A 72,089-nucleotide genomic window follows, 5' to 3' on the forward strand; every position below is an offset into this window, starting at 1 on the left:
GTCATGTTGGGATGGCAGTGTTTCAGTCAGGGCTCTCTTTGTCTCTTATTATCTGCACACTCTGCTCACTTGTCAGTATTTGAGGTATATTCTGACGCTGTAGGAGGGCTCCTCCCTACAGTTTCTTTCCCCAATTCACTCCTGCAAACAACTCAGTCTTCAGTTTAACCTCTATTGCCAACGAATCCCCCAACCTCCCCCTAGGCACCCATCATCACGACTTCCACTGCTTGTGAGAGGGTCCTGAGGCTTGTACTTCTCCTCACTCTGTTTCAAAAGAAGGCAGCTCTTTGGGAAGAGAATACAAGGTGTTCCAGGGCCTCCTTTTCTCCTCCCAGGCAAAATCTCTGTGCCATGTCTCCAGAGCTGGGGATGAGACGGTGTGTGCTTCTCTCTTTGTGACACCATGGCTCTGGGAGCCTAGTACTCAGTGCAGGAGACAGGGCAATACCCTCAGGTCTTGTTGGCTTCTCTCTGAGTGTGGAACCTCCATCCTTCCATATGAGACAAGGACAATCAAGACTCGTGTGTGTGTGTGTGTGTGTGTACATACACGTATTGTTGAATACATATTAATAATTTACATATAATATATAATTATAAAATAATGTAACAATTTAAGCCATTTAATATATATATGTATTAATAATTTTGACCAGTTTTGCTGGGAAGGGGGTCTCATGCTGTCATGTCAGAGGTGGAACCTCATTTTTAAAGTGGCTTTGCACTACTGATACTATGTATAAAATAGATAACCAATGAGAACACACTGTACAGCGCAGGGAACTCTACTTAATGCACTGTGGTGACCTAAATGGGAAGGAAATCCAAAAAAAGAGGGGATATATGTGTACGTATAGCTGATTCACTTTGCTGTACAGTAGAAACTGATACCACATTGTAAAAACTATACTCCAATAAAACTTAATTTTAAAAAATAAAAATAAATAAAAACTTGGACGGGAGGACAAAAAGAAAATCAGGCGCATTTATCTAAATGTTATAATGCTACTCTTCCAGAAATTTGTTTCTTAAGCATAAACTATGTGTGTCTTAAAATAAATAAATAAATAAAATAAAGTGGATTGGCCTCCAGATGGGCTCTTAGTCCTATTCTCCAAAGCCAAAAATGTTTCCTTATATATGAGCTGTGTTATTGAGAGAGAGGTTATTGCAGATATCTTGTGCAACCTGAACGGCATGTTGCTCTAACTCATTGTCTCTAGTTATGTATTATTGAATGTAAGGGAGAAATCTGAGAAGTCGTGATGTGGAGCTTTCAAAATATAAGTGACTTCTCAGAGAAAAAGCAGATAGTTTGCTCAGAGCAGCTGGAGGTCTGTTTTGGGGGTGCGGGTCTGTGGCTGAACTTGGCTGTCAGTGACCTGAAGTTTGTCTGCCCATCTCTGACTCTGCATCCTTGACCCACACCTGATGCTCACTTTATAGGCTGTAGGTCTGAAATTGGTAAGAAAGGCTCAAGGATAGGATGGCTTTGCACATACGTAACTAATATAAAAGCTTATCTTATAATATTTTATTTTTTTAAGTTGGGTCAAAATGTCACTGATCAAAATACCCTGTGACAGTGTAAAGTGCCTGGTATTGAAATGGTAGCAGTGGAAAAACAAGGTCACAGAGGTTACAGATGTTTTCCCAGAGAGGGTATTTTTGGCAGCCTGTGGATTTTGGTAGCTTGGGTGTGGGAGGGGAAGGATTGAGGAAGGCATGCTAACGAGACGAGCAGTGTACCTTTCGAAGAGGATCAACTTTAAGGAATCCAGGAGAGTCTAGAAAACATGAGGAAACTGAGGCACGTGTCTCCAGCATCAAACACGTCCTGAGGGGGCATGATTTTTACAAGCTAATGTCACTTAGGAATCCTCAGTGACTCTTTGGAGTCCACAGTAAATATTAGAAGATGGTGGTATCTTGAATCTCTGTTAATAAGATCTTTCTCTGTAACTTTCTGCAGATTTTAAATATTTCCAGGAGGGCTGGAAGAGAAGAATATAACACATACCATGGCAGTATTCCACGGAACTACCTGCTGTGGAGAATTACTAAAAAAAAATACGATGGAGTGAAACATTACTCTATTTAATTACTGTAAAAACTAAAATATAAAATACCAGTCAATTGCCCATGTCAAATTAGACTATAACTGATGTTAACTCCTGAGAATTACTGAATAAATGTGGAAGTGTGGGGGTTGCACTATTCCTGCTCTCATTAAGCCCCAGTGAACTCCCTGTCCTCTTATGTCAGATGTTCAACATTTATCACCTTAAGTGTGAAGAGCCTCTCAGCTTTCCAGCACTAAACAAAGATAAATACTTAGAATTAAGTGTTTTCTTGAAGGTTTTAACTTTACACAATAGAGGGGGTAGATACATGGTATTTTTCCTACTGTAGTTAGAGATGCATCAATGTTTGTTTAGAGAAACGGGTTCTTCTCAAACATAGCCCACAAATTGAGATAGAAACACTCCCAATTTACTGTCCACTATATACATATACACAACTACTTGTATGCATACATATATATACATACATATATATATCTACACACACATACAGCTTATATATATGTGTGCCTGTTTGTATGTAAGCAAAAGGCCAACAGTATCTATTAAGTGACTATTCGTTACTTTACAGCTAACATAGTCCCATAATCTTTTCCATTATGTTTTATACCGCTCAGGACCCACAGGTCCTGTATAGAAAGGTTATCCAGCACCTTCCACTCTGCAGTATGACAGTGGCTCAATCAAGTTAAAGGATGACAAAATGAGAATCAAGGAGAGAGCTGGAAAGGGCCGCAAGCCATTCAAACTTCATTTGTCAAATTGGAATGCCTTGAGTTGGCATGTGGTTCTTTCAAATAATAGTACGATTTTAGGAATCATTTTAATGATTACTTCGTGACAAAGTGTCCAACATTCTCCTATTCACCATTCTCTCAATGGTCATCTGTGAATCTATTTTTATTTTTAAATAATATATGTGCAGCATATACTTCATTAGGAAGGACATTAAGAGAGGTTTCTGATGAGAATAAAGTGAATTCAGACATTTATTCCAAATAAGACCAGATGTTTTCCCAGGAGTCTTGCATTCCTAACCACAGGCCAGATTTGAGTGTTAGGTCTCAAAAACTAAACACACTGGGCTTAATGCAAATTAAATTAGAACGAGAAAAGTAATTATCCAGGACTTACAATGGCCAAGTAAAGAAACGAGATGACCGTCCTTCGTACACGGAGGTGCTGTTGATATGCTATTCACAAGGTACATTCCTCGGAGATATTTTTCTTGGGCTGTAGTTGTGAGGAGTCGTGCTGAGCTAGCCATGTCCTCTCAGGCTTCCTGCCCCCTTAGTCCTAAAGGTATACTTGAGAAAACAGCTGGATGGGCTTAAGGACGAACTTCCTTCACAAAAACTGCCTGACAGGAGATGTGGCTTACTTAATACATCCACAAAAATCAGGAGTGGCCTCTGTGCTGAAAATAGTCCTGCTAGGTGGGAGGCCAGTGGAGGCCAGGCTGACAAAATGTAGGGCAATCTCGGTCCAACAAACCATGCTGAAAAGATTTTCTGCTCTCCTTTCTCTTTTGACTTCTTTTTGTTTGTTTGTTTCCATAGGAATTTGGCGGGGAAGGGAGACGGAGGGGAGGGCAGCAATGATTTATTGCCTTTGCTTAACGTTGATTCATTTATTTATCCAAGCAAGTACTGATCTCACATCCTGAAGATTTACTGCACAGTTGAACAGGGTAGAGGATAATCCAGGGCACGCTGGTGGGAACCCATCGTAATGCTGAAATCTAAGTCTAGGTCTAATTCCCATGTAAATCAAGCTTGCTCTTGACATTGTTTTTGTGCTGTGGGAGACCCGATTTTGTTTGGGTTATATCTGAACTGACTGTATCGTAATAACAGGCCAGTCTATGACAGGATTAAACTTCATCTCCAGGAAGGCATTCAGTCTTAGAGGTACAGAATTTTAGACCTGGAAAAGTTATCTGATTTAAGTTCCTGACTTTATACATAGGAAACTAAGCAACTTGCCCAAGGTCACACAGCCCATTTACATCTCTCCCCAGATAACACGACGATTTTAGTCTCTTGGAAGATGAACTTTTCACTAGACCACGAAAAGGGCCGGCTCCGGAAGCTAAGATTTCTTTGCCTTCAGACCTGGTTTGGACAGTTTTTCTTGAACAACCAGGACGCTACAACAAGCTTCCTTGAATCTTTCAGTAGCCACACATGATAGGAGGTACAGATCTCAAAGGGTAGCGCTCCGGGACACATCTTCTGATAACACGATTTTCCAGAAAATATTCTGCTTAGCTGCAAACACGGCATACGAGTCATCTAAGTTTGTTGTGGGAGGGATACAGTCCTGAAAAGTGAACTTGTAGGTGCATAGTTAAGGAGCCTCCAGAAAAAGCGCTGGCATACCTTTCTACCTCTCTTCTGAACTCTTTTCTTCCTCCGTGATGGTAATGCATTTGAGCCAGGGAGAAATGGGTGGGTAGCTCTGCTCCACTTGTTTTATCTTAAACTAGTATTTACGGACAGCTTTCCATGTATCTGACACTCATTTTTACCACACAAGCTTACTAAGAATCAAGGCTGAAATGAGGGGAGTTTAGTTTCCAGAGTAACAGAATTTTTGTGCAGGGAGATACAATAAGATCATCCCTATGTCTCTATTGGGAAGCCAAGTGACACAAACGTGAGGTCACTTATCCAGGGTATAGAACTGGGATTAGATATTCTACCGTTTAGCCTGTTCTCCTTCTAGCATACCAGTGTCTTCCTTATCTGATGTCTTCCTGAGTGAAACAGTGATTTCATAAGTGAGGACCTTTAAAGTTGAGGGGAAGGTCTATGGACTTGGGCTTTTTGGATACAACTAGTAAGTTTGCATTTACGTATGACTGATAGACATGCTTTCAAAACTGAAAACCTATCTTGTTACTCCTATCAAAGGGGAAACTATGGTAATAAGTTATAACAATTTAGTATTAAGATAAGTAAGACAATGATAGCATCTTGTAAATACACTTCCAAAGAGAGTAGAGAAATAGAGAACCTACAGTGTGAGCCAGCTTCACTCGGAGAATTAAGTTTAGGTTCTGGTCCTTTAGGATTTTCCTATTAGACTTGGCCACTGAATTATGCAGAATTATACCCCTTCCACACGGGATCGTGGGGTGAGACCCAGCGGCCACCTTGTCCTAACCCTTATTTCACGGATAAGGAAGATGTTGCTCAGAGACTGTGACTCGCCCAGGTCACACAGCCTTTTAGTGGTTTAGAGGCAAAGCTCATTGCTTCAAACTGAGGGCTGTCCACCCAGCGCTCTGCCCACATACAGGACTCCTTCTCTGCTCAACCATTCCAATATTCTCAAAAGTATGACCCACCTAAACATCTGGACATGGACATTTTCCTCCCAGACTCAAAGAGCTGGGGAACAGCCACGTTGTTAGAAGGTAAGTTTGAAAGCTGAAATCTGTGGATTCCAGTGTTCCAGACTGAAGTTCCAGGCTGACTGTCCCTGGATTCAGTCAAACTCCCTTTCCTGAGAAACCCCCACTTCTGAGTAATAGTGAATGTGTTTAATTGCTGTATAGAATTTAGTCAGGTTCCTCCAAGGAGAATCTGAATCCCAGCAGGTAGCTGGACCAAACTACAATCTTTGCCTAATTTAAGCTTTCACTTAAAGTTTTTCTATAAAATATGAATTTGTGAATGGGAGTTGATGGCAAGAGGCTGGGGACTTTGAGGATATTGAATGAGTTGTCACATTACCATAACCTGATTTAGAGCCCCAGAAGGCAATTGTGACTGGAATTTTCTGGGCTGAAATGATGATGGGAGAGTTATACGTAGAGGTTATGACAGACTCAGCCTCCAGAGTGACTGTAAGGGCAACGGATTGTGACTGGAGGTGAAATTCATGGGTATGTAAAGGAATGCTTTCAGGGAAGGACATTACTGAGGCAAAGAGGGAGAGTTAAATTTGGAATTTTAAGGGCATAGAAAATTTCAGGATCAGAATAACTTATAGTGGGTGCATTGAATCATAAATCAGGAATTAAAAAAATACAGTCACGCATCAGTCATCACGGTAAAGTAGCTGGGGCGTTGACTTAAATGATACCGTCTTAGAACATTTTAGGAGTAAAAGCTTCAATTTCCATGGGCAGTCTTTGGCCAAGACTTCACATTTTCAAACTAAGGGAGCAGTCTGGCCACTAGTTGGTAGATGCCTTATAATTGAACTCTCTGAAGCAGCAGCTCAGACACCTCCCTGGTTAACAGGGAAATGTTTGCAGTGAACTTTGTACTCTCTCTAGCTTTAATCCCACACTATGGTTCTGAGGAGGCACAAAGATGACCTCCCCCCTCCCCGGAGTGTCACTAATTCTGCTTGGAAAGCACGGCCTTGGCCCGGTGCTAAGATCACCGATCTTCTTGATGGAGCAAATGGGGTCCAGAGACTTTGCGGCCTCAAACACAGGCAGGCGTGACATTGGTTGAGGGCTTGCTCTATGCCAAACACTTTTTTAAAGTATTTTTACACATATTAACTAATGTAGGCCTCAGGATTCCTCTCTACAGTGGGCACTATTATCAGCTCCTGCTTAGAAATAAAGAAAATTTAAATGACTTGCCCCAGGATGCGCAGGTAGGATGGAGTGGGCCTGGGGTTTGAACCCACACAGTTCTACTCCATAGCTCCGAAGTACGTGAAGTACTATTGCTGGGTTTCTGGAATCCTTTCATCTACACCCAGTTCCTGTATTCTGATGGGGCACCTTTGTCCCTTCCTTCAGGTAGGGGGATCATGGTTCAAATGATCATTTGTCTTGTTCTTCCACATGTAAGTCATGCCTTGGAAATACTGATATCACTGCAGGCATTTCCTTATTCATAAGCACGGTTTCTGAGTTGCTGCTTCAGATAGCTCAATTAACAAAAGATCTGCCATTACTTAGTGGTCAGCCTTCTCCTGTCAGACTGGGAATTCAAAGGCTAGACCCAAGGCTGATCATGGAAACAGAAGATTTAAGCTTTTGTCCCCCCAGAGTTCTAAAACTGTACTGTTTCATCAACATCTCAGTGACCTGACTAAATGTGATGTTTTAAAATTCATCATGAATGATATAATGTTCCTTCTCTGTGTTTTTCTGATCCTGAAATGATCTATGTTCTTAAAATGCCAAGTTTAACTCATTTTTGGTCCCAGAATTATTCCATTCTTCTCAACTCTATGGTCAAAAGAAACTCTTGGAAAAATAAGGATTAAAAACCAAAAAAAAAAAAAAGAGAGATACAAATTCAGTAAGATAGTAAACAGATTCATGTCCAGACTCTTCATTCTAAACCAAATTATACTGCCCATACTTGCTTTTGACTGACCTTTCATTATCAGTCTGAACCAAAGCCAGCTCATGGTCTCCCGTGGTGTCTGGCCTGAAAAAATAAGTGCATACAACTATATTATTGAGCAGGCCATTTTGATAAGGCTTTATTCATTCACATTTATTAATTCATTGAATATGTTTACTGAATTCCCAGTATGGCTGGTGCAGGAGAGTCTCTGCTCGAAGAGTTTGTAGTACAGCAGGACCAAATGTCAATACCAGCCATGATGCAATGTAATGATTGAGATTACAAATAAGGAATTCTTTCTACGGTTTTCATCAATTTACTTATGTAACTGGGAAAAAAAATCAAAAGTATATGAATTACTCAGCTTAAGAACAATTGTATCTCAATAGCTCAGTCACAGGTTAGCTATTTGGAACCCAAAACATATTTTCTTAGATCACAGAAATTGCCGCTGTACGACATTTTTCTCTTCATCGGTCTCTACATTTAAGTCCTGGTGGCCATGAAGAGGGGGATGGTAAGAAAACAGAAAGAAGCGTAAGAAAGAGAATTCAGGGGCATGAAATGGTGGCAGTAACTTTGGCAAGTTCCCGTATCTCTCTGAGCCTCAGTTTCCTTTCCGCGCAAGAGATAATATTCCCTAAATCTCGCGAGTACACAGCATCTCGCGGTGTCCAGTCCTCTTTCTCGAGCAGGAAGTTTCTGCAGCTGCTCCATTTTCTAGTGCCCTAATTTACAGACCTCTCAACGTCTTCATCTCCATCAGCCAAAGGAAGCCCATTCCCTCAGATTATCTTTCACCCAAATTACTCCCCTTTCCTTCCCAGCTATTCAAAACTCTGATTAACTCAGGCTTGTTGTTCTCAGCTGGCTGTTAGGAGGAAAACAATCTGAACCAACTCACACAAATGCAGGAAGGGCTTGACAGTCTCTGAACTCTCCTAGAGTTAGTGACATTAAAAAAAAAAAAAAAAAACCCTGCTTATTATCCCAAAAGCATGTCTCAGTGAGGCAATTTCAGCCAGCCGGGCACAGTGGGGGAAAGATATTTTTGGGCTGGCGAAGGTCAGCTCGTTCTGTGCACCTGTCCCTGGTCAGCTCCATGCTGCATTTCCTTTTTCAGTCTCATTCCTTTCTTTACTTCTTTACCTCCAATTTCTCTAAAGCTTTCTGCCTGCCTGGAATGGCTTTTTTGGCAGTAGCACCAGGGGTTCCAAAGGTGAGGAGACAAGGGATGAAGGGGCGTTTGCACACGCTGTTGATATTTCTGAGTCTTTTATAGGTAGGGGGTGTCTCTCCTAGCGCGTCAGTTACCCTTTATGAATCTGTGATAATAGCTCTGGGATTGTTGAGATATGAGTTTGGAGAGTGATGTTCATTGGCCATGAAAGTACAAATTCATGGAACCTCTAAAAATTCTTAAATTTTGTAAGAATGATTGACTTACCAATATTTTTACCAAACTGCAAAACCTTCATGTGTGAACTGGCCTAGATCTTGGAGATTTCTTTTGTCCTAGTTCCTCATTTTAAAGACAAAGAGGGGACTTCCCTGGCAGTTCAGTGGTTAAGACTTCGCCTTCCAATGCAGGGGGTTGTGGGTTCGATCCCTGGTCAGGGAGCTAAGATCCCACATGCCTCGCGGTCAAAAAGCCAAAACATAAAACAGAAGCAACATTATGACAAATTCAAAGACTTTAAAAATGGTCCACATCAAATAAAAAACTCTTTAAGGACAAGGGAACCAAATCCCAGAGAGGTAAACATGAATGCCCCCTGTAACTGCTCCTGTTTTATGTCCTTTTGCTCTTCGCAGAGCTGCCTGGAATAACAGTGGTGGGGTCTGTCCATAGTACTCACTTGAAAACAGGTCCCACCCAGATGTTAAGCTTCAGAAAGAAGGCGATGAGTAAGGGAAAGCAGAGGACCAGATCTATGGCATGTTGTCTGCAGCACGAGGCAAGACAGCAGGAAGGGAAACTTCCATTATTTCATGCTCAGACTGTTAACTAAAGGACCTCTCGATAACATCACTCACCTCCCTGCTTCTGGTTGGCAATAGTGGTTGGAAATGGTGAAAATGGTACCAGAGCGATGGTTTGGGGAGCTCGCCCCATTTTGTACAGGACCGATGCATTACACCACGACCCCTGACGTTCCCTGCTCATTAAGGACAAAAATTGTAATTTGAAAAAAGAGGCTAAAAATCCTTGACTCTTTAATTCACAGAGTGGGTGGGATTATCAAACAAGGTCCTCTATGTAAACATATTTCATAAACCGAAAGTGTACATAAACAAGATGCAATAAAATTTAAAAAAAGAAAGAAAAGTAATATATATATATATGTTATCAATAAAACATAAGTCAAAGATGGAAAAAAATAAACGCAAGACATTCCTCCTCTGCTGACCATCTTACCCATGGTTTTTTCCTCCATCAGAATTGATTAAGTTTTCCTTCAGGCTGGCACAGTTCTCACGATGTCAATCCACTGGTAGAGGTTCAGTTTTTTATGGCTGGGACTTAAATGCACTGCCAGGGGGAGTGTGGAGGGTCAGAATCAAAGCTCAATTGGTGTCTAGTTATCACTGCTCCTTCACATTGCTCAGAAAAGTGCAGGTCAGTGGGCAAATGCGCTAGTGCCTGCTGGGGATATCTGACCCCGAACACAGTGAAAAAATTAAATTAAGATTTTTATTGTACCCCCAGCAAAAACAGTTACCGAGCCAGTCAAATGGTAGTGTGACTGCAGCCTACGGTCATAATCGTGATGCGAGACAAGTTCTTAGAGCACATGCCTTCCTCATAATAAAATGTTTTAATTATATTACATAATTCTTGCTCTTCCATGGAAAATGCTGTCATTCTCCTGGTGAAGCCTTGAATTTCCACTTCTCTCCAGCTTGGCGTTCGAATTTAATCAAACACTAATCACTGCAAAGCAATTCAAGCACAAAGTAATTTTCATGGCTTTGTCCTTCAGGATACCTGTACTTGATCCATGGTATCCAAACTTCATATATAAACAATGATAATTTCTCCATTATTTGAAATGTATATTAGACGTATGACTCAACCAAGAGGATAGAACCCTGAGAATCCCACGTGGGATGGCCATCACCCCCACTGGGAAGGGCTCAGGCCACATCCCTCTTATTTCCTTGGCCTGCACTCCACGAAGGGCTGAGAAGAGCATCTTCCACAGGCCCCAGAGGGGAGAAGGAGGGCTGGGGCGCCGCTGGTACCCTCCCGGGAGCTCCATGTGTTACATATTTGCTATCTTCTTAATAATGCTTTGATGTAGTTTTGGTCTCTGTGTGTGTTTGTAAACCACTTCAAATCTTTTTCATGAGAAGCGCCGATGGAAAACGACCTTCTAAGACTTTTACATGGAAAATTGGATTTGTTCACCATTGTGCTCTTTTTACTTCCTAGTATTATGCTATTGGAGGATAATTCTTTGACACTTTGAGAATTTACATCCATGGTGCTTTGCTAGTTTCAAGGGATTTATGCCTGGAGAGTGTGATCAGCTTCTAGAACGATTCCACCATAACCTCATTCTCATATTACTTAGTTATTAGTACTGTTTACATTCTTGATGGAAATAAATATTTTCTGGATGTATAAACTTCGTGGGGGAAGATTAATCTCTGTAGAGCAATGGTGACAATGCACCCTTCCTTAAAACTTTTACGCCAGACGTGTGTGTATTTGTCAAAATCCAGCCTATCTGAATTGTGGCTAGGCACTGTGAAAAACAAACAGGCGTAAAGCCCTCAAAGAGAGCTGGTTGTAGAACATACACTTGAATAGTGCCAACAATAACTAGGAAATCCTCCCAAGTTGATGATTTCCAAAATGCAAGCAATGTGGGTCCGTTTGAAAAGGGATTCAGAACATCAAATACTTAATCTTCTTTTTTAAAGAATTGGTCTGTAAACATGATGATTCTCGGCCTTCTTATTATTTTTTCTTCCATGTGGTCAGAAACAGAAGAGAGGTCTTGTTTCTCAGGATATTCTGAAATTTCAGTTTCAGATCCTTCTGAGAAACAGAAAGGGTGGAAGCAGATGAAAACAAAGGGCCTTATTGTTGTGAATCTTTTAAAAAGAGTTTTCTTTTAAGAATGATTCGATCTTGCATTCGATCTGAATTTGGGGCCTCAGGGGCCAGTAGTCATTGCAAAGCATTGGGTCGTGGAAAGGTGGTGCCCGTTCCTCCACCTCCGACCTTGAGGCTGCGCCTCTTTCCACGGAGGGGACCCCGCAAACAGAGCAAGGGGCCCGGAGGTCCGTCGGAAGCCGGTGAGTTACGTGTAAACCCCGCAAACCTCAACGCCCACAATGCAGTCTGTCTACAAATCTGTTGATTCCGCTTGCAAAGCCGCTCTTGGGTCTCTGTGTCCTCCCCGCTCAGGGTCATCCCCCAAGTCCAAGCTCCCCGCTGTGCTGTTCAAACTGCCCGCCCACGAGGAAGGCAGCTCCGTGCACCGGAACCGGGCGGCCTCCGTCCTGAGGTCTGAGAGATTGTGGAGAGATGCTCAACTAGAGATGATGCTTCTCCCACTGCCACCGCTTCTCTCCGGGGACACCTAAGCGCTCCCGTCGCCTGCGGGACAGGGTCTCACGTCCTCAGGCCCCGTGGCCGCGCTTGTTCTGCCTTCCCCACTCCCGCATCCCAGCCGTGCACCTCCCGTCTCCTCTCCCCGAAACGGGCCCTTCCGCTCTGGGCCCTTGAGATCTGTGGTCCAGGGTAAAGAAAAGAGGAGGTTGAAAGTGAAAACTTAAAGAACTATTTGGATAAAGACTCCATGAGCTAGTGGGCCACACACCATTAAAAACTGGAACGTGAAATCTCCCTCGATTTCCACAGAATTTACCTGTTCATCTAATGTGGGCGTGCTGGAGAAGTTATTTAGGATGTGTTTATAATTTTGAAAGTTTCTGTTTGGAAGCAGGGCAGCTCTGTGGAAAAAAAAACCTTAGTGACTGAAAGGAAGACTTTTGACTGGGTTCCTGTGTCTAATGTGTTGCTCTAAATTCCTGACCTGGTTTCATAAATCTTCCTCGTTATAGGCACAACTGTCCACGTTTCATTTTAGGTGGAGAGCTCAATATCCTGCTCACTGTTTTTAATGCGTGCTAGGTCGGGCTAGTCGATACAAGCCCGGAATTGTGAATTGATTAGTCACTGACCAATTAAAACTGGTTTCTTGAAAAAGTGACCACAGTCAAGGGCACATCCAGCATTTTTATTTGTGGATTGTGTCTTTGGGATGATTAAGTGGTTGGAAGCAGGAACCTTGGGACTCACCTTGAAAATGCATTTGCATGGCAAGCGCACTGTGTCTTGTGTAGATTTGGTGTTTGTCTGCAGTGAGTGACTTTATAGGGAGCCGACGGACGTTACAGGGAGACTCAAGCCCCGAGCCCAGCCGCAGCCATTTCTACATTTAGCAAAATAGGTTAGACATTTCCCCTTCAGTGCATCACTGCCCCAATATCATAACCACTTGTTTTACCTCCTAATTGTTTTATCTTTTGAGGTATGCTTATCTCAGATAGCTGTGTGTGCTATCGGCAACTCCTGGGAGGAACTGCAGCTCACACCTGCCTCTTTCTGAGCTTCTGCTACCTTGTTTTATATCTAGCTGAACTGCAATAAGTATTTTATGGCTGAATTAATGGTTACTTTGTAAAAATGTCTGCTCAGCATAGGAGCTGGCTTGTCTCCACGTGCTGGGTCCCGGGGTGTCAGAGTCAAAGAGAGTCTCAAAAGGGGAATTTAAATAAAGTTTGTTTCTCGAAGATCTTGTTTTTGGTATTTAATTTTAGTTTTTAGGCCTTATTACAGAAGTCCTGAGGATTAGTTTCAAATTATCCTGACAGTTGAGAGCTTAGATGATTCGTCAAGCGTACAGATTCAGAGCTGGAGGACCTGGGAGGGTGAGTCTCGTCCCAAGGCTCAGAGCTTGCCGGTGTCCTGAAGATTAAGAACCTGGATGCATCACTTCCTTTCTGGGAATTTTGCCTTATGTGGGAAATGAACATTAACACAGCTGAGTCCCTCTTCTCTAGTTTTAGCCCTGGCTCCACGGCGGCTTTTTACTGGAGATAGCTAACAATAAAATTTCAGCTTTGATTGTATTTAAAAGGATACTCATTAAAACCCAGGACATATGACAAAGTCTCTGGGTGGTAGGGTCCTTTATATCAGTGTGTGAATTCAGAGATGAGGGTCCGGTTCATTCTAATCCTCCACGTGAAAGAGTCACTGGGTCCACCCTGCGTCCTACCTGTGGAGAATAGAAAGGATACCTCTGAAGGAAATACCTCAGCTTTAGAAATTAATTAATTTTATTATCCGTAACAGGAAGATAAATATTTAAGATACATATTTAGTATATTTGGCAATTTAACTCTGTAATTTCTCTCTCTTGTTTATTTCTAAACCCAAACGCCTAACTAAACAGTTCTTACCTGGGGCTTCTGACCACAGCCCTGACATTCTCCATAAGAACCAGCACTAGTTTCTCAATGGGAGCTGGCAGACAAGGATGCCTGTCCCCCTAACATGTGTCTCTCTTTGTTTCTTAAATTATTTTTGATAATTTTAGTGTGGCTACTAATATTGGCAAATGCAAAGCACATTTAAAACTGAGAATTTCTCCCTCTTTAATTTCTTGATCAGGTTTTATTATCAAAAAATGTAGAAATGAACTGAAATAATAGATCAATATATGGATTCCATAACATGTGACAAACGTCACCTTGAAAATAAAATTTTGAACAAAATAATGCCATTTGCAGCAACATGGATGGGTTTTGCTAATTGCAAGGCTCTGATTCTTAGTCAATGTTAACACCTGTCGAATACCAACCAAACATCTTAGTGTTAACCCAGGTGGTGGCATATTGGTTGATTGCAGAAATAGTTCATGAAGCATGAACAAGAAGGCAAACATTAATTATTGCTTACTGGGTTTGAATGAATAATTACTCTAGTTTCCATGAGCTTCAAATGAGAATAGTTTTCAAAGTGAAACTGTCCAGAAAAGAGTCTCAGTAGTTTGGGGGCAGTGATTTTGTAAGAGAATGTAGGAGGATGTTTATTTTCAACATCTATCATTCTACCCGTGCTTAAAATTGTGAATATTACTGCTTAAGGCACCAACCTTCATCTTCTCTGAGGGATAATATTCAGGAAAATAGTAAAAGAGTAGCACATGGGACTTAGAACATTTTCTAAGCCATCCCTCTGAGGTCTTTGTGAACACTTCATCCACAGATTTATGTGTTTATTGTATCTATTCTATTTATTTATAGCTCTCCTTATTTCACAAAGGATTTGCTCAAGAGTTATTTCAGCATATAATAAAAATTAAAGAGGGACTTCCCGGGCGGTCCAGTGGTTAAGGTTCCTTGCTTTCACTGCGGTGGGTGCAGGTTCCATCCCTGGTACGGGAACTAAGACCCCGCATGCCGCATGACACGGCCGGAAAAAAAAAAAAAAAGATATGAGGGTGTGAAAAAATACTTTAAGAAAATAAAAATAAATAAACATGACAGATGTGTCTTTTAAACTTGGAAGATATTTACATTTACTTTCCCACATCACCAGTCATGGATATGAGTGGCTAAATCTTCTATGTCTATCAGGAAAACATAACACTCTTGAGTGACTATTACATCCTATGGAGAACTCTCAATCTTTGGTCTGACATATGTGTTTCAAACTTAAATTTTTTAAAGGAAGAAACATCTATACCTGCTATTATGGGATTAAGGGATTGCTTCTAACAGAACACCGGAGAAGTGATGCTGGGTGACCTATGAGCTCCTGCACTCGTGGGAAGACATACCTTGGAAGCCCTGAGCTGACACCTAAGAAGTCCTGCTTCTTTGAACACGCCGTGCTGGAGAGAGATCCCATGGGGCGACACAGAGCAACAGGAGGGGATGCCGAGGAACCCAGCTGTTTGGGTCTTCCCAGCCCTGGCACCAGACAGATGAGGAGACCCCTGGCCATATCCTAGCCTGAGCAACCACTTGACTGCGTCACCAGGAAGGTGCCAGAAACAGGATGTGCCAGCCAAGCCACTCTGGACATCTGACCTCCAGAAACTGAGATGGGAAATGATGATTGTTGTTTTAAACCACCAAGTTTTGGATGATTTGTTTGGGCAGTTTGGACACCTGGAACTGCACCACACTGAGTTGGGTAATTGTAGGGGGTTTTAAAGGCCAAAGTAATGAATGCTCCAAACTTGCAAAGGTTGAATCATCAGGAAAATGTCTTTTAAACGCCATAGATCTTTCATTGCGCCTTTGCTGGGGCTAGAGAACAATTTGGAATGTATCTAGGAGAACCTCTTCAAAGCCTCTGATGACAGCTATTGGCTGGGTTGGGGTCAATCCTGGTCTGGTTGAATTTTGGAAAATTGTAGCAACTCGCCTTCTGGCTTAGGGCCTGGTCAACACTGAGCTCTTGATCAGTGACTCTGTGCGTGTGTATGTGTCTGTGTGTCTGTGTGTGTCTGTATGTTTTGTGTATTTTCCTGTTTTATCTTCAGGCATAAATAATAGTACTTTGGTTGCTTTATGTACAAAGTGCCAAGTTCCTAGGAAGAAAGTATTGTTTATCAGCTTTGAAACAGATGTGGGAGAATTCTGAGAAAAAGAATGAATAAAACCAAAAGAAACAAAAACCTGCCATGTTTTCCTTTTATCATAAGAATTGTAAAAATAATATTTAGTGGTCTAAAGTCCTAACTGAAATGTTAGAATAAACTGGTGGGAATTGTCACAATGACTCATATAACTATAGTGTAAACTAAGATGATAGTGATTTTAAAAATCTAATCTAATTGACAATTGTCACCAAATCTTATTCCTTCCAGGGCAGGCTAGTGTGTGTTATGGTGCTCAATTCACTCTAAATTAAAAACAAAATCCTATCCCCCAAAGATAAAATTATTTATAGTACGAGTAAAGAGTGTTCTATTTCCTGAGTTGTGTGGGATTTCTCTCACACAGTTTTGATGCCTTCTGGGAAAAGATGCACAGAGCACGATGGCAGAAATCTTTCCTGGTCCAAACCTCCCCTTCTCATCAGGGAATACGTGTGTTCAGGCAACCATCCCGTTGCTGCCTTAATTGGTTCACGTGAGAAACAAAATGGACTGTGTTGGTGACCGTTAAAAGATGTATATGTTGAATGTACTGATCAAGAAACGACTATTTTCCCAAACAGTAAAACAAAGAAAATTATTATTAAAATGTTATTTTAGGTATAAGGGTTAATGTATTTACTATAAACCGTGTATTTCATAGACACGTAGCAGGTTCTGTATTCGCTAAATATTTGCCGTGGTTGGTGCGCTGTCTTCGCATTGGGATTGGCTGTCCTGCCCGAGCATCGCTCAGCAGAGTCACCTCCAGAAAAGGTGTGCACTTTCCAGTGCTGGCTGCCAAGTTGTAAGGAATGTCATCCCCAGGCAACTCTCTCTACATCCCCCTCATTCTGGACAGAGCAAGGTCTACATTTCCAATTTTCATAATTATAAAGAAGTGTTTCATGTTGGCCTATAAAATCCAATAATTTAAAAATCAAATAATGGTAAATTTTGATGTAGAATGACAGGTGATCAATAATTAGGTTGAAAGAATATTGTCCTCATTAAACAAATGTTTTCAGAGATATGCTAAACATTTACTGTGAAGACTTTTCACTGCAAGGAACAAAAGAGGGTCATTGGTTTTTTCACAAAGACTGTGGTTTTAGGAATAAGGCTGGTTGGATTTAAAGATGCTCTCAATACAGACCCTCACAATGTTTTGAGGGGGTAAGACCTGAAATCCAGCATGTGAATGGTATGTTCTATAAAAGAGGCTCAGAGAACATGCTTTGGGCACTTCTATTAATGACAGCTCATCTTTATTGATCTCTATGCAAAGCGTTCACCTGAGAACTTTACACTATTTCTTTTGACCCTTATGAAAGCCCTGAGGTCATTGTTATTACCTCCATTTTATAGATGATGAAAACTGAGGTATGGAGAAGTTAAGCGATTTGCTAACTGTCACAGAGTCACCCGGGAGAGCCAGGATTTCCATCCAGGCAATTGGGCTCCAGACGATGCCACCCCTGTATCTTCCATCTATGGAGTAGAGTAGTGACTTCTAGTGGCAACGGTGGTCGGGGAGGGAAGAGGTGGTGATTGTAACGAAAACAAAACGCAGACAGGAAAGCTTTCCTCCAGGTAATTTTCAGTCCTTCTTTCGTACACAGGAGGGGAAATTCATCCTGCTTCTTACTTGGAAATACGGTCCCTGAGTGTGAAGACATTCTTTATAAACCCAATTTACAACAGCCTCAAGCTGTTCTGAACTTGAGAATACTGCGTGGCTGATTCAGACTGACAGTGATGAACATATTTTGGCTGACACTTCACCAAAATTTGGGTTATTTATCTCATTAATATTTTTCTTTAGGCAAAATCTATTTGTAATGCCCTTTCTATTTATAAAATGGAAATGTTTCCCGAGTCAGATGACCCTCCGTGACAGGCAACAGAGGAGCAGAAGACAGGTGGTTTAGATGCCCTCTTAGCACCATTTAAAAAATGCAATCTCTTTGTAAAAAGATGTAAGTCTGATTGGGGGCTTGTGTACCATTTTGGTTTTCTGAGCAGAAGTTGCCTGCATTTCTAAAGCAGGATTCCTGCCAAGCACAGCCCTATTCCAAACACAGCTCCCGAGAGCAGGGATGTGACCAAGCTGTCACACCCGTGTCCCTTTCCACCGATCAGGCTTCTCAAGGTGTGAGATGAAAGCTACAATCCACCCCTGAAACAGAGATTTGGGCTCCTGGTGCTGTTGCTGTTTCATTCTTTTTTTTTTATAACTCCCCTCATGGGCTGCCTTATTGAGAATCTTATAAATAAGTCATATCTTGTGATATATCCTTTCCATCAAGAAGATTGAAATATACTGAAAATCCAAAGACGAACTCTGAATATATTTTTCTAAAAGTCTGAATATGGTTTAAAAAAGTATTATCAGGGCAGACTTGTTACTCAGCCCCAGGTGTGGGCTTGTGCATCCTAGTTTGAGCATGTCCATGCGTGCAGAAGAAGTTGGAGGAGATTAGATTTAAGAAAGAAAAACAAAACCGTTCTTGAAAAGGAACATTCCTAAAGAGGAAATTCACAGTGAGTCCTTATGAAAAGTTTAGTTGTCAAGATGTCTCAAGCAACAAATGTCAAGTTTATCACCATTACCTGGATAAGTTAGCCAGAAGGATTTTGTAGATCTGAAAGCATTACCTCACCTTCACCTTGTTTACAGGTAAACACCGATAAACAAAGATCTAGGGAACTGCTTTTCTTAAGTCCTCAGCACTATTAGATGTCTTCTCCCTGACGGCACTCCAGAAAACTGCAGAATAGTAATTATCATCCTCGGAGATGTGAAATGTCATATTAAGGGAGGATCCACAGAGGACTTAAATGATGCAGGTCATGTCTTCAGGGCACTTTAACCGAGCCCAAGAGGAGGCAGGTAAACAGCCTCCATTTGGTGTTTGGTCAGGGACCCTCCCGGGAACTGTTGTGTCCCATCCGTGTGTCTGGTGCTCGTTTCTCTATTGTTCACAGTCACACACACACACACACACACACACACACACACACACACACACACACAAACACTCACACACACGCGCCCCCAGCCCTGGCTGCTCTGGCTTTGGTGGTGCGTCAGTTTCTCCGTATATGATGAACCAGGTGGGGAAGTGTTAAGTTTGAAGGGTGAAGTGCTGAGGTTCCGTGGGAGGGACAAGCAGAGGTTCTGTCCCAGGGCTTGTGAAGGGGGGACCTTGGCAAGGGGGCTCCCAGGGATGCATGTCTGGAGCTGAGGCCTTGTGGGAGGTGGGCAGGGGAGGGGATCTTCAAAGGTCAGAGGATTTAGTGCCTTAACCACCAGATTAAAATGTGGTTTTGCAAACTGGTGCAGTGTGTGGCACCATAGAGAGCCGACGTTGGGCGTGTTAGCTTCACTTCTCGTAAACCTCTGAGGACGTGAGGCCCACAGGCAGTAGAAATAAATTCCAAATAATAAGCAGAGATAAGCAACAAGGACCTACTGTATAACACAGGGAACTCAGTATTATGCAATAACCTATATGGGAAAAGACTCTGAAAAAGAATGAATATATGTATATGTGTAACCGAATTACTCTGCTGTATACTTGAAACACATTGGAAATCAACTCCACTCCAATAAAAATTTTAAAAAATACGCAGAGTAACTATCAGAAAAAAAAAGTCCTCATTTCAAAATGGGGATTTTTTTTTCAAAAAAAATCTTTCTCCCATGATTACAAGGCCTCAAATTTATAATTTGCAAATTCCTTTTTTTAAAAAGCACTAGCTTTTCTTCGCAGTCCTTAGTAGATGCCAGGCCTGTGCTAAGCGCTTTACATAGATTTTCCTTTGTGACCACATAAGTAACTCATTGCATTTATGAAAGCAATGAGTTCACCCTATTCACGGAGGCCCAAATGACCAAGCTTTCCTATGGGGAGGATCCCTGCAGAGCCCGGAGGACAGGGTGGAGTGTCTCTTTAGGCCCATTTGACAAAAGCAGTCCATTTTGTTTCAGAAATTGCAGATACTGTGCGCAGCAGTAAAGCTTTTTCACAGATCAAGGAACCTTGCTGCCTGACATGAGGGCTGCCAGGGACAGCAAAATACCAAGCATTTCTTTCCATTAGTACTTTATATCGAAATAAACTTGCCAAGAAACCCATCGCACTAGTGTCCCAGTAAATAGCCATAGTCACATGGAGGAGACGTTCCTGGTCACATGGAGGAGATGTTCTTTGAAAAATTATATTCTATCAGATTCTACGTTCTCTTTTGTATCTAAGTGCACCAAAGGAAGGCTAAAATTCTAACTGGAAATGTTTTCAGTAAAATTCATTCTCAATGATAAAATTAGGTAGCCTTCTTCTTTTCGTAGACGATTTTTCTTCAAGATCACACAGGGGCTTTCAAATACATTGTCTTGAATGTCAAGTTTAATTCTTCGGTGCTGGATTAAAGACAAGACTATAGCAAATTAGAAAAGTGTTCAGATAATAACCACCCACTAGAAGACAAAAGGATTGGCTTTGAATTGGAAAGATTTAAGGGACTATACTCATTTAATCCTAAAAGAATGGTTATTTAATGATAGTCTTCATGCATGGTTGCTACACAGGAAATGGCCAGTAACAGTTTTCTATCTTTATTTGAAAAAATAATAGGAAGACATGAAATTAAGCAGCAGCATAACGATTGAATTCAGACTTTAAAAAGGACCTTGACCGAGGGATTATTACATATGTGGAAGAGACTCAGAGTGTCTTCACTAGAGGTTAATCAAGGGTAAGATAGGCCACTGTCTAGTTGCCTATTTTAGATGTGGTCTTATCTGACAGCAACAAGATTAATTTAGTAAATTCAAAGGCTTTAGTAAATTACTCAGGCTTCTGATACTTTAGTTTATTCTATTTTATGTTATTTTGGCATTTCAATTTGTGAAACATACTAGTAAAAGGCATTGGAGCATAGGAAATAAATTGTCAGTTAGAACCATTTAAAAAAATTCATTTTTGTGTATGGCTGGTCTGAAGCAGCCTCTTCCATTTATAGCAGGCAGGGTAATCTCTGAGATAAATGGCATGTTCAGATTTTCATTTGCAATGATTTTTTTAAAATGATCTCCTAAAAGAAATTGGGAGAAGATCAGTTAATCAGTCAGTGTGATTGACTCCTTAAAATAAATAATATTTCAAAATATTAGAATTTTGGATTAGTAGTCTTTATTAATACAATGGAGTGCTTGGAATAAAATTTAAAGATAACGTGTAACTAGATGATACATTCTTTTTTTTAAATAACTTTTTTTTAGAAGAGTTTTAGATTTGCAGAAAAACTGTGAGAATAGTCCAAGAGTTCCCAGATACCCCGGTCTCCTCTATTAAAAATGTCTTACATTAGTTGGCTCATTTATGACAATTAATGAATCAATACTTATATATTATTGTTATCTAAAGACCATCTCTTATTTGGATTTTCTCAGTTTGCATCTAGAATCCCATCCAGGACATCATGTCGTCATGTCTACTTAGGCTCCTCTGGGCTATGACAGTTTCTCAGACTTCCGTTGTTTAGATGACCCTGAGAGTGTTGAGGAGTACTGGTCAGATATTTTGTAGAATGCCCCTTAAATGGGGTTCGTCTGTTAGTTTTTCTTGTGATCAGCCCAAGGTTATGGATTGTGGGCAGGAAGGTCACAGGGGTAAAATGCCATTTTTGCGACCTTCTATCCCGGGCACGTACTGTCAATACGACTAATCACTGTTATGTTGACCTTGAAAGCCTGGCTGAGGTCGTGTTTGTCAGGTTCGTCCACTGCATAGTTACTCTTTTTTTTCCTCTTTGGAGGGAAGTCACGATGTGCAGCCCACACTTCAGGAGTGGGATGTTGCATTCCGCTCCTCAGGAGCAGAACATCTACATAAATTATTTGGTATTCTTCTGCATGGGAGGTATATTTCTTCTACCTCCTTTATTTGTTCAATCATATGTTTACATCAAAATAGACTCATAGACATTTATTTTAGCTTTTATAATCCAGTAGTACGTTACTTATTTTTTGTGCAAATTGTTCCAGCTTTGGTAACTGGGAGCTCTGTAGGTTGGCTTCTGTACTCCTTTGACCTACTCCCATCACTGATTTTATTTTGGACTCTCCTTACTTTACTCCACTCGTGTGTTTCCTGCCTCAGTCCTAGAACCAGTAATTTCTCCAAGGATTGCTGGTTCCTTTTATTGGAAAATCGTATTAGAAACCAAGATTGGGTACTGGGTGTGCTCACTGCCACTGTGTGTTCTTGCTTCTTGGTCCACTGAGGTAACAGAGGAAGGAAATATATGTATGTATACTAACAGCTTATGCACACGTATTTATAAATATTTATATATGTAGCCATGTGTATCTATATATATTAAGCTAGATATGACTTCATACTTATGTCTTTGACTCTAGTCTTTTACCATTACATTACATTACAACCTCTCCTAGCTTACTTGTAAACTTTAAGTCTTATGGAGAGCAACCTGGCTTCCACCATCACCATTCGTGTTCAGTTGTTCACTTTTAGTAAACATACACAGCAGTATCAGAAGTGTTAACCTGGCCCCCTGTGGGAAACCACTCACCAGCTAGAGTACAGTGCTTACCTGCAGCTCCATTTGCCTTCAGTCTCACTGAGTCCACGCATTTGCAAAGTTACTGAGGTCAGCCTCTTTATCCCCCAGCCCCCTCAGTGACGTTGTCTTATACATTTGTAGAGTTAGAGTCTTTTCTTTCCCATTTTGTTTTCTCTCCTGGTACCTGCCAAATTCCTGAACAATTTTTAAAACTGAGATGCATTAAGGTCACACTTAGTGCTGTAAACATCAGTGGGTTTTGACAAATGCATCATGTATCCACAACTACATGGTCATACAGAATAGTTTCACTGGTCTAAAATGTCCCATGGGGTCCACGCTTGCCATGCTTCACTCGTTCTCCAAACTCGTGGCAACTGCTGATCTTTTAAGTATCATTGTAGTTTTGCTTTCTCTGTAATGCAATTGAATTGAAATAAGATGATGTTACCTCTTTCGGGCTGGCTTCTTTTGTTTATCATATGAATTTAAGATTCCTTCATGTGTTTTCATGACTTGAGACCGCATTTATCATTACAGCTGAGTAAAATTCCCTTGTATGGAGATACGTAATTAGTTTATCCATTTATGTATTGAAGAACATCCTGGTTACTCCCAGTTTTGTTGATTATGAGTAAAACTGCTGTAAACAGTCATGTGCAGGTTTTTGTGCAGACATAAATTTTCAAATCGGTGGGGTAAATATCTAAAAGTATGACTGTTGGATCATCTGATAAGACTATGATTAGCTTTGTAAGAAAACCGACAAACCATCTTCCAAAGTGACTGTCATTTTCACTGCCACCAGCAATGAATGAGAGTTCCTGTTGCTCTGCCTTCAAACCAGCATTTGGTATTGCCAGATTTTTGGATTTCTGTCATTTTAATTGCTATTTGGTGGTATCTCAATATTGTTTTAATTTGCAATTCTTTAAGGATTGTTGGTGATGAGCAAATTTTCTTATCCTTATTTTCTATCTGTGTATCTTCTTTCATGAGGTGCCTGTTCAGGTCTTTTGACTGTTTTTTTTTAATTGGGCTGTTTTTTTTCTTTTTGTTGACACTGAGGATTCTTTGTATTATGAGGAGTGTGAGGATTTTTTGTTTTTTGGATACAAGCCCCTTATTAGATACAAGTTTTGTAAATATTTTCTGCCAGGGTGTGACTTGTCTTTCTATTCTCTTAACAATGTCTTTTACAGAGCAAATGTCTTTTATTTTAATACTGCCTAATTTATCACTTTCTTTTTTACATGCATCACACTGTTGGTGTTATATCAATAAACTTATTGCCAAATTCAAGATGACACAAATTTTCTCCTATGTTTTCTTCTAGAAGTTTTATTGTTTTTTTTGGTTTGTTTTTTGTGGGGTTTTTCTGCGGTACGCAAGTTTTTTTGCGGTACGCAGGCCTCTCACTGTTGTGGCCTCTGTTGTTGCGGAGCACAGGCTCCGGACATGCAGACTCAGCAGCCATGGCCCATGGGCCCAGCCACTCTGCAGCATGTGGGATCCTCCTGGACCGGGGCACAAACGCACATCCCCTGCATCGGTAGGCAGACTCTCAACCACTGCGCCATCAGGGAAGCCCCCTAGAAGTTTTATTGTTTTGCATCTTCTTTCAGTTCTATGATCCATTTTGAGTTAATTTTTGTGAGAGGGATAAATCAGTGTCTAGGTATTTTTTTTTTTTTTTTTTTTTTTTTTGCACAATTGTTGCAGAACAATTTGCTGAAAAAACTACCTTTTCTCCATTGAATTTCCTTTGCTCTTTTTTCAAATATTGGTTGACCTTGTCTTTTGATTGAGAAGTTACATCAAGAAATATCAATTATTGGAGGACCTTCAAGATGGCAAAGGAGTTTGCTGTCTGCAACTGACTAGTTTCTGATTTTTATGTTTATCTTAGTATAGATTTTATGCTTCTTATCATTGGTAGATTTATTGGTTTGTTTGCTCTCTTCTGTTTTTAATTACTTAAAAATTTTCTTTCAAAAATTTTTTTATTTTAATAACTTTATTTTATTTATTTTTCTTTCTTTTTTTCCTCCCTTTTCTTTCGAGCCGTGTGGCTGACAGGGTCTTGGTGCTCCAGCCGGGTGTCAGGGTGAGCCTCTGAGGTGGGAGAGCTGAGTTCAGGACATTGGTCCACCAGAGACCTCCCGGCCCCATGTAATATCAATTGGCGACAGCTCTCCCAGAGATCTCCGTCTCAACGCTAAGACTCAGCTCCACTCAACGACCAACAAGCTCCAGTGCTGGACACCCCATGCCAAACAACTAGCAAGACAAGACCCCAACCCCACCCATTAGCAGAGAGGCTGCCTAAAATCATAATAAGTTCACAGACACTGAAAAACACACCACCAGATGCGATCTTGCCCACCAGAAAGACAAGATCCAGCCTCATCCACCAGAACACAATCACCAGTCCCCTCAACCAGGAAACCTACACAACCCACTGAACCAACCTTACTCACTGGGGGCAGACACCAAAAACAACAAGAACTATGAACCTGCAGCCTGCAAAAAGGAGACCCCAAACACAGTTAAGCAAAATGAGAAGACAGAAAAACACACAGCAGTTGAAGGAGCAAAGTAAAAACCCACCAGACCAAACAAATGAAGAGAAAATAGACAGTCTAATCTAAAAATAATTCAGAGTAATGATAGTAAAGATGATCCCAAATCTTGGAAATAGAATGGAGAAAATACAAGAAATGCTTAACAAGGATCTAGAAGAACTAAAGAGCAAACAAACAATGATGAGCAACACAATAAATGAAATTAAAAACTCTCTAGAAGGACACAACAGCAGAATAACTGAGACAGAAGAATGGATAAATGACCTGGAAGATAAAATAGTGGAAATAACTACCACAGAGTGGAATAAAGAAAAAAGAATGAAAAGAATTGAGGACAGTCTCAGAGACCTCTGGGACATTAAAAGCACCGACATTCAAATTGTAGGGGCCCCAGAAGAAGAAGAGAAAAAGGGACTGAGAAAATATTTGAAGAGATAATAGTTGAAAAATTCCCTAATATAGGAAAGGAAATAGTCAATCAAGTCCAGGAAGCACAGAGAGTCGTATACAGCATAAATCCAAGGAGAAACACGCCAGGACACATATTAATCAAAGTATCAAAAATTAAACACAAAGAAAAAATATTAAAAGCAGCAATGGAACAGCAACAAATAACATACAAGGGAATCCCCATAAAGTTAACAGCTGATCTTTCAGCAGAAACTCTGCAAGCCAGAAGGGAGTGGCAAGACATATTTAAAATGATGAAAGGGAAAAACCTACAACCAAGATTGCCCAGCAAGGATCTCATTCAGATTCGATGGAGAAATTAAAACCTTTACACACAAGCAAAAGCTAAGAGAATTCAGCACCACCAAACCAGCTTTACAACAAATTCTAAAGGAACTTCTCTAGGCAGGAAACACAACAGAAGAAAAAGACCTACAATAACAAACAAAACTTAAGAAAATGGTAATAGGAATGTACATATCAATAATTATCTTAAATGTAAATGGATTAAGTGTTCCAACCAAAAGACATAGACTGGCTGAATGGATACAAAAACAAGACTCATATATATGCTGTTTACAAGAGATTCACTTCAGACCATAGGGACATATACAGACTGAAAGTGAGGGGATGGAAAAAGATATTCAATGCAAACGGAAATCAAAAGAAAGGTGGAGTAGCAATTCTCATATCAGACAAAATAGACTTTAAAACAAAGACTATTACAAGAGACAAAGAAGGACACTACATAATGATCAAGGCATCAATCCAAGAAGATATAACAATGTAAATTTTTATACACCCAAAATAGGAGTACCTCAATACATAAGGCAAATGCTAACAGCCATAAAATGGGAAATTGACAGTAACACAATCATAGTAGGGGACTTTAACACCTCACTTTCACCAATGGACAGGTCATCCAAAATGAAAATACATAAGGAAACACAAGCTTTAAATGATACATTAAACAAGATGGACTTAATTGATATTTATAGGACAGTCCATCCCAAAACATCAGAACACACTTTCTTCTCAAGTGAGCATGGAACATTTTCCAAGATAGGTCATATCTTGGGTCACAAATCAAGCCTTAGTAAATTTAAGAAAATTGAGATCATAGCAAGTATCTTTTCTGATCACAATGCTATAAGACTAGATATCAATTACAGGAAAAAATCTGTAAACAGTACAAACACATGGAGGCTAAACAATACACTACTAAATAACCAAGAGATCACTGAAGAAATCAAAGAGGAAATAAAAAATACCTAGAAACAAATGACAATGAAAACACGATGACCCAAAACCTATGGGATGCAGCAAAAGCAGTTGTAAGAGGGAAGTTTATAGCAATACAATCCTACTTCAAGAAACAAGAAAAATCTCAAATAAATAACCTAAATTTACACCTAAAGCAATTAGAGAAAGAAGAAGAAGAAGAACAAAAAACTCTGATTTTACTTCACGCCTCTCTGGCTCTTGAAACCCCTCTCTGGCTCTTGAACAGTGGATTTGACTGATTTCAGAGCTGCTACAAGTGGAGCTCACCTCTGCAATTAAACAGATTCCCAGAATCTGAGCCTGGGAAATGAAATTTGCTCAAGGCAAAGATCCAAGTTTTCATTCTGCTTGAATGGAAGAGCCAGATTCAAAGAGAAAAATGGCGGCATTGAGGACAGAAGACAGAACTCCATTTCACCGGAGTCTGTTTTAGCAGTTAATTTCTTCTCAAGAGGGACATTAAGTCTTTTTACCTAGCAGACAGACTCTAGCTGTTTAAACCCAGTGTGGGCTAGTGGAATGATTAGATTTTTGCATTAGTCATAGAAAGACAAGGTGTGTATTATTTTCCCCTGCTTTTCGTCATGAAATATGGACAATCCTTCCACTGAGTATTTGCTTAACCAGGTCATAGGAATTCTTAATTCATAAAGAGGAAGAAACAACATCTGGGAACCAGGACCAGTGCATTTTAGACATTTGCAGGTGTTTCTGGACAACAGGAGACCCTTGTCTACCTGCCCTGTACTTCACCAGTATCTTCACTCACTTTGATCCATCTTCCTGGCCAGCATTCACCATCGGCTCGGAAACAAAGTCTGTGACAAAGAATTATTGTGAATTTTTTTATTTCAGAAGAAGATGGTGCATTTATATAGGCTGTAAAATTGACATTTGTTTGTATTTAATAAGCTTCAAACTTATAATAATTCAAACAATGCTCTGTGAAAATAATTGGAAATAAGTCATTTAATAAATTTTTAGGTTTTTACTTATATTTAAACTTGTCAATAACTTAAAAGGATTGTGGATTCAAGGAATGTCCTACAATGTCCTCACTCTTGCTTCCATACTAATTTTTCATGTGGAAACACATTTTAATATTTCTGATACATTATTATAATTGTAGAGCCTTATTGAGAACTTTTAATTTTGTCACTCACCTCATTTTGTTAACTATTGTCCACTTATATTTGGGTTCAAATTTATGCTGTACTGGAAGAAATACAACTTATATTCTGGGAATAGAAATACCTAGCCCCAATCAAGTTTGTGACCCTGAGTATAACCTTGGTATAGAGTCGATACAGCCCAGTGCCTAGTCATAGTGTTTAATGACTAAAAACACATTGGAACACAGAGAATCATTCGTAGATACTTGCTGAATGGACCTCTCCACCCCTCCCAGGCCAGAATTCAGTGGAAAAATTGTAACCACTTTTTCCCTACTTAGAGGAAAGACAGTCTGGCCCATATTCCAGGAAAAGATGTTGAAGAAGGTGTCAGGAAAACAGTGGTGATACTTTGTAATGAGAACCCATTTTTGAATGTTAGAAGTAAGAAAATGAGTTTCAAAGAAAAGGTGATATTGTATCATTATTACAAGTTTTATAGCTTAAAAAATGCAACTCACCCAATTACAATATTATGTTAGTACCAAGAGGGCTTTTCTTACTTCGATAACACTCAGAAATGGTCAAAAGTAAAAGATGATATTCTTTTTAAAATGTCACGGATGCTGCGTTTTCTGTATTCACTACTTTTGACACCAGGGGTAGTGAATGTGTGTGAATCTTGCATCCTCACCATCTGTACCTCTTGGTGGGTTGTTTCTAAATGAAGTTATCAAGAACAGAGAGGTTTTCTAAGGGTCCTTTGTTGAAGAAAGATGTTCATCTCATAGAAAATAAGGAAATACCTCCTTTACAGATGCATGGGCCCATTCTGAGATTTATAAAGCATTCATGGCTATAAAAATCTATAAAGCATTAAAAGGCAAAACTCTTTTTGGTTAGTAGCTTATTAAGTCTTGGCTTCTACACAGCCTCTTGAGATATTTGCAATATAGTTGATCATCTTGTGTCAACACACAAAACTTCACTTCATTCCTACTAAGTCCATTCATAGCACCACTCCTTGTGACCCAAGACAATTTTGAGACTGAAATGGTTGGACTTTCATTTATATGTGATCAAATAAATAAGATTCTCATGTAACACGTTTCAGGCTGCCTCTTGGTTTCCTTTCCAAGTAGGCATGTGGTTTTCAGTTTGGCTGTATGTCAGTCTTGAAGGGCAGTATTCATAAGAGTCGTGTCTGTCCTTGGCTCCTGACCTAAGCAGGGTATGTCAGAGGAACAGTGCAATGGAGCACTTGAGGCAGGGTGGCTTTTCAGAGCATTATTTAATTTTGGTTGTTGGTGCAACAAGCTCATCAGAGACTGCTATTTCCAGCTGCACTGCAAGCTGTCCCACAGTTTAATTCTCTGCTTATTTGTTTTAGAAATCCTCCAACCAAGCACCTCAGTCATGTGCCAAAGTATGAGGATGACTTCACACCTCAGCTAATTCACATCTTCAAGGAGAGAAAACAATTTGCAACTGAATCCAGCCTCACTCATACCACCCAACAAATCCCTTTTGCTCATGAGCCACCCCGGGAACTCTGGGGCAGACCCAGAATTGTCAAGAAAAGTAGATAGGTTAGGATATGAAAATACAATATGCTACGTACGTATTGATTTGTCTATTGACATTATGTTTAGAGAGAGGTTATATACAATTCACGGGTTAAATCAAATCTTGTGTTGCAAAGCACCTGAATAGAAAGACGATGCATATTTATCACTTATGTTGTATGATATAGTCAACTCAGATACGAACATAATGGAAATACCTTTACCATTCCTATATTCATTAACCCCTGTCATTGCCGTGTTAACTTTTCAAAGACATCGGAATCAATGTTATTAGTCTTAGCTGATGCTAGTAATTAAAGATATCCTTAAATAAAATGTCCTGTCAGAAAAATATAAATATTTATCAAGCACTCAATACAGAACAGGGGGGACTTCCCTGGTGGCGCAGTGGTTAAGAATCTGCCTGCCAGTGCAGTGGACACGGGTTCAAGGCCTGGTCTGGGAAAATCCCACATGCCGTGGAGCAACTAAGCCCGTGCACCACAACTACTGAGCCCGTGTGCCACAACTACTGAAGCCCGCGCACCTAGATCCCGTGCTCCACAACAAGAGAAGCTACCGCAATGAGAAACCCACGCACAGCAATGAAGTGTAGCCCCCACCTTGATGCAACTAGAGAAAGCCTGTGCACAGCAATGAAGACCCAACACAGCCAAAAAAAAAAAAAAAATACAGAACAGAGACTAATCTAGATTTTGAAGATAGAGCAGAAGACAAGACAAGCAGAATCTTGGCTTTCATAGAGTTTGGGTTCCTCTTTCTCTCTTGCTCTTTCTCTCTCTCTCTCTCTCTCTCTCTCTCTGTGTGTGTATATGTGTATAGGTTAGTAAACTGATAAGTAAATCTTTATGTATAAAATTAGATACTGGAAAATGCTATCCAGAGAATTAAAATTGGATTATGTGACAGGGAGTAACACTGTTTACTTTAGATTGGGTGGTCAGGGAAAGGGTTTTTGTGGACACATTTAAGCTCATTTAGACAAGAAGGAGCCAGGAGCATGACCATCTGGATCTGAATCTGGAAGAACATTTTGGGTGGAAAGGACAATGAGTTTAAAAGTCCCAAGGCAGGAGCAAACTTGGCTTCTTCAAAGAGCAGATGAAAAGCAGAAGTGTCTGGAGAGTAGCAGGTGATGGGAAGAGTGAGGGCGGGAAGAGGAGGAAGAAAGGGACGTGAAACAAACATTAACCAGGAATGTGTGGATAGAAGAAGCAGAATTTGGTAAAAATGATGATTTAGCACCATACCGTTTTCACATTGCAGCTCACTACATTTACCTATTCACATGCAGATGAATAGAATAAAAATATTTTCTTGATTTTTGCAGTATGAATCATTTTCTCATCTTGCTTTACACCCCAACAAAGTACTTTTTGGTATTAGGGGTCTTGCTGACTTTTTCTTAAATCCCCATTGTGCCATGATCATCTTTAATGTAGGTGAAATGGCAGAGAATTTGGATTTGGAAAAAATAGTTTCCTTATAGAGTGGAAGTCTTTTTAATCCTGGGAAATGACATGGTGTGCTGGTGTCAAAGGATGCCTTTTCAGAAACTTGTTTCCCCGTCTCTCTTTTTCTCCCCAGTGGTTTCTATTTCTTAGTCCCTCTGCTCCGTACGAGTGATGGTATCACCACAGGTGCTCTGTTGCTAACACAGGATAGATTTCCTTGGGTAGCAGTGCTGAGTGACTCCCTTTCTTGACTCATTCAAAACAAGACAGGCTGTGTAAACCCACTTGAGAATACATCCTGCAGGAAACAAGATTACCTAATCCTTTGCTGCATCTCTATTTTCTGCTTTTTCACAAATGGCTGGTAACATGAGCAGTCACAGTTATGGACTCCATTTTTTTAATGTATAGATGTATCATACATACTCTTTGGTTTGGATTTCTCAGGGAGTGAGAATTATAGTTTTTTTCTTTTAATTGTTTTGATGTTTGGGGATTTTGTAGCCAAGAGTTCAAATGACAGTTGTAATATTAGTTTTCTGGATAACTGTGCATGAACAAACAGAAGAATGCCAGAGAACAGAAGGGGCTCAAACCACACATATAGGTCAATGTTAGGTGTAGCTTCAACTGAGGTTACAGATTCTGTTCTGTACGGAGTCTTAATTTTTTAATTACAATTTATTTTTATTGAATAATATACATATATTTTAAAACTCATATTTTAAAACACATATTTAAAAATTGTTTAAAACTCAAACAGTCCTCCAAAGCTTATCTTTCAAAACAGCAGTCTTCTGTCTACCCCTTCAAACCCCTGTATCTTGCTTCCCAGAGGCAACCATCTTCACTTTTATCTGATTCTTATTGTACCTCAGTATTCCTCAATAAATGTCGAGTTTTGATATTCTGTTTTAGGTTGCCGTTATGAAAGAAGATGATTTGGCTTATCTACACAAACTCTTTGCTACAAAAGTATGTCCATTCCCCCATCTTACCAGGAAAAGCATATTATATTGAAAATTTTGCTTAAATTAACATCCATTGTTTACAATTATGACTGTAGATATTGTTCAAGGCTGAGGCAGACATCCATCCTTGTATGCTATGATTATATTTCATGGCTACTATTTTCTTCTTAGAATTAAAATGTCTTTAAAAAAAACAGTTGACTAATCTATGACAAAGTAGGCAAGAATATACAATGGAGAAAGACAGTCTCTTCAGCAAATGCTGCTGGGAAAACTGGACAGCTACACGTAAAAGAATGAAATTAGAACACTCCCTAACACCATACACAAAAATAAACTAAAAATGTTTTAAAGACCTAAATGTAAGAGCAGACACTATCAAACTCTTAGAGGAAAACATAGGAAGGACACTCTTTGACATAAATCACAGCAAGATCTTTTTTGACCCACCTCCTAGAGAAATGAAAATAAAAACAAAAATAAACAAATGGGGCTTAATGAAACTTAAAAGCTTTTGCAAAGCAAAGGAAATCATAAAGAAGATGAAAAGACAGCCCTCCAAATGGGAGAAAATATTTGCAAATGAAGCAAAAGAGAAGGGATTGATCTCTAAAATATACAAATAGCTGAGGAAGCTCAATATCAAAAAAACAAACAACCCAATCCAAAAATGGGCGGAAGACCTAAATAGACATTTCTCCAAAGAAGGTATACAGATTGCTAACAAACACATGAAAGGATGCTCAACATCACTAATCATTAGAGAAATGCAAATCAAAACTACAATGAGGTATCACCTCACACTGGTCAGAACGGCCGTCATCAAAAAATCTACAAACAATAAATGCTAGAGAGGGTGTGGAGACAAGGGAACCCTCTTGCACTATTGGTGGGAATGTAAATTGATACAGCCACTATGGAGAACAGTATGGAAGTTCCTTAAAAAACTAAAAATAGGGTTTCCCTGGTGGCGCAGTGGTTGAGAGTCTGCCTGCCAATGCAGGGGACACAGGTTTGAGCCCTGGTCTGGGAAGATGCCACATGCCGCGAAGCAACTAGGCCCATGAGCCACAACTACTGAGCCTGCACGTGTGGAGCTGGAGCTTGTGCTCCACAACAAGAGAGGCCACGACAGTGAGAGGCCTGCACACCGCGATGAAGAGTGGCCCCCGCTCACCGCAACTAGAGAAAGCCCTCACACAGAAACAAAGACCCAACACAGCCAAAATAAATAAATAAATACAATTTTAAAAAGGAATCCTGAATGCTAAAAATAACTTAAAAAAAAACAACCTAAAAATAGAGCTACCATATGATCCAGCAATCCCACTCCTGGGCATATACCCTGAGAAAACCATAATTCAAAAAGACACATGCACCCCAGTGTTCATTGCAGCACTATTTACAATAGCCAGGACATGGAAGGAACCTAAGTGTCCATTGACAGATGAATGGATAAAGAAGATGTGGTGCATATATACAATGTAATATTACTCGGCCATAAAAAGGAATGAAATTGGGTCATTTGTAGAGACATGGATGGACCTAGAGAGTGTCATACAGAGTGAAGTAAGTCAGAAAGAGAAAAAAATATTGTATATTAATGCATATATGTGGAATCTAGAAAAATGGTACAGATGAACCAGTTTGCAAGGCAGAAATAGAGACACAGATATAGAGAACAAACGTATGGACACCAAGTGGGGAAGGGGGGTAGGAAGAATTGGGAGATTGGGATTGACATATATACACTAATATGTTTAAAATAGATAACTAATGAGAACCTGCTGTATAGCACAGGGAACTTGACTCAGTGCTCTGTGGTGACCTAAATGGGAAGTAAATCCAAAAAAGAGGGGATATATGTATACATAGAGCTGATTCACTTCGCTGTACAGCAGAAATTAACACAACATTGCAAAACAACAATACCCCAATTAAAAAAAATACACATATATGTATAATTCAAATAAATAAATAAATAAATATTGAGACTAAATAAAAAACCAGTTGATTATGTTTTATTTCCTTTATTTCTTTCATAAAAAACTTTCAGGCATTCAGATTTTTTCAGCTATTGAGCATAATGGAACAAATATCCACGTATACATCACCCCAGTTAAGAAGTAAAACCTCATAAATACCACTGAAGTCATGGATAAACTGTTTTTTGATCACATTTCCCTCGCTGCTCATTAGAGGTAAACACTATAAATTTTTTTGTTATTTGTTAGTCTCAAGAAGTGTGTACAGTTTTACTCTATATGTATAAATCCCTAAGCAATATATTACATATTTTTAACGTTGTATAATTGCATCATACTGTATGTATTTTGGTAAATCTTGCTTTTCCCCATCAGTGGGTCTTTGGGATTTCTAATGCATGTAACGGTAACAAATTTATTTTATTATATAAATATCCCATCATGTGTCTATACACACAATGTGTTTATTTATTCTCATTTTTCTGATTAGCATTTAGTTTGTACTTAGAATTTAACTATAAAAATACTGCCCCAAGTCTTTTAGTGCATGCCTCCTTTCCCACAAAGACAGGAATCTTTATAGTATTTATACCTAGAAATAGGATTGATGGGTCTTGGGGTATCCTCCTTCAGTTTTAATAGATAACGCCAAATATCTCCCCTGAGTAGTTAAGACAGTTTATAACCCCATTAGTGCTGTAAAAATTTTCTAATTGCTTCTTATCTTTACCTACACTTGGTGTACTCAAACTTTTTGCCAGTCTGTTGAATCTGAAATGTTTCTTACGTTCTCTTACTGTGCATTTTTCCTATTATTGCTGAGAATCTCTCTTCCTGGGTTTATCGGCCGTTGGGTTTTTTCATCTGTGAATTTGCCTATTTGCAGATCTCATTTGCCTTCTATTTAATTCTTCATATATTTCGGATTTCAATTATCTCTTACTTTTAAACTTTGCAAATGTACTTGACTATGCTATAATTTATCCATTAATTTTTTTATGTCTTTTGATATTTGACCATTTCTAATTTTAAAATCGTTGCATTTGTTAATCTTTTCCCTATGATTTGCATTTTTTTCTGTCTTGTATGAGAAATCTCTTCTTACACTAAGGTCATAAAGATAATCTATATTTTCTTCTGAATTTCTATGAGCTTGTTTACAAGATCTTTATTCCACCTGGGATTGATCTTTTCGTACATTGCAAGGTTAGGGTATAATTTTATCTTTCCTATGTGGATAGTCACGGTCCTGGAATTGTACTTTCTGTAGCCCATCATTTCCTGACTGATCTGCAAGAGCATCTCATCAACCTCCTTGAAGAAAACATAGGGAAAAAGATTGTGAACAGTAGCCTTGGCAATAATTTCTTGAATATGACATCAAAAGCACATCAACAAAAGCAAAAATTGACAAGAGAGACTACATAAAAATAAAAAGCTTTTGCACAGCCAAGGAAACAATCAAAAACAGCAACAGCAAGGCAATGTACAGATTGGAAGAAAGTATCTGCAAACCATGTATCTGATAAGAAACTCATACAATGTAATAGTAAGAAAACAAATAACCCAATTAAAAAATGGACAAAAGAACATAGACATTTCTCCAAAGAAGCCATATAAAAACAGATATATGGGCTTCCCTGGTGGCGCAGTAGTTGGGAGTCCGCCTGCCGATGCGGGGGACGCGGGTTCGTGCCCCGGTCCGGGAGGATCCCACATGCCGCGGAGTGGCTGGGTCTGTGCGCCTTGGCCGCCGAGTCTGCGCGTCCGGAGCCTGTGCTCCGCGGCGGGAGGGGCCGCAGCAGTGAGAGGCCGGCGTACCACAAAAACAAAAACAAAAACAAAAAAAAACCAAAACAGATATATGAAAAGGCACTCAACATTACCAATCATCAGGAAATGCAAACTCAAACCACAATGAGATATTGTCTTACACATTTTAGGTTGGCTTTTATTAAAGAAAAAATATTAAAAATGTCGGCGAGGGAACCCTCGTGCACTGTTGATAGGAAGGTAAAGTGGCACAGCTGCTATGGAAAACGGTAGGGCGGTTCCTCAACAAACTAAAAGCAGAACCGTCATGTGATCCAGCAATACCATTTCTGAGAGTATGTCCAAAGGAATTGACATCAGGATCTCGACGAGAAATATACATTCCCACGTTCATTGATGAATTGTTCACAATAGCCAAGGCATGGAAGCAACCTAAATGTCCATTGATGAATGAGTGGGAAAAGAAAATGTTTTTTCATATACATACCATAAAATGTAATTTAACCTTAAAAAAGAAGGAAATTCTGTCATTTCCAATGACACGGATGAACCTGGAGGATATAATGCTGAATGAAATAAGCCAGACACAGAAATACAAAGACTATGTGATACCACTTACATGATGAATCTAAAATTGTCAAATCCATGGAAGCAGAGTGTGGTATGGTGATTGCCAGAGGGGAGAGGAAAATGGGGAAATATTAGTCAAAGAGTACAAAATTTCATTTATACCAGATGAATAAATCCTAGAGATTTGTACAGCGTAGGGTCTTTAGTTAACAATACTGCATTGTACATTTAAAAATTTACTGTGGGTAGATCTTATGTGTGTTTAATCACAAAATACTAATAGTATTAATAATTATGGTAGAAGAAAGAGGAGGCGGAGAAAAAGGAGGAAAAGGGAGGACGAGAAGTAAGAGGGTTTGAGGAGACTTCAGGAGGTGATGGATAGGTTTTATGGCATAGATTGTGGTGATGGGTCCATGGGTGTTTATTTATCTCCAAACTCATCAAATTGTATATATTAATTATGTACAACTTTTTGTTTATCAAAAAAAGAAAAGGAAATAAAATTTCTTGTGAAATATGCTTTCTTATAATAGTATTATAATTAAGGATATATATATATATGTTACATACAATAATCGTAAATATATTGTACCAAGGTCATTTCCCATTTTATTTTGTGGATATTTCATTGGTTGTCTATCTGAGACAGGAAGCATAAGAAATATATGATTTCAATGTGCTTAAATATTAGCGGAATTAAGTTCATTACACAAAGTGAAAAGCATTTGTATGTAGCTGTGTTTTGTAACCTTTGTTTATGAAAAAGATATTGGTCAGTACCATAATCTCTTGGGGAGAATCTCCTTTAGGAGTAATATGAAGAACACGTCTTTTAAAAAGCTGATACATTTAAACATCTCAAGGTCCCACTTTATAATCAAAATAGAAAGTTGTCAAAAAAGTAGTGGAAAAATAATGGCTGGGTTCTTCATAGTCAGAGCTGTGAAGAAAATCTCAGGAGTTTATCCTAGATGATCACCTCTGTTTTACAGATCTAGGTAGTTAAAATAATTGTGATAACTCTAGGTGAATATCTCTACATTTAGGTGCTTACTGGAAATAAGCCTTTTAATCTGCTAGAGAAACACCTCTTCTGGCATCCAGAGCCTCAGCTCGTGAGCTGCAGGTACCCTTAGCTGCGTCCAGGGTCAGAAGGTGGGAGCGGGGGGCACTTCATCAGATTTCCTTGAATATCTATTCCAGTTTCATAAAAGACATTTTAAATAATGCCTTTTGATGAAAATTTAGGTCTTGAGAAAAAAAGTAATTTCTTCTTTCTTGCTCAGTGAATTTCACAGATAGACTTGCCTGCCCTTTGGACTATAACATTTGAACCAAACTAATGATTCTCATGGCTTAAGCCTCTAAAAGTTAGGAATAGTGACTTTTCCTTTTCTCGTTAGTGATCTTTAGGTATACCAGTCCACTGTTCCAATGAATACAAAAAAATGTAAGTAGGAAAAATAACTAGGAAACAGGATTTCATAAATAATATTAGGACCTCTCAGTAAGAAAAAAAAATAATAGTAGGAAAAAACAGAGAAGAGAAATGAGGCTGTAGGTAAGTAAATATTTCGAGCCTCGAGGAGGAAAAGCTAAGGCTAGTCAATTTTCTAGAAAGCAATCTGAGTACATAATCCTAGCAAAAAGTGTTAACAGGAGGTGGATGAATTTTTACAAATATAAAAGGAAACATATGTCCTATGAAGGAATGTGAGCACCACTTAGCAATTTCACAGCACTTTTCATCTTCAAAGAATTTTGCATGTTAACTAATTAATCCTTCCAACACCCTTGTGACGTAAACGTGACAAACAAGGACAGAAGTGAGTCTCAAATGACTAATTTACCAAGCTCACTGGTTGAGAAAGAATTATGAAAGCATGCCAGTTACTAATGAGGAAGATCCTAGGTAGGGATTTTAAACAGGATATTGTGTGTGTGTGTGTGTGTGTGTGTGTGTGTGTGTACTTTCCAAAATTTGTTTACAGAAATATAGAGCAAATGACAGAATTTGAAAGAAAGCATTTATCACCCCTTGAGCTCAGTTTACGCTAGACTAGTGTGGACTTCTCAAATAATTCAAATTTAAACCATGCATATTAGCAGCAGTTTGGTATTTGCTTTTTATGCATGGAGTTGATGCATTATTTAGACAATGAGAACCAACTATCTGAAACTTCAGTGGTTTAAAGGGAGTTACACTTGTTAGGGGGTCATTTTCTGCCCAATTCTGTAACATGTAATCTATCAACACATATTCTTTCTTGTTATCCAAACACCAGGACAAGAAGGCAAGGCCCAACTAAATGAGAGATCTGACAATTTTAGGCTCTTACTTGCCAACCACTTATTTTGGAAACTTGTAACTGAGGCTGTGGTTAGTTTTCTAAAGATCTAGGTCTGTTTCCTTTTTCTCTGCCTGCCTGTGTAAAACCGTCTACTATTACCCTGTTGTGACAGCAATATATCTTTCCCCAAACTTGCAGAAGAGAATAGCGGAGCTCATGACCACCCTGGAATGATAATAGCTGTGCCGTGCTGTTGGCACCCTGAGGTGACGGTGGCAGGGAGTCACATTATCCACTTACAACCACAGCCATTCCATTCCAGCTTCACGGGATAACAGAGTGAGTCTCACTGATTACCAATCTGCTAACATAGGCACTAGCCTTCATTCCTTTTCTTGATGATAAAATTTCATTGTGGGCATTATTAGCCTTACTGTGCTGCTCTTAAAATTGTTACTATGACCTTTCAAAAAGTATTGATCCACAAATGCTAAATGGCTAAATATTTCCAAAGGGAAACCTGACTGCCTTTTCTGCACCACAGCTATAAAATTTTCCTTCCAACAAATCAAGACTGGAGGGTACAAAAGGGCTGAGCATTACCCTTCTCTTTCTCAGTGTTAGTTCCAAACTATTATGTGAGTTTCTCTCTCTTCCCTTCCTCCCTTCTTCCTTTCCCCCTCAAATAAGCATAGATTTTCACCTCAGTCCATCATTTCCTTGTATCTGGGTAGCAAAAGTCATGTTGATTATTGCCCAAGGTTTTCAAATGTGGTGCAAAGTTGTAGAGACTATTGATTTAGTCATTCAATTACCAAATATTTCTTGAGTACATACTATATGCTAGTCACCATTTTAGTCACTAGTGATACAAGAAAGAAAAAAAGTTCCTGCTCACAAAGACATAGCACTTACTAAGGAGGCTGATACTGGGCCCCTCAAAATGAAGAGCCATCCTCTTCTATTTGGTCATAAAATTCAATCATTATACTACATTCCAATCACTGAGATACATTCTGTTGTTTGAAATTTCTTCCTGCATTTTTGTTTTGCTGCTACCTGCGATCATTTTCCTTCTGCTTGAAGAAAAACTTTTTTTTTTTTAGTTTCAGTGTACTGGCAACAAATTCTCTGTTTTTGTATGTATTCAAATATCTTTAATTTTTTTGAAGATTTTTTTTCTAGATATAGAATTCTAGTTTGGCAGTAGTTTTCCTTTTTATTTCATTAAAGATATTCCATTGTCTTCTTGATTTCATATTCTATTGAGACATCAGCTGTATGTCATTATTGCTCCTTTAAAGATAGCATTTTTCTTTGAATGTTTTTTACTATTTTCTTTTGTATCTGATTTTCAGTAATTTTTCTATGCTGTGACTAGTTGTGGGTATTTTTTTTGGGGGGGTGGTTGTGTGGTTACCCTGCTTGAGGTCCACAGCTTTTCTAAGACCTGTATCTTGATTTTTTGTTCAGGTTTTGGAAATCCATTCTCTTCAAATATTTTTTTCCTTTATTCCCTCTCTATTCTTCTGAGCCTTTAATTATGTAGATTATAGTTTTCATCCATGTCATATAAATATAGATATAGATAGATAAATATATAAATAGATGTTCTATATAGAGGGAGGCTTGTCCAGAAATACACAAATACATATGCTCATTTCTGTATTATTCTTTCTTTTGCTGTGGTCTCTATGCTTCAGAATGTGTTTTCATCATTTTTCTCTTGATGAGTTCACTAATCCTCTCATGTTCTATATCAATCTCATTAAGCACATCTATCAAAGTCTAAATTTCAGTTTATCACATTGTCAACTCTAGAATTTTTATTTATTCTCTAATAGATTCCAATTCTCTAGTAAAATATTCTACTCTGTCAATCGTTTTTGAAAAAATATTCAATATAGCCGTTTTAAAGTCCAACTTTAATAACTTGGTTAAATGAGAGTTTATTTCTAGTGTTTTCTCTTGGCCATGATTCCTGGGATGTCTAGTAGATTTTTAATTAAATGACAGCCATTGTGTGGGTTCTGGAGGTTACTGTATTTTTTTCCAAGTAGGTTTACTCTAACCTGTCCTAGAACCATACAGTAGGGTCAGATGACATTAATCAGATCAGGAATTGGATTTACTCAAGGATAGGTTGCAGTTTGGGGTTTTTTTTTTTTTTTTTTTTTTTTTTTGCGGTACGCGGGTCTCTCACTGTTGTGGCCTCTCCCCTTGCGGAGCACAGGCTCTGGACACGCAGGCTCAGTGGCCATGGCTCACGGGCCCAGCCGCTCTGTGGCATGTGGGATCCTCCTGGACCGGGGCACGAACCCACGTCCCCTGCATCGGCAGGCGGACTCTCAACCTCTGCGCCACCAGGGAAGCCCTAGGTTGCAGTTTTTGATGGCTAAATCAAGCCCTGGCTGTTCCACACTCCTAGGATATAAACTTCCACCATTCCCACTGAGATTCCAAAGTATTTGCTAGGATCCCTCTCCACTGTTATTCCCAGACTCTCATTTCTGCATCTTGAGCATGGAGCTCTTTAGTCAGTGGAAAATGAGAATATTCTAAAATTTTAAAATCCTTTGTCCTTGGGAGTATCATTATCAGAACTCCATATGGGGTAGATAAAGGGAGCCCAATTAGGAAGTTACAGTAATAGTTTGGTTATGAGCTAATGGAGCCTGATACAGGGAGTTGGCAGTAGGAATATGTATATGAAAGGATGCATATGTAAGCTTTTGTGAAAGAAGAATGGGAGAGTGAACTTGTTGATTATGTGAAGCGTGATGTGTTAAATAAGCTTCTTCAAGATTTCGAGTCTACAGCCCTGAGGTATATTCCATGGACCACAGGAAAAATGAAATTGTAACTTAAAGAGAATTTAGAGATGGAAATACATATTTGAGGGTAATACACACCTAGGAGGTGATTAAAGACTTGGTTAAGGACATACAGAAGAGGAAGAGAACAGGATGGGGAACAGAATCAGAGTGATCACAGACATTGGGGGATGAACCTGGTGACAGCTCAGTTCTCTTTTCACTTAACCAACATGTGCCCCTTAATATCTAAGGCACAATCGCATCAAAGAAAACCATTTTGCATTTAAGTGTAGACAGATCTTAGTGTTCACAGTGGGCTGGAGATGAAGTAAAACATGAAATAATTTTATGATTTCTGGTCTTTATCTCTTCTCGTGTCAGGAGAACTAAAAACTCTATCAGCACAAATCTAGAGACTCTCAGTCCTACATTATTAATGAAAGATGTAGTTAACTCTTTATCCCTTTCAGGGTTGAAATTACAAAAACAGCTTGTTGCAAAGTATACATGGGATTCTTAAATCCAGGAGAGTTTAGGGTACTGGAGGAGAGCAAAGGGAAGGTTGTCGGTGTTGAAAGTAAATATACTCTGTGTCAAAATGCACTATGGAGCCAGTGGTATGTGATAAGATATGGAGGCTGGCTTTGGAACTCTTTGTAAGTGCTAGGATTGGGGTTTTAATAATATAACAGTTCTTCAGGCTTTCTGACAAGGAAGGCTTGAAAGCATGCAGCACTGCATCAAGCTTATCAGTCAACTTCCAGGACAAAAACAGAAAGAATGCTCTATGTTCATCTTCAGGCAATACATTGTCAGTTACAATTACAGAGAAAAACTAACCTCAGTGATCTTTGCAGCATTTAGTAATTTAAGAGCACGTTGGATTTGGAGCCCATCATTTGAATTAAAAGTACTGAATTTGGTTGGGTCTTTTGGCAATTTTTCAGAATTCTATAGCTGACACTGATAGGTAATGTTTTGGCAGAAAAAAAAGAAGACAATGGGGAAATATGTACTTGAAATATATACTTTGTGACTTCTCTCTGCGCCCTGTAAATGTAAATATATATGTCTCCATATAGTTTTAATCCCCCGATAAGAGCAGAGATTTATGGGTGTTTAACTTTGCTTAACAGCTGTGTCCATAAAACCCAGCCTGAGAAAGTTCATAGGCTACTATATTTGAAGATGTGGACTTTTCTTTTTTTTTCTTTTAAAAAAAATTTTATTGAAGTATAGTTGATTTACAATGTTGTGTTAATTTCTGCTGTACAGCAAAGTGACTCAGTTATGTGTGTATATATATATATATATATATATATTCTTTTTCATATTCTTTTCTGTTATGGTTTATTGCAGGATATTGAATATAGTTCCCGGTGCTATACATTAGAACCTTGTTGTTTATCCATCCTGTATATACTAGTTTGCACCTGCTCATCCCAAATTCCCAATCCTTTCCTCCACCACACCCCCTCCCCCTTGGCAACCACAAGTCTGTTCTCTATGTCTGTGCGTCTGTTTCTGTTTCATAGATAAGTTCATTTGTGTCATATTTTAGATTCCACATATAAGTGACATCATACGGTATTTGTCTTTCTCTTTCTGACTTACTTCACTTAGTAGGATAATCTCTACGTCCATCCATGTTGCTGCAATTGGCATTATTTCATTCTTTTTGATGGCTGAGTCATATTTCATTGCGTATATATGTACCACATGAAGATGTAGATTTTCAAAAACATTCTCATCTTCACTATTTCTCAGTCCTTCACTTATCCTCCATTCATAGCTGAATGTGAATGTTCTTATAAATTTCAAAGCAGGCAGGGGCAAAGGTAGCCAAACTTGTGCTACCCTGAATGACAGCCTGGAAACGTCAGCTCCCTTTTCATCTTTTATCTTTGGGATCACAGGTTGGCAGGTCATACCAATCAGTCTAGAGCAGTGATTCTCACCTTGGCAGCAATAATTCACTGTGGAGTTTTTTAAAAGTACAGATGCCTGCATCCCACCCAGAGGTTCTGGTTTAATCGGTCTGAGCTGCCTCCTGGATTTTTAAAACTCCCCAGATAGTTATAAAGCACAACCTAGAAGAAAACTCAGGAAATTCAATTCCCTAAAGTAACTCTTATAATTAACTTCTTAGAAAACCTTGCCTGGATTTTCATCTCATAAATAATACTTAATCTTTATGGTTCTGTACATAGGTATTGGCTAAACTCATTCAAATATGAATTCAGTGTGCATTTGGGAGTGGGAGTATAGAAAACACATACCCTATTTTATAGGTATTACAGGTAAATTTGCCAGATTTAGCAAATAAAAACAGAGAATGTACAGTTACATTTGAATTTTGGATAAACAGTGAATAATTCTTTTTGTACAAGTATGTCTCAAGCAATATTGAGGGCGTGCTTATACGAAAAACATTATTTGTTGTTCATTTGAAATTCAGATGACGCTGTGTCCTGCTTTTTATCCGGCAGCCCTAATTACAGGACATGCAGAAAATGTTTAGCTGCTCCATTTTAATCAAAGCATTTTTGTTGACTTGTAAACCATCCCCTGTGAAACCATTTTATATTGGTCTGATCCCAGTTAAGACACCCGGAACAAGCAATCTAGGCAGTGTGGCTGAACAATTTAACCCAATTCACTAAGCCTCTTGGCCTACTTATTCATTCAAAACACTAACTTTGTCTAAGATATTTATAGACGAGATCAATTTTAATTTCCTTTACCTCTCGAGCACACAGTTTGTAATTACTCCAACAGAGATTTATCCGCCTTCTAATACAGTTCTGGGGTAAGACGTGCATGCAGGGGGGGTTCACTTCTACTCCAGTCTAAGTTGTCTGAACTGTCTTAATCTGTAGACCAATTTTCTCTACAGCCCCCTAAGGAAGGAACTTGTTGATTTTGGCAGTGTTTACCTTTCCTACAAACAAATTCAACATTTTCCAGACCGGCTGGCTCTTAAAAATCACATGAGAGCTGCGGAAAAACTGCCTAGAGTATGCTTCAGAATTCCTCCCTCCCCCATATTCTAGGAAAAGCTTTACGTTCCTCACAGCTGCTGGAAGATAATCTACGGAGTCAGGAGTATTTAGAATCTGTGGAGAAGGCTGTACAGTTCCCTGAGTTCAGTTCTTTTCTAGAAAGAGAGTAGAAGAATCTGTCAGAAAAAAAAAAAAAAAAGTTCCAGCCTTCATGAATGATAATATGGACTTCCACATGGAGAAAAGGGAAAAGAACTGATTTGATGTTTGTTTTCTCATAAAGGTTTAACAGTGTCATGTTCCACCTGGAGCAATAACATGTATGTCGTGTGCTTGCGTGTTACTGGCTTTCACTGAGTATTGTCACTCATCTTTGCTTTGGGCAGCTTGAATGATATAGTGTTGTGTCTGCATCATTTTCATTAGTGAAGGTCATCACCCCCTTTCCACCTCCCCAGGTACCTCCAGCCATCCCTCTCTGTCTCTTAGACCAAAACCCATTTTGCGTCATGTGTCAGCAGAGTAAACTTTCTTCCATGAAGGAGTCTTCCTTGGCAGGCACTAAATGGAGGCTGGTGTCACTATAATCAAGACAGTCCAATCTATGTTTTGCAAAAAGAAAGTGCATTCGAGTTTCCTCACATCTGCCGTTTATGTATAAAAATTTTCAGATTTCATTGAATATTCTCCTAAGTCTTGTGTGATGTGCTAGAGACTGTAATTCTGTTCATCAAAATTATCTTGATCTGGAAAGTGTAATTTACATTTATTTCCCCTTGATGTAGTTCAGTGTTATCTCTGGTGAACTGAGAGCTATTGATCTATTTAACAAATTATTTTTTTCCTCCAAGTAATAACTTCATTGTTTTTGATGCTTAAAAACCAAAGAGTTCATGTCTCTGGCTCTCAGAGTTTTTCCTCGTCCCTGCCACAGACCTCATCCCAGCCAGGACCTACCACCTTTGTTCGAGATCTCTTCCTGCCAGCTTCCACTTGCGGTGTCCTGTGGGAATGCACCTTTGCCCCAATTTGTTTCTTGTCTCTTCTGTTTTCTCTTGTTTTGTTCATTATTTTTTCCAAGTTCAGACCCCTCTATCAGATGTCTCTTACAATCTAGACCAACTTTTGGGGGTGTGTTAAGACTCCCCCCCCCCTTTTTTCCTATTCCTGCTCTTATTCTCTAATTTTGCACTGAAATGGGTATTTCCTTTCTCCTCCATGTGTCTTCTTTGTTGGATTAATTCCTTTCCTTCTTCAATACCTCCTCCTTACTCAGAAGTGTTGTTAACAATGAAATTTACTGTTCTAATTCTTTGGCTTATTTTTTGCCATTCAGGCCAGGTCCTGGCTCTTCTTCACTTCTGTCACCTAGATTAGATTGATTACAGGGAGAGGAAGGTAACTGATTGGCAATTCACTACTTGGGCTGTTCTAAATGTTGGAACCAAGCCTGTAACACTTTGATTTAATGCTTCAGAATGAACTTGAATCTTGGCCAAACTCACCAATTATTTGGCTTCAGTGTACGAACCTGAGCTGCATTTAGCTTCCCCTCCTGTCCCCTGGGTCCTGGACTGGAATCTCTGGGTGAAAGCAGAGCTGGTCTGTGCTTGGGGCTCAGCGTGACTGCTAGCCATGGTTTGCAGTAAAGGCAGGGGAGGGAATGGGAAAAGGAAAGGTGTACAGTCTCCTCTGACGCTTTCTCAGAATCCCTCACTCCGTTCTTAAACAAAGCCTTATAGGCACTGAAAGTTTCAGATTTTTAGTTTTTAAATTATTGGTCGTGGAAGTTAGGTAAGCTCTTTAGTACGCTCCATGTTTTTGGGCCATTCTTTGGAAGCATGGTACTCGATACAGGTTTGAGCTTTTGTGCTTGTTTGATACTAGTTGATACAATAAGTGCTTCAATATCACACAGAAATGAAAGCTGCGTTTCCCTTGCCACTCCGGAAAACTCTACCGTGGCCCTCTACTGTGTGTATTTAGGAACTTAGAGTTTAGAATCAATCCTCAGATCCCACAGAACCCCAACTTCAGATATTGTCACCGTGTTTCCTAGGGTATAACGACACTTTTCCCGCATGGAAAATGCACTGGGCTGACTCTGTCAAAGAGCTGTATCTTAGACGGGCACTGAGAGAAGATCGGCAATTTCAAGACCGAGCCCCCTGGGTTGTTCCGGGGCCGCGGCGACCACCCCAAGATGGGGATGCTGAAGAGGAGGGTCCTGCTGGAGGACGTGACCATCAACTGCAGCAGGGACTCCGAAGTACCCGAGCCTCCGGTAGGTCACCGGTGGAAGGAGGTGCAGTGCGACCGCACGGTCACGTGGCTGGCGGCGTGGACAGAGAACGTGCAGAACTCCATCAAGTACACCATGCTGAACCCCAGCTCCAAGCCGAAGGGGGAGAGAGATTGGGAGAAGTATGAAGTGGCTCAGCGCTTGAAAGGAGTCTGGGCGAGATCCGTTCTCAGTACCGGGCCGACTGGAAGTCCCGAGAAATGAAGGCAAGACGATGCGCTGTGGCCCTTTATTTCATCGACAAGCTGGCGCTGCAAGCCAGGCACGAGACGCAGGAGGGCGACGCGGCTGACACGGTGGGTGGCTGCTCCCTCCGCGTGGAACACGTCCAGCTGCACCCAGGGGCCGGTGGCTGCCCGTACGTCGTGGAATTCGACTTCCTGGGACAGGACTCGATCCGCTACTACAACAGAGTGCGGGTGGAGAAGCCGGTGTATGAGAATCTGCAGCTGTTCATGGAGAACAAAGGCCCTGGGGATGAGCTCTTTGACAGACTGACCACCGCCAGTCTGAACAAGCACCTGCAGGACCTGATGGATGGCCTGACGGCCAAGGTGTTCCGGACCTGCAACGCCAGCCTCACCCTGCAGGGCCAGCTGAGAGCGCTGACCAGAGCTGAAGACAGCGTAGCCGCTAAGATTCTGTCTTACAACCGAGCAAATCGGACCGTTGCCGTTCTCTGCAGCCATCAGCGGGCGACTCCCAAGACCTTCGAGAAGTCGATGCAGACTCTTCGGTAGAAGATTGCGGCGAAGAAGAAGCAGGTGGCCGAGGCCAAGGCACAGCTGAAGAAGGCAAGGGCCGACCACAAATCCAGAGGGGACAGCAGATCCAAGAGCTTCCTGGAGAAGAGGGGACGGCTGCTGGAGAAACTGGAGGAGCAGCTCGGGAGACTGAGCTTGCAGGCCACAGACAAGGAGGACAGCAAGCAGGTGGCCCTGGGCACGTCCAAGCTCAACTACCTGGACCCCCAGATCAGTGTCGCCTGGTGTAAGAGGTTTGGGGTGCCCGTGGAGAAGATCTACAACAAGACACAGAGGTCTCTCGACATGGCAGGCAAAGACTTTGAATTCTAAATGAGCATCTCTGTGCCTCGTTGGAACTTATTTTTTTTCACCATTAAAGCAGATGGGGGAATTTTGTACAAAAAAAAAAAAAAAGAGCTGTCTCAGAAGGCACACATCAGGTCCCTGCAAACTCAGGGAGCCCACCCTCTTGTTGGTGCGTGTCTGAGGCCACAGGTTTCCACGCTGCCAAACAAGTCGGTGAGGACATTCTGGCAGCTTGACGGTGATTTTTATGTGGAAGGATGTTAAGAGCCTCCCAGATGCAATTCAATCAGACCAGGAACCATGTTAGACAATTCTGCCAAATTTATACTAATGTAAAGTAAACTAGGTGGCTGTTCACTCCTTATCATTATTTTTGTAACACTTGATCTAAGTCAAAAGTTTAAGAAAAGAGTTTGCCCCTTCCTCCTCTCCTCCCACCTTCATGGCCTTTGTTCCGACAAAATGACATTGATTTAGGATCCATTAGATTAACCAGTTGCTTCTCAGACAAACTAAAAGTAATCCCGAGCTGATTTTACCATCTATTGGTTTCCAAACAAGTTTGACAAAACCCATGAATTTCCATGGAGAAACTCAACTTCTCTGTGTAGATGCTTTGACCTGTACACAGAAGCTGGCTCTTTGTAACCAATAGCCTTGTAATATTTGAAGGTTTAAAAAGTCTGCCCAAATGTGGGGAAAAGTTAAGCATCAATTTAAAAAACTAGTGAAAATTTTGAGCTCACTTACAAAAACATATTTTGAGCACAAGGTAAAGAAGCATTTATATATTATGTACATAATACACAAAATAGTGAAACCCTGGAGAAGCTACAGGTAGACATTTAGGGATCAAGAATTTTGATTTATTTGTTAGGAAATGCAAGACTCTACACATGTTTATTTGACATGTGTTCTAAGAATGTAAGTGTTGGATATGGTATGATAATCTCAGGGCAGCCACAGGAGGAAATAAGAATGAGGCTTAGAAGTAAGAGTTGATTATACACACAGGTCCTAGAGCGCCACCACATGAGAGGCAGGGCCACAGGGGAAGCACCAGGTTTGGGTCAGGTGGGAGAAGACAGGAACAAGGGGAAATTCCAGCTCATCCTTTATTGGGATTTCTGTGAGAAAAGCAAGACAAATCAGAGTAAAGAGTTTAGGTTTCGATAATTACAGGAAAGCCTGGGCTATAGGACGGTGTCTCGCTGGTGGTACCCGGCCCAGGGATGACTTGGAGCTTGGTTTGTGAGAAATAGATAAAGGAGTGGTTGAGGCCATAGACTTGGATTGGTTGGTTTGCACATGAAAAATGTCCTCCCAGCTCAGCACGTTGTTATCTTTAAGAAATGGGTTTCTCTTTTGGCCAGAAAGCTTTTGAAGGTGTCAAACCATCATCCAATACAGAAAAGGAAGAAACAATTAATACAGCATCTTTAGTCACTTTCACACTAAGTTAAGTGCTATGAATATTTTATGTATAAGACAGTCTCTGTATTTCAAAATCCCAAACTACGGAACACGGACATTTATAAGGGAAATGTTGATCATCTAGGAGAAAGAAGAGATGATCCTATAATATATTTCTTAATAAAGTAGGAGGGGATAAGACCCGTAGCACACAGGGTGCTAAGGGTCTCAATTCCAAGGAGATGCTGCTCCACTGGTGTACACACTAATTAACTTAATAAAATATTACCAGTAATTTTGAAAACTTCCTAAATTCCCATCCTTAATAACATTCTTACCTCTACTCCCAGAGTTAAGTAACTTTTGTTACTATCTTTCCTTTTTTTAAATTTTACTTTACAAAGTCTGAAAAGATATTTTAAGACAATTTTTTAGAGCAGTTTTAGGTTAACAGCAAAATTAAGAAGTTATAGAGTTTTCCATATGCCCCCTGTTCCTGCACTTACATGGTTTCTCCCATTATCAACATCCTCCAGCAGAGTGGTACACTTGTTATAATTGGTGAAGCAACATCGACACATCATAATCACTCTAATCCATAGTTTGACCTTAAAGTTTAGTCTTGTGTTGTACATTCTTTGGGTTTGGATAAATGTATAAGGACACGTAGTCATACTATAGTATCATACAGAGTATTTTCATTGCCCTAAAAGTCCTCTGTGCTCTGCCTATATACCCTCCCCCGCCCCAAACTCTGGCAACCTCTAATCTCTTAACTGTCTCCATAGTTTTTTTTTTTCTTCTCTTCCAGAATGTCATACAGTTGTTATCATTCAGTATGTAAACTTTTCAGATTGGTTTCTTTCACTTAGCGATACGCGTATAAAATTCCTTCCACCATTCATCAGATATAATGGATTTAGCAACATGTATCATAAAACTCTGGGTTACCAATCAAAGGGTAATGTATTATTTCTCATAATGAAAAAAAAAGGGGGGTAGGGTACCCAGTAAGGTCTGATTAGTACTTTCCACTGAGTCTGTATTCCACTATCTCTGCTTTTGGCTTCATCCTATAGTTGGTTTCCTCTTGTGATCACAAATGGCTGTAACATGTCACCTGGAGACAATAGTAACTAGTGGCGGAAAGGGGCTTACCTTTACATCTCTTGTGTCGGTAGGAAAGGACAGCTTCTCATGCTCGGAAAGATTTTCTCCTGTGGATCATTGGCCTGATTTTGGCCACCTTTTTTTTTCATACCAACCCTTAGCAAGGGTTAACTTTCTGACCACTGGACTCCTTAGACTCCTCCAGACCCACTGGATCAGATGATGGGGTCAGCTTCCCTAGAAATACTTGGCTATGTGGAGGAAGACTGGATATCTTAAAATATATGCTCTTAGGAATCAGAGAAATTTCCTGCAACCAACAGGGCACGTCACACTCCTGTTTTCATTTATGGAAATTCCTGCTTTTACTAGTCATATAGAATGTCACACATGGTCATATCAATGAGCACATTTGAACAGTTAATAAGATTGAGCTGAGATTAGGACACAGGGGCTGTGTTAGTGATGCATGTTTGCCTTTGGGGCAGCCCAACATAATACTTAGGAGCGTCGGCTCTGAAGTAAATGCCAGCTTCACATAGCTGTACGATCTTGGGCCAGTTAAACCTAGCTTCTCAGAGCTTCCATTTCCTCACCATAAATTGCAGATAATGATAGTAGTCATCTCATCTGGTTGTTAGAAGGATTAAAGGAGATAATGCGTATACCACGTGTTCGAAAATACCTATCATATTTTAAATGTTCAACACACCCAAGACATAATATCTTATTATATTTATTTTTGCACATTGTAGGCTCTCAGTACCCACTGGTGACTGAAAATACTAAAACAACTACAAAGCCAAACAAACAAAAGCAACATAGAATCATATTAGCAAGTGACATCAAAAAGAAAAAGAAAAACAATAACATCTCATCCTGCACAGGTTCTCTGACTACCAACAGAAGCAGAGACGGGCCCTGCTGGAGGACTGTTTCCCTAAGTTGGGCTTGTGATAAATTCCCACAGGTTAAAGTCAAGGATGTTTTCACAAAGATCACCAAACGTAGGAGAAGGCAAGTCACTGCAAGTTAAGAGATGGAAGGATGGATGCTTTTAGATTCTCATATCTGCAGAATGGCCTTAACAGACAAGGGCAACAGAGAACAGTGTACATTGATGCAACAGAAGTCACAGAGACCAAAGGAACGGATCCCAGGAACATACCCACGCACGTAGGGAAATCTGATGGACAGAGTCAGCGTCGCACATTAGTGTGGAAAGGAAGGTCGCTTAACAAATCAAGCGCTCAAAATAAGCTATCCCAGTGCAGGGGAGAATGAAAAGGGGTCCCAGTTCACACCCATCATGTGCAAATGTCCACCTTGAATAGACTGAGCACTTAAATGTTCAAAGCTGAGCCTGCGCATCCGGAGCCTGTGCTCCGCAACGGGAGAGGCCACAGCAGTGAGAGGCCCGTGTACCGCAAAAAAAAAAAAAAAAGTAGATGTTAGCTTAGCTATGAGGGTATAAGAAAAAAAGTAAGTAACTGAGAAAGACATAATTATAATCAGGTTCCAGATATACCTATGTCCACAGAGGTGGACAGTACAGATTCTAGACTTTAAGTCTTTCTTCGGTGGCAGCCTATCAAAAAAATCTTGGGGCCAGGAGATGAGTTTTTTTAATGTTGATCGAATGACAGTAAATACACTTTGATTTATTCTTTAAAGGAAGCGGCACAGGGTTTTATTACGGGGCTCCCTTACATAGCAATAACATTTCACATTATTCACCTTCAGAAGACAAAATACAAAACAAATTCTTGTATTAGATAATGGGTGAACAATGGCTGATTTGAATTAAAATTTATTTAAATGTCATTTCTAAAAGACAATGCATTTCCATGCAGATCTCATTTGCAATTTCAGAAAATCATACCTTATTACATAAAGATAATCTTGAGTATCAAGATCAATGCCCAGATGGATGTGGTCCCATTTTGACATCACAAGTCGTAAGGACCCTGATTCATGTAATAGGCAAACGAATGGCATTTTCTGATACTTTTAAAGTCAGAATAATGACTGAGGAGAGCTGCCCAAAATTCTGCCAGGCAAAGGACATATTGGAGTGGGGACTGCGGGGTTGTGGACAGCTTACCGGTGAACCTGAGGACAAAATTCAGCCCCTCCCCCCAAAAAGGAAGATGAAAGTCTTCAGACAGGCATTCTCTCTGGCCTCCTGGCTCAATAATTTATGTCACCCTGAGGGCATTTAAGATTTGTGCCACGGTGTTTCAGGCTACCGCTGAAGAGATTCAGTAACTGTGTCTCTTAGGTCACTTGTGTTTACGGCTGACTATAGGGGTCTTTACTGTAAGGGTCTCTCATACACTGATCAGATTCTATTACAGTGTCTGGGAAAAACTCATTCACAGTCTTTCTGTTGATGAAAGATTTTTTTTTAAATTTTACCACAGATACTTTAACATGTATCAAATCAAGAGTCTCTAATGATTCATAATTCTCCAAGGTCAAATGTTTTCACCCAACCTTATCTTCCCTACAGTAATCTTCATGAGAAGTTGAAACATATGTAGGTTTGCCTTGATTTAGGGCATGGATTTAAGAAGACATATGGCAAACAAGCCAACACTGGGTCAACAAACATATATGCCAGGATTTATCCGTTTAAAAAACTTTTTCATTAACCCTGGCAAAGACAGGGTTTCCGTGACCTTAATGCACAATGACTCATGCTTTTAACCACCTGTAGATTGTTCCCTAGCCATGCAGACTCCTGTCCATTCTTCAAGCGAATAGTACCAGATTGACAAATTACTCCCATACGTATGCTTCTTGTTAAAATTTTAAAAAAGAGAAAAGAGTGAGTATATGGGGACTTCCCTGGTGGCGCAGTGGTTAAGAATCCTCCTGCCAATGCAGGGGACACGGGTTCGATCCCTGGTCCAGGAAGATCCTACATGCCACGGAGCAACTAAGCCCGTGCACCACAACTACTGAGCCTGTGCTCTAAAGTCCACCAGCCACAACTATTGAGCCTGCATGCCACAACTACTGAAGCCTGCGCACCTAGAGCCCATGCTCCGCAACAAGAGAAGCCACTGCAAAGAGAAGCCCTGCGCACCACAACTAAGAGTAGCCTCTGCTCACCACAATTAGAGAAAACCCGCATGCAGTAACAAAAACCCAAAACAGCCTAAATAAGTTAATTAATTAATTTAAAAAAAAGAGTGGATATATCTATACATATAGCTGAGTCACTTTGCTGTACACCTGAAACTAACACAACATTGTAAATCAACTATACTCTAGTGAAAATTTTAAAAAAGAAAAATGATAAACATTTCAATGAACATATCTTCATAGATAAGATCATTATAAATATAGTGAAAACATCCAAAATATAATATGAATTCATTAGCTAAGAACCTAAAATCTCTCAACCAAATCAGTTGGGTTTGGGGGGCGCTTGAAACTGCATTATTTGGCAATGTAGTGAGAGGAGAGTAACTTTTTTCTTTAGCTTTGCTGTCTCTTTTCATCAAAAGGAGACATTTTTCATATCTGAAGAACAGGACTTTACCTAATCTTCTCTTATTTCATAAGCATCGTCTTTCAGGGTAATTCTGAAATTGGCCATCAAACAAACGTCAAGCATTAAAAACATTTTTGTTTGATTTGCACTCTTTTTTAATTGATTCTAGCCAAGACCTCGCTCTTGTTTAGCTGTAAATAATTTGTTGATTTTCTTTCAAAATGTCCATGATTTTTGAAAACAAAATGACATGAGTTATGCTCATAGGGTTATGCTCAGGGCAATTCATTCTCTTCCTCACAATAACGTAACACATATTTCACATAAGCCTGGAAACTTACCTTCGTCCCTGCTGCTTAGATCACCCTCACACACAGGTAGTGGCTGCATCTTCCCTGCAAGGGCACTGTGGTCACTGTCTTACTGGGCTGATCCGGACACCTGATTTTCTCAGTATCAGCACTACACTTAAAACTTGCCATCTTTATCTGCTAACCCTATTCTCATTTGAAACTATGTTTTTCAAAATAACTTTAAAGATGTCAAGTGAAACATGATGCAAAAATCACAAACCTTAGAATTTTCCGTAGTTTGGACTTACTGAGGGTCAGCCTGGGGTGAGAAACGAATTCAATACAGTCAGTATATATTTTGTTGATCAATTCTAAAGTTGACTCGGTTTGTGGGATCTTGTGCTGTTTTCTGAAATTTAATAAATGGCATTAAAATGAAGAACACATTTTAAATTCCCGTTTGCAATTCTCCACCCGCTTTCTAAGACATCAGACAGGTCTCCATCAGCTATGCAAGTCAGCCTCCAACTTTTCAAATCCCCTGCTACATATAAAATGTTTTTGCTTTCCCAGCTTTCACAAGGAAACAAACAAACATTTATGCTGGCTGGAACAAAAAAGTGGGAATTTTGCAGAAATACTTTTGATAGAGTATCTCGAAATTTCAAACACTTAAACATGCTGTTTCTCTAGGACTACAGTGAAAAGTTGAGAAGTTGCTTCACATTCAGCCTGACTGACGTGCACCCTGGCCTATGAAAAAACACCTCGAGGAATGTGTGTCCCTCCCTGAGAGAGTGAGCTTTAGAGGAGAGTATAACCTTTAGAATCAAGCTATGGAAAGTCTGAATTCTAGCTAAGCTGCTTTCTTGTTATGCGATTGTAGGTAGCACACTTCAGCTCTCTGGGCCTAACGTTCTTATTTTTTAAAGACTGACTGAGACAACATATGTGAAGTATGGAATGATTTCCCCAGCATATAGTAAGTGTTCAATAAATTTAAGCCATCTGATACTATGCAATTTATGTGTTCTGGAAGAATCCTCTTTTAATACCCTGCTGATCCCTCAATACATATTTATTGTTTATTCTTTATATGAGCAAACAGATTGAAATTGGTTATTTTTGAAAAATTAAATTTAATTGCTATGTTCTAATATAACCCATGACATACTAGGTAGGTGTCACTATTTGGAAACCGATGGCATCGGGTTTTGGGTTTGAGTTGTGACTTTCTTTTTCTAGGATTGCAATAATTTCTAAGTTACACCCACCCATTCACAGCATCATGGATCCATTTGCAGGGAAGTAGCATAACTCTTTTCTAAGAAGTTAAGTTTTGCAGTTTGAGAAATCCCCCAGTAAGAACTGCTGACAGCTTGAGTGGGCAAAGGAAAACCCAATGTGAAAAGGCGGCTGTTTGATTGGACCGTGGCACCTTCCCTTCTGGAAATGTCATGACAGACAAATGCTGGGATATCTGCTCTCAGGTTTTGTTGTATCCTGTCTTACAACTGACATAAAATGACGTCTCTAATCCGTGTGCACTTTGGGTTACAGACCTGTATGTCAAAATAAAAGCCAGCAGGGGAGGCTAGGAAGTCTTACTAAACATCCTCTTTCTCTGATCCACCCTCCCTGCAGACTGGCCGGTCCACACCTGTGGCAGCTCCATTCTGAGAGGTGAGAGCAGCTGGCTCCCAGCACGTGTAAGCCCAGCTTGGGCTGGTACGGATCCTTAATGAGCTGTCAAGTGTCACAAGAGCATTTCAGGAAAAAAGAAATATATGTGAATGTCCTATGTTTTGTGAATCTTAATACTATAATAACATATTGAAATGTTTGTGATTTTCACAGGCAAGTCGGGGAAAAAAAGTTTTCCTTTGTCCTTTATGTTATCCATACGATCAAAGCGAGCGGCATGGAGATAATTCCAGAGTGCACAATGCCAATGTTATTTTCATTTGGCTTTGGAATGCTGTCTGTGGTTTTCTTTGGGCTGTAGATTTTTTTTTCAGGTGAGATTTTTTTTTTAAATTGTATCCATTTTCCAAGCTTGGAAACTGCCCTGGGTTGGACCATAATGGCAGACCAATCTGCCCAAAAAACTTTTGAAGGCAAACCTGCGTGGAAATCACTAGTAACGATAATGATGACGGTGTTGGTGCCTGCTGCCAAGGTCTGCTGATCCCTCACCATGTGCCTGGACTTTTCGATGACTCTTGTTTTCTCACCTGTCAAAGGAGGAGGACAATAGTGTCTACCTCGAGGGTTTGCTGTGGAAATCGAGTACACATAGAGCACGCTGGACATAGGAGAGCACGTTAGCTGTTCTTATCGTGTGTGAGCTCATGTCATCCTCATGGCAATTATGTAGGGTTGGTATCATCACTGACACTGTCTCTCAGATGAGGAAACTGAAGGGCGGATGAAGTAATTTCCCCAAAGTCACAATATAAGTGGCAGAGCCAGGAGTAGAACCCAGGTGGTCCGACCCTTGACTAAACCTGCTCATATTGTTTGAGTTTCTCTATTTTTTTTCATGATCAAGAATGAATTTATGATAAAATTATAAAAGAAAAACAGATATATTTGTTCAAAGCTTTGAAACTTTCATATGGCAAAAGATATCATGAACAAACTCAATCAGAAAACTATAAATTTAGGGAAAATATTAAATAAAGAGGGTAATTACACTTTATATTATAAAGAATTCTTTTTTGTTTAAGATGGTAAAAAAAATTTTTTGGCTGTGCCACATGGCATGTGAGATCTTAGTTCCCTGACCAGGGATCAAACCCGTGCCCCCTGCAGTGGAAGCGCGGAGTCATAACCACTTGACCTCTAGGAAAGTCCCATAAAGAATTCTTAAAAGTTGGTAAGGCAGATATGAACAACCAATAGAAAAATGGGCAATTAAGTGGCTATTTACATAAGAGAAAATTCAAATTTGGGGGGAAAAAACATTAAGTAGAAGCTAAAACTCAGAGATTCGTAAATTAAAGTAACAATGAACTATCATTTCACACCTATGAAGACTGGCACACCCTTAAAAGACAGATTACAGCTATTATTAAGGTAGATGAACCAAAAAGTGTATTCTCATGCATTGCTAGGGTAAATGGTTAAAAAAAAGACATTTAAAACAAAAACTAGCATTTCTGTAAAACATATACGTTAAACGTTAAAAATATATTTATTGATAATTACCTGTGAATACTACCACTGAGTATCTTAGAGTTTCTCTCTTTTCCTGGGCAAGCATCATAATTCCAGAAATTGAGGACTTAGACTTCTTTGTGTGGCGTCTGATTAAAGCTCATGGGGATCTCTGATTAACTGAATGTATGGATTTGGTCAAGTTACTAGAAGCCCTGGCATTTTAATTCCAATGAGGGAGATGAACTATGATTTCGAAGGATCTTCCTGACTGTGAACATTCTAGAAGCCTAAGAAGTTTACACTCTCTCAAGCAATTCACCTGGTTTCTTGGACCTCCAAACAAGGGGAAATCGGTTTAAATTGTACCAGAAGGATTTTTTTCTTTTGTAAGAATGTTCTCTTGGTAATAAGGTAGTGAACACTGAAAAGAGAAGCTTTTCAAGCTCCTCACTTAAAGCTCTGTGAGAAGAAGGTGGGCCCCATCACTTGGAGCTGTCAGTGGCTCTTAATGCGTAGACGCTGGGCACTGACTAGGTTATGGGTTTCTTGTAGCTAAATGGTTCTATTTTTCAATGGTGTTAGCTCCACAGTAACTGTTAGGATGGACGGTCCTAGTCAAATAATTAGCCTCAGAATCAAGCTGTGAGATTAGTACTGGCTGAGGGAAGCAGGCAGAGGCTGTCCTCAGCATCCCATGTACCAGAGAGGCAGGTGTGTGGGTGCAGGGCACTCTGTGGGCTGTGGGAGGAAGGAAAGATGCCAGTGGAATCGGCTTACGTCCAGGGTTACATTGTGAACCAGGCTGGGTTTTCTCGGGTGTCTCCAGCCACACTGGATGCTACCCCACTCTCCTCAAGGAACTCATGGTGCTCAGGAGTGAGGATCCCCCTGCAGCATGGAGTTTTGGCCTTTCCTTCCTTCCTTCCATCCCACATCTATGTCTTCAGGTCCAACGCTGTATTTTTATTTATTTATTTTTTGTGGTATGCGGTCCTCTCACTGCTGTGGCCTCTCCCGTTGCGGAGCACAGGCTCCGGACGCACAGGCTCAGCGGCCATGGCTCAGGGGCCCAGCCGTTCTGCGGCATGTGGGATCTTCCCGGACCAGGGCACGAACACGTGTTCCCTGCATCGGCAGGCGGACTCTCAACCACTGCGCCACCAGGGAAGCCCCCAACGCTGTATTGAGAAAGGGCCCAGGGAGGTTTAACGTGTAACATTTCCAGGTAGCATCACTGCTTTCTAGTTCCTTTGAATACATAACTCAGAATTTAACCCTGGGGGAGAGCTTTAGACAAAGAAGCAAGACCTTCCTATGTGGAATGTTTTCTCATGATAGAGGGAAGAGATGGCTCTCACCCCACCACGGCCAAGGGCAGCCTGGCCTGGAATGGGGAGAGTCAGAACTCCATGGGGAAGATCGATTGGAAAATGTGGGATGTGAGTCAACGTATTAGATAGACATTTTGAACATATATGGTTGTTATAAATTTTTAAAGAAATTTTTAAGACATGATGTTCAGGTTATGTGCCATGATTTCTACAAGTTATTTAAGTTAATCACAGTCGTGGCAGGGGTAGAATAAGACAAACGGGAGTTAACGTAATCAAAAGTAATACAATTTTAGTGGTAGTGATTAAAACCGAGAGAGAATCCCTTATACCAGGCACACTCATTAACATCCTAACTAGTGAGATAACGAAACATATTCATTTAAAATTTTAAAAAAATTATCCAAATATTTGCATTTCCTTTTTTTTTAGAAAAATAAGTCCACACTACATGTATTATTTCTTCTCCTTATTTCAGTGTGTTCTTATTAATAAACATGAAAAGATGGTACCATGAATCTGTATTATTCCAAACAGAGCTGAATTTTCCCTTTTACTTAAAAGATGCTTTGTTTCAGCTCAGGGCAGCTTGCAATTAATTTCTGAGAACTTATGATCCTCTTAGACTTCTGTAATATATTTTGAGTAACATCACAGGAGAAGTCTTTTTTGACATATAAATATAACTTACTTCCCCAATTTTATGGTATGCATTTCCCGTTATGTGACAAGCTGGTGGGCTCTCTTGCTTATCCACTATTTCTTAGGCATTCTGTCACACATTATCCTATTTAATCTTCACAAAAGCACTGCAAGTTAAATAACACTGTATCTGCTTTTCGGATGAGGAAGTTATAACTCAATAAATAAAGTGAGTTACTCATGATGCCACAGCATGTACACGATGGGAAAGGATTCAAGGCTGGACAAAACGCTCATGTCATTTTGGTCTCTGAGGAAAATGAGCTTAAGAATCTCTCTTATTTCTGTGCGAGTTCTTTCTGAGGCTAGCAGGACCAACTCCTTGGCTTGTACATCAGCACTACTGGTCGGGAAGTCTCCAACCACATCCAATAAACAAAATATTTTCTCCTTTGGATGGATAATAAAAGAAGACACATTTGTTTAAATCTGTTTTCTAGGACTCATAACTACCATGTAAAGGTTTATGAAAGATCTAAGATATGACACTTAGCTGGATGTCTACGGTTAAGATTCATCAGGGGTGGAGCAGTCTGGGTGAATTATATTTTACTAACTGAAACTTATGCTTTATTTCCAACATAATCTCAGCTTTTGCTTTTTATTGCTGTCTGTATCTGTCCTGACATTGCCATCATCTCTCAGCAGAATCAGTATTTACTGAGTTCCTAATACTCTATAGGTTTTCTGAGATCCCCTTGGCTTCTGGCATGGATTACTGAATAATCTGAATATTTTGAATCTATTCAATTCTGGAATCAAGTCCTTGAATGTCTGTATCAGAGCAAATGTAACTTTTGGAGGTGACCTAGGATTGCTCTTAGGAGACCTTCATAATAGCTGGTTTCTTTTGAACCTTTTGCTATCGTTAGGATGTGTTACTTAATCCCCTTCCTGTCTTCTTCTACCCTGGTCCCCAAATACCAGCCTGTCTCCCATGAGCTGAGCCCAAACCGAGTGACTACTTAATATAAACCATGGTTTTATTGGCTTTTTGCATTTCTAGATTGGTTGTGATGAAGACGACCTTCCAGTTAATTTGTGTCTTCATTTTTTTGCCTCCAAAATACCATCAATCCCAACATTACAAATCTTATTAGGTGACGTTGAGTTGAAAAATCTAAATAATTTGTGTAGCGTCTGAAAATATTCTGTTATTAAGGGTCAGGTGTATGTAATCATCTAATCCTGAAGACTTTATGACATTATGTGCTGATATTTTAATGATACTGTATTTGTTTACGATTATTTCATGAAAGTCACAGCATTCTCACTTACTGGTTCTGAAATGGCTTGTTTAGATAGTTGTAAGAGTAGAATAGATGATTAACCCTATGGTTGCCGCTGTCTTAATTGTGTCTGTGTCATTAACATTTTATCAACATATATTACTCTTTCCCCAGAAAACCCAGTAAAATTTCCACACTTATCTCTCCAAAGATATCCTGAAGTATATGGTAAGGATCCCAGGAGAGAGAAGTGTTGGGTAGGACATCCACAGTAATAAAACAAACAAACAATTTATCCAGTTATTCAGTTGAGGCAGCTCGTGTGTCCTACAGAAGCCCATGTAAGTGACCTGCAGCAAACCCAGGGTCATGCCTCCACCCCAAACCACTGGGCTTGAGATGGCTGGGAAGACTCCATGATGTGCAGTCACAATGGCTTTGTCCACATCACTCAGGGGCCACTACAGGTGGTCTGTAGAGCTTGCTTCCATAGGCAGTGCTTAATAATTAGGGGTTTAAGAACATACTTTTGTTTTTCTCTCTGTATTTTTGTACCTTCATTTTAATTAACTTCTTCTTTTTTTTTTTTTTTTTTTTTTTTTTGCAGCACGCGGGCCTCTCACCGCTGTGGCCTCTCCTGTTGCGGAGCGCAGGCTCAGCGACCACGGCTCACGGGCCCAGCCGCTCCGCGGAATGTGGGAATCCTCCCATCTTCCCGGACCGGGGCACGAACCCGCGTCCCTCGCATTGGTAGGCAGACTCCCAACCACTGCGCCACCAGGGAAGCCCCTAATTAACTTCTTGATCCATTTTCCAAGTCCTTCTAATCCCAGATTCGTAACTGATATGTATGAGCCCACGGACTATTGCTCTGGGAGGTAAATGAGTACCGAGATATTATCAGCTTTTCAGCGGAAATTACGTGGCTTGGAATCCAAGCTTTATTACATTTAATTCAGTTCACAATGAGGCTGAAAGTAGAGTTTTAAGTCACCTAGGAACACTTAGAAAACACATGAGACACACTATAGAAATATACTTGTTGAAACAAACCAGGCAATAAGCTTCCATTTAGTTTGTAGAAAGCTGGTGCTGTCATTCTGGCCTGGCAACCTTGTATCACACTTGTTACTGTCATAGACAGGAACTTTCTAGAAGCACTAGACAGTGCATATACACACAAGCCTCTGTTAGTTTCTTACCTATTTAAGAGAGTTGATATCTGGTTAAAGTAAGGCATATTTATAAATCTTTGTAAAATCTAAATAATAGCATTTGAAATTTTGTCCTTTCTCCATCTGTCTCCATTCCTTGTTCCCCATGCCCTCTGCGTGGTTAGTTGGAGGCTATTTCCCTCAGCAGCCCTATAACTGTGCCTTGTCTTCGTGAACTGTTCAGGAAACTGGAAATATGTAAGAATCATGAAAAATATTTTTTTTTCTTGAAGGAGCCGGAGGATAAAAGTACCAAAAAAAAAAAAAAAAAAACCACCCAAATCTAATCATTGTTATGGCCCCATTTTGTGGTTTTTAATGATCGCAGCTTGTTGCCCCAAGTCCTTTTGCAAAAGGTCAAGACCACTGAGATTGCCCAGGCAACCAACCTTCAGCAAAGAGATACTCAAGAGAGCAATTTGCTAATGCAGCAGGAACTGGCGATGGTTAACTGAGGAAAAACAGAACGTGAGCCCTAGTCCCTGATTCACTGGCTGCAGAAGTGAAAATGGAGAAGAGAACATGAATTAGCAGTAAATCAAGCCGGGGATTGAGCTGTGGGTCCGGACTAATGAGCCTTTTGCTCTAAATCCACTCTTCCTGCCTCGCGTTGGCTACGCTGCGCTGCCCGGCTAATGAATTCTGCTCACCTCCTGCCAGATTCCTGTTTCATTCCCAACAGACTAAGGAACACCCTTGCTATACTTGCAGCGTTCCCAAGCCTATAGAGTTTCCTGGAGCTGCCGTGACTTTGACCGACCTGGGTAAAGAGACGGGAGGGCTGAGGTGCAGATCTTAGTGTTACAGCTGACCCTTTGCTGAAATCCTCCAGAGGACTGCCCCTCCCCCCCAATCTGAGGGCACAGGGGGAGCTAACCAACACCAGGAGAAAAATCACAAAAGATATGTGGTCATATTTCCTACCCATCTTGAAACTGTCATAATTTATGCTTGTTTGAAAATTATTTTTAGTGCCCTCAGAGTACTGATGATAGAATTCAACAAAATCTAGGATTTTCTTTCTGTGATTTGAGATGAATAGATACTATCTGAGGTGTCCATAGGAAAATGGCATTCTATCTGCATGGGAGAAAAGAAGAAGAAAAAAAAAACCTCCTGGATTCTAAGATCAATCCATCATTTTTAGAACCAATTTGTTCATATTTGTTGGGTACATGGTGCACTTGGAATAGTTTATATTCTGTGGATAGAGGTACCCTTCTGAATGGCAAATGTGATCACACACACCACTGGATTTAAGGGGACGCTGCTTCATCCAGTCCATGAGGCAGTTGGTGAGCTTTTTCCTGCCCTGTTAGGTCCCCAGGTTAGTAGTGTGTGACAGCTGGCTGCTGACAACTCATTCCTGTCACCCTGGTTTAACGTGCTGTGTCTGTAGTTGGGCCCTCAAACCAGAAGGCCTGAGTCCAACGACCTCCCGGTTACGCCTGGATCACATCACTTCATCTCCTGTGTCCAGTTTCCTTTTGTTAAGGAAAAATAACGTTGCCTCCTCAGAGGGTGAGTGTAAAAAACCCAGCACAGTATCTGGAATATTCCAAGTGTGAAATGTTACTATCTGTCCTCTAAATGACATGTCAGAAGCAAGTCAGAGTCTTTGCAAAGTAATAAAATCATTTAATTTTTTGAAAAAAGAATTGTTCACATTTCTAGAGGGATTATCATGAAAACATCAGAATATTCTTAGAGAAATGACTTGAATACACCACTTCTGATAGTAGGACATTTCTTGCTCTCATTTTTCGGTGCTTAGGAAATAGAAGAGTTTGTGGGTGAAGTTGGGGGTCTTTGTATGCTCTCTTAGCTTCAGCAATGCCTGCCCTATTTTCCTCAGATTCACAGAGATTGATTCCCTGACAGAAGCGGGTTTAGCAGGTCAAGCGTTGCTGCAGAAGCTTGGCTGAGTTTACCCTGTTGTTGGACATACATGTTCTTACCTGTATGGTCTCTCTGCAGATGTGCAGGACCATACCTTTAACGATGGCTTTGGGTAATATGAATAAATAGAAGAGCAGCTCAGTCAAGATTAAAGGAACAGCCATCGCCGTACGCACAGGAGCCAAGTTGGTTTGTTTTTTTTTCCAAACATTTTATCTTACCTGGTATAACGTATAACATTTTTATTGTGGAGACAGACAGGCAAGTGTTAAAAGGGCCAAAGCCTGGCACCTGGAGAGAATGAGAGTGTTGGGCCTACACACTTTAAGCTTTAAGCATCACTCAGAGGCCAGCCTCCCCAGAGTTTTATTTCCCCAAAGAATAGTTTTGATCTGCAAATGTAAATTCTGCAGGAAGCATCAAACCTCAAGGCTGCAGTATAACTTTAAACTGATCCACAATTTAAATATACCATGATGAAGTTCCCAGCTGGGAAAATGAATAGTAGAACAAAAAACCAATTTTGAGGATCAATTTTGAAGGAAACACCAAAAAAAATGTTTTTAAAGGCATACTTCCTGCAGCTTTTGTCTTTCCTTTTACATTACAGTGAATTTCTTTTCTCACAGTGGGATTTTAAAGTAATTTATAATTATACACACTTGCAGGGGATGAGAGAGAAATGACCTAATTACAGACCAAATGGATACCCTCTGGCCATCCTGCAATTAGAGCGACTGGGGCAGTGATGGGCTTTATCCTCTTGAGTGGATTCGGTGGTTAACCTGGCAGGGAGTGTGGAAAGTGGTCCACGTGGTCCACAGCATCATGTCAAAATCTGTGCAAATTATTTGGAAAAAAAAATAAACAGATAAAGCTAAACTTGAAAAGTGACTGTAGAACTGAAACTCCCCCTGCCTAGGACAGGCAGAAGCACAAACTGTGACCAGCAAAGGAGAAAAAAACAGCAGAGCGTTTTAATGCTGTCTCTGTATCTAACTAGATTCTAATTAGTTACAATTAGGCTGCCAGGGAATAACAGCTACAGTGACATTGAAGACGAAAATGCCCAGTTTTAACATAATTCCCACCATTTCATTAGATTTCCCTTCTTTGCCGAGATTTTGTTAGGAACATTAGTGGAAGCAAAAGGTCTTAACAGGTGTCTAACGGGGTCACTGAAGCAGTAAATTCCTTTTTAGTAATTCTCTGGCCTTCCTGCTTTTCTCACTGTACACTCTACAGCACGGGGGATAATTGCTTGGATAACGTGGTCTCAATTCTGTTCTCTTCTTCCAGCTAAGAGGCCATTTCCCCGCCCATTCTCTCTGTAGAAACCAGGATACCTAACCTGTAATGTGGAAAGAGCCGTGTCCTTTGTCTAGTTAGCAAAACTAGTCTGGCTAATACGGAGCTCCCAGAACCCACATGAACACTTAGAAAATGATATAAATGACATGTCATAGAATGGGAAGAGAGAAAGAGCCATTAATGTACGTTTTTTGCATTGGGAGAAAATCAACAGATTCTCTCAATAGTCAGTATTGTCTTCATGTGTACAGTGGCTGCACCAAGTGTATCAGTGAGGTGAGAAGGTGGTGACTTAGGACACGTGTCCTGACTGAGATGGACTATTATGACGTGGGACTGCAGAAGGCAATTAATTATTATTAATTCAAGTAATTGGTGATTGGGTGCCCTTTCTATGGTTTCTTCACATATGATGAGATTATCTAGAGTAGTGGAATAGCCAGTATTAAAGGGATAAGTATTTTTATACCATCATTGATACATGTACATGGTATTGTTAAACAAAACTATGGAACATTCTTTCAATGAAATTGTACATATTTCAGTGAGAGCTAAAAAAAAATTGGTTAAAAAAATCATTTGTCTCTCTATATTCTTTTTTCAGATTCTTTTCCATTATAGGTTATTACGAGGTATTGAGTATAGTTCCCGGTGCTATACAGTAGGTCCTTGTTGTTTATCTATTTTATATACAGTAGTGTGTATATGATAATCCCGGACTCCTAATTTATCCTTCCTCCTCTTCCCCTTTGGTAACCATGTTTGTTTTTTATATCTGTGAGTCTGTTTCTGTTTTGTAAATAATTTCCTTAGTATCATTTTTTTTAGATTCCACATATAAGTGATATCATATGCTATTTGTCTCTCTCTATATATATGTATAACTGAGTCACTTTGCTATACACCTGAAACTAACTCAGCATTGTAAATTAACTATACTTCAATTTTTAAAAACATGAAAAATTTGTCTAGATCTTCTGGCTATAATTCATGCAGTATTATTTGTTTTTGAATGATAAAAAAATACTTTTAAATATTTACCAAAATCTCATGACTTGAAATCATGAGATAGTCTGTTCTCAGATCCCTATATAAGGGGTATACAGTATTCTAAAGAGAGGGACATTTCAAGCAAAGCAGAAACATAGTTACTTACTATAGGGAATGGGAGAAATACTGAGATTCAAATGGTACTTTTAACTCTAACAAAAGGGAGTGACCTGAAAATATGAAACAGTAATAGGAAATGAAAACACATTCAAGGAACTTAACAACTCAATAGTACTAATGAAGAACAAGTTGCATATCTCAGAAAACCAGAGAGTAAATCTGATGACTGTCCACCTACACAATATTCACAATTATTTGTTATGTGTCAGTGTATGGGGGAAAAGACAGAGCATGGAGCTTAGAGTCTACAGGGTGAGCTGGCCCTAGACTCTCCCAACACTCACAGAAATAAAGACAGGGATGGAAATTAAAAGAGAATAAACACAGATTCTGGTTCCATTTTCATGTTGCAAAATGTAAGTGCAAATAGGTTTAAAGATGTGGAATAAAGTAGAGAATGAGCTTCCATATCAGAGACCCCTGGAATCAGACCCATTCAGACCCGTTTCCTGTCTCCATCATTGTGAACTATTCACCTTGGGTGGGCTCTGAATTTTTTTGTGCATCCGTTTTCTCCTCTCCAAAATGGGTACAATAATGATACCAACTTATCTGTCATAAGTATTAAATGTGTCAATATATGTAAAATGTTTGGGACCATACCTCTCTTACCCTTTTAATAAATGTTGGCTATTACTGTTATATTTATCATCAGAAGAAGGACAAATTGACTGGGCAAGAATAATGGCACTTGGCATACAGGTGTTTAATAAATATTTTGAATGATTTAATGCATGAATATGGAGGAATGAATATACAAGAAAGTAAACATGACATTTTAATAAAGAAAAACATGAAGAGACTGAAAAGAAAAACACACTAAAATAGCTATAAGTAGAATATATTACCCTATTGAAAGACAAGGACTTTTATATTAATAGAAAAAAGTTCAGATGTATTCTGTTTCCAAGACATGGCTCTTCAGACAAAATTGGAAAGCAGTGTTGTAAATATAGGATAGGCCTGCTATCCCATGCCATGAATATCAACAGAAAAGAGAAAACATTAACTGGGAGAATAGAATGTTATCTTAAGACAGCAGTTATGATTTGCAATAAAGATGAGCAGATACATAACACTATGAACCTAAAGTTTTATACCATATTTATTAAAGGAATAACTCTTATAAATGCAAGGAGAAACTATGAGATCTCACAGTAAGAAGATATAACACACTTGTCTTATATTTTACCAATCAAGTAGCCCCAAATGATCATTAAGTGGCGATTCTTATGGTTTTAAAAATCAACTCTCCCTTTGGTAAACATAATCTCACACCCTCTTGAAGTCTTATTAAAAATTCCAAAATAAATTGGATTATTATTAAAACAAATCAAATTGATGCTAAATATACTTTTTTCAAATTATAGACACTGTACAGTCTTATATACCAAGCAGGGGTTGGTAGTCACAGGTGAAACAATCACTGTTATAGAGTATCTGAATAGTATAGTCAATTAATTTAATAAACATACAGATAATCTACTTCACTAAGAGAACACATGTTATTTTAAAATATTTACAAGACATTTACAAAAATTGTCAAGAAGGAAAACAATACATTCTCCAATGTATAGTTTGAAATATACAAAACTGCTGTTTTCACAAGTCACAAAGCAACTTCACAGACAGACCTGATCAGAAGAGCCCAGACTGTGTTCTCTAGCCATTGCAACAGAGCAGTAAATTCACAACTTTCCCTTAGAAAATCATTTTTTTTTTTTTTTTTTTTTTGCGGTACGCGGGCCTCTCACTGCTGTGGCCTCTCCCGTTGCGGAGCACAGGCTCCGGACGCGCAGGCTCAGCGGCCACGGCTCACGGGCTCAGCCACTCCACGGCATGTGGGATCTTCCCGGACCGGGGCACGAACCCGTGTTCCCTGCATCGGCAGGTGGACTCTCAACCACTGCGCCACCAGGGAAGCCCAGAAAATCATTTTTAAACACCTTTTAAAAGTATGTTGGTTCAGGGCTTCCCTGGTGGCGCAGTGGTTGAGAGTCCACCTGCCGATGCAGGGGACACGGGTTCGTGCCCCGGTCCGGGAAGATCCCACATGCCGCGGAGCAGCTAGGCCCATGAGCCGTGGCCACTGAGCCTGTGCGTCCGGAGCCTGTGCGCCGCAACGGGAGAGGCCACAGCAGTGAGAGGCCCGCGTACCGCAATGTTGGTCAATGAGAAAACAAAAACTAACATTTCAATCCATTTGCATATTCATAGCAATGTATGTGCAGTGCGTAACATACTCTTTGACATTTGTTTTCCATCTGTGCTGTCTAGATCTGCTCCGTTCTGTTTTTTTACATCACATCCCTACCTTTTTTCTATTGTATTAAAGTTTTTGATAACATTCTGCTTGAATAAAAATTCCGCTACTAACAATCAACTCCAGAACCTAGAGAGAACAATTTGTTAATTTAAAAAGGAATAAAACAGTAAATATAGAAAAAAAATTAATTAAAAAGGAGAACAGAGTAGAATTTACAGCTAAAATCCAGAGCTAGAACATCTAACAAGAAAGCCAAGTGAAAATTCATATTCCAACAACGTTAGGAATTAGGTTATATAGAGATTATTAATAAAAAGCAAAGATTAAGTTTTGGGCTAATATGTTTGCATGTGTGTGTGTTGTGTATATGAAACGTGCATCACTAAAAGTGAAGCAATTAGAGTTAAAGAGAAAACCCTCAAACGAAACAAACCATAACAAAAGAAAGCACTCCTGAGTAGAAAAAAAAACTACAAAAAAATGAGAAAATTCATGAAAGAACTACCCCAAACCTTTGGGGGTTTTTTTGTTTGTTTGCTTTTTGCGGTACGTGGGCCTCTCATTGTTGTGGCCTCTCCCGCTGCAGAGCACAGGCTCTGGATGCGCAGGCTCGGCAACCATGGCTCACGGGCCCAGCCACTCCGTGGCATGTGGGATCTTCCCGGACTGGGGCACGAACCCGTGTCCTCTGCATCGGCAGGCGGACTCTCAACCACTGCGCCACCAGGAAAGCCCCAAACCTTTGGTTTTAAAAGTGGGTCCTGTCAAGCCCTCAAGAAACAGATAAATCCTATGATTTTAGAATAATATTGAAGCTTTTCAATTTCCTGAGGCTTGATACTTCTAAACATCACTAAGATAGCGTAGAGAATAAAACTATAAACTACCCCCCCTTAAGAATATAGATGAAAGATTTCAAAAAATCTTTACTATGTTCAGCCAGAGGGTGTGTTTGAAGAATAGTACATAATGCAGGTCATGGTACTCGTTGGTTTGGTGGAACATTGACAGGGGACTGTCATATGTAGGACGACATAGGATACTGGAAATGCCCTTCTTCCTGGGTGGAGATTTAAGAGTTCTTTTTGAAGTTATGTTCTATAACTTACAGATAAATTACTTACGTTCTTTTGTATGTATCAAATATTACCTTAATATATTTGATATATTATACAATCAAATATATATTAATATATTTCTTAATATTTCTTCTTATGAAAGAAGAAAGGAAAGAAGGTCATACATAAGAGTTTACTTGGTCCAAGAATGTCAGGCTCAGAAAACAGTGGCAAATACAGTCCATTATGACAAACTAAAAACAAACTGACCAACATTAGGTGTAATTCAGCATCCATTCTTATACACCTTTTTTTTAAAAAAAAAAAACAAATCCATGGCAAACTAGGGATAGCTCTGTGATAAGATATTTTATCTGAGCCAGTAGCAGGAATTGCACTGAAGGGAGATGGGCTTGAGGACCTCCTATTGATGAGAGAACAGATTATCAAGGCCTTAGCCACATTCACTGGTCAGCAGGGTTCTGAAAGCCCCAGCAAGTGTGAAAAGAAAGCAAAAAGAAATAAGAGGTATTCAGTTTGGCACAGACTCGTCATTAGTTATTGACTATTTCTTGAACTTGTAGAAAACATAAGATCTTCAATTGCAATGTTTGTAGATCAGCAACAATCATAACAACAAACCCTTACTTAAAAACCAAAGGAGATAGCACAAAAATTTCAGAATGGCAGAAAACCACTATAAACATTATTAAAAAGCAAACCACAGATCTGAAAAAAAAAAATTAGTGTCTATAACAGGCAAATGACCAATTCTGATATGTAAAAATTTCTTTCAAATCAATAAGTAAAATAGGAACATTTTAATGGAAAATTGAGCAAAAGCTATAGCATTAAAGGAATTCAAACATGAATAAATTAGAAAAAAGGATAAACTGCTAAAAAGATGTTCAGGCTCAACAGTAAGCAAAAAAGTACGATTGAAACACAATGAAAAAAAAAGAAACACAATGGAGGTAATATTTTCCATCTATTCAAAGACAAATAAATACTAATAGTATAATCAGAATGCGAGAAAGTAGCCAAACTTCTTCTGTAAGTTGGTAAAGAGCAACTTAAAAATAAGTATCAGGAGACCTTCAAGATGGCTGAGGAATAAGACGTGGAGATCACCTTCCTCCCCACAAATACAACAGAAATACATCTACATGTGGAACAACTACTACAGAACACCTACTGAACGCTGGCAGAACCCCTCAGACTTCCCAAAAGGCAAGAAATTCCCCATGTACCTGTTAAGGAAAAAGGAAAAAGAGAGGCAAAAGAATAGGGACGGGACCTGCATCAGAAGGAGGGAGCTGTGAAGGAGGAAAAGTTTCCACACACTAGGAAGACCCTTCACTGGCAGAGACGGGGGTGGCGGGGGGAAGCTTCGGAGCCACGGAGGAGAGCACAGCAACGGGGTGCAGAGGGCAAAGCAGAGAGATTCGCGCACTGAGGATCAGTGCCGACCAGCACTCACCAGCCCGAGAGGCTTGTCTGCTCACCCGCTGGGGCGGGCGGGGCTGGGAGCTGAGGCTCGGGCTTTGGAGGTCAGATCCCAGGGAGAGGACTGGGGTTGGCTGCGTGAACACAGCCTGAAGGGGGCTAGTGTGCCACAGTTGGCTGGGAGGGAGAACGGGAAGAAGTCTGGAACTGCCTAAGAGGCAAGAGACAATTGTTTCGGGGTGCGCAAGGAGAGGGGATTCAGAGAACCACCTAAACGAACTCCAGAGACGGGCATGAACCACAGCTATCAGCGTGGACCCCAGAGACGGGCATGACATGCTAACGCTGCTGCTGCCACCACCAAGAAGCCTGTGTGCGAGCACAGGTCACTACCCATACCTCCCCCCCAGACGCCTGTGCAGCCCGCCACTGACAGGGTCCCGTGATCCAGGGACAAATTCCCCAGTAGAACACACAGCATGCCTCAGGCTGTTGCAGTGTCACGCCACTGCAGGCTGGCCCTGCATTCCATACCCCTCCCTCCCCTGGGCCTGAGTGAGCCAGAGCCCTCTAATCAGCCGCTGCTTTAACCCCGTCCTGTCTGGATGGGGAACAGATGCCCTCAGGCAACCTACACGCAGAGGCAGGGCCAAATCCAAAGCTGAACCCCAGGAGCTGTGCGAAAAAGGAAGAGAAAGGGAAAACTCTCCCAGCAGCCTCAGGAGAATCGGGTTAAATCTCCACAATCAACTTGATGTACCTGCGTCTGTGGAATACCTGAGTAGACAACGAATCACCCCAAAAGTGAGATGGTGGATTTTGGGAGCAACTGTAGACTTGGGGTTTGCTTTCCTGCATCTAATTTGTTTCTCGTTTTATGTTTACCTTGGTTTAGTATTTAGAGCTTGTTATCATTGGTAGATTTGTTTATTGATTTGGTTGCTCTCTTCTTTTTTATATACATATAGATATTTTCATTTTTTTCCTTTTTCTCTTTTTGTGAGTGTGTATGTCTATGCTTCTGTGTGTGATTTTCTCTGTATAGATTTGCTTTTACCATTTGTCCTAGG

General features: G+C 40.0%; 1 protein-coding gene across 1 annotated transcript; it reads left to right on the plus strand.

Annotated features, from left to right (window-relative positions):
- Positions 1-11,544: 11,544 nt before the first annotated feature.
- Positions 11,545-47,937, plus strand: LOC309960601 (DNA topoisomerase I, mitochondrial-like; the record flags this gene model as incomplete). The annotated part of the gene is given in 6 exon segments (XM_082837495.1): positions 11,545-11,722; positions 11,835-11,934; positions 44,454-44,574; positions 46,703-47,006; positions 47,009-47,598; positions 47,602-47,937. Coding segments are annotated over 6 exon segments (1,629 nt in total).
- Positions 47,938-72,089: the final 24,152 nt, after the last annotated feature.

The sequence above is a fragment of the Leucopleurus acutus genome, assembly GCF_964270905.1.
Source record: "Leucopleurus acutus genome assembly, chromosome: 1".
Lineage (NCBI taxonomy): Eukaryota > Metazoa > Chordata > Mammalia > Artiodactyla > Delphinidae > Leucopleurus > Leucopleurus acutus.